Below are 59,541 nucleotides of genomic sequence, written 5' to 3'. Positions count from 1 at the left end.
TAGTAACTTGACCATGGTTTGTTATCATCAAAACCTGATTAGGAGAACCCTTGGGCTAACAGTTTCCTTTGACCTTAATTTTACTTTGGGCATATGATTTTTATTCATTTACTTGATATATTAACATGATTTGTAATACCTTGAGTTTGTGATTTGGAAAACTATACTATATTTACAAGATTTGATGTGGAGGAATTCATATATATTTGTTAATCACTATTGATGTATTTGATTCTTGATAATTAAATGTCTCTGTATATTGAAATTTCAACCTTAGTTATATCTAGAACTCGATCAAGAGGGAGACTACTTAAGTTGAACTCATAAAGTAGACTTTGATTACTTTGGAAGGATCCATTGTCATGCTCAAATCTTATTATCCACACACCTTGTTTGACTATAATCATTATATTTATTTCCCGAAGTGAATCAATGCAAAATATTGAATCTTTGGTTAAGCATAACTTTCATACTCTTTCCAAGATACATGCTCTCAATTATAAACTGTTAACTTGAAACATTTGGAAACACCACCAAAGTGGATACAAACGCAATCGTGAATGAAAGAAAATGATTGATCATGTTGTACAATGCCTCGACTTTCAAAAGATAAAAAAAAAAATAAAAAGAAAAATAAAGAAAAAGAAAAATGATATCAAATTAAGGGGGAGTCAAGTGGTGTTGTATGTAAATCAACGAGGTCATGTTAAATGTAAATTTGACTATCTTGTTCAAATTGACTAGATATGTTTTTTAATTTAACCAAAAACATGACTATATCTCTTCGAAGTGATCAATTTCGAATATAGGACTAGACAGTAATTCTTATTCCCTTAAACATCAATACTTATGTTTCTATGTTGGTTCTCTTGTATATTGATAGTTATGCATTGGACTTTTGAAATTGAGATTATGATTAACTCAAATCTTTGATCTTGAAACCTTATTTTTGATGGATTGATGTGTATTATTTGAAGTAACTTATTTAAGTTATTATTGATCGATCTAATGTTGAGAGTTTTTTTATATAATTATCTACTCATTTTCATTGATCCTTAATTTTTTTTAATTGGTGTCAATCCTTGTTTCTAAGTTAGTCTCTTGAGTCTTTTATCATCTCTCAGCATTGCAATTAGGTTCAGACCACTCGAGCGCTGCATCCAATGCTCAAGTTCCTCTTCTAGCGATACTATTACTCAAGCGCTCTTAGTTGCATCCAATGGCGCATCCATCAAGCGTCTCACTCGAGCTCTAATCTGCATCTAACAGTACATCTGATTATAAATTCCTATCCCTTGCACATTTTGGTTTTCAAACTTTTTCCTATTCCTCTTAGGTGCTCTAAAACTCCATCTCTTTGATATTTAAGGTCAATTTTCTTCATTTTTCTTCATTTTCAACCTCACAATATTGTTCTACACTTCATTTAAAGCATTTCTAGTGGTTTAACATTTCTCCAAAATTTCTCGGTGTTCGTGTCCTTTGGTATTCTCTTAGATATAGCTAAGGTGACTTCATCTAGGACACCCGAACCCCTTCAAGGCTTTTTGCTTCAAGTTCCTTTCAACTCTATGGCTTTACCAATGGAATGTTTACTCTATTAGGAGTCCCTAAATCAATTTTTTTCAACTATCCATTGTCATCACATTGAGTTTGTATGATCCATTTCTCCTCTGACTCTAAAACCTTATAGAATCATTTTCTATAGAAATAGTGTCAAGGAAAGTCAACTCAATCAAGTTCTGGTGCATAAAGGATTCTATAAAAAAAGGTTTGTCCATTATTCGAGGATGAGTGATGCTAGCTTTTCCTATGCATATACTTTAGCACAACCCTATCCAAAGTTTAGTATACGCATCTTCACATGCGAAGGATTGTTCTTGATCATATAATGGATTCACACTTCGAGCTTTGCCCCTCATCTATGTGATGCTTAGTAGTTTATCTTTATGTATTTTGTTGATCTAGATTTTCATTCCACGCATATCTTATATATCCAGAATGATTATATATATAATGCTTGCATTTCTCCTTATTTCATATGTATTTTCCCATCTTTTTAATTCCATTACTTTGTTATTTTTGTGACAAAAATGAGGAGATCATTGAACATTCAATTTACTTAAAATTGAGGAGTTATAAATAGGGAGAGATAGGGTGAGCTTAGATTTAAAAGAAACTCCTTAATTTAGGGGGAGTTAAAGTTAGTAATTTTAGAGTTTAATTTGTTTATTAAAGGAATTTAATTGAAATATTAGAGGAAATTAAACCTAAGACATTGGAGAAAACCAAATCAATTGATGAAAACATAATTTATATAGTTTAGAGAGATACCTAACATGGATGTTTCTTGCAAAATATTATTGTTTAAATTGTATATCTCTATAGAACTAATCTCAATCAAGGAAGCTTCTTCCCATGTTTTTCAATGCCTATTTTCTGGTTGGAGATAGACTTTTAGGGATCATTCTTGATCTATTATGTCTTATCTAGCTTTTATTCTATTGATTTGACTTGCATGCATCTATATTTGTCTCGACCTTTGCTTTTGTACCTTAGTGCTATTATAGGAATATGTTCATTTTTCATGCTTTCACAATACATTAAGCAAAATCTTCAACTATCATGTTATGTTGCCTTGATCATATCTTATCTCATACATTGCTTTACCTTTGGTATAGTTTTTTGTATTTGTGCAAGTTACAGGATTGGAAGACAAGTACTACAAAGTGATGCAAAACATTCCCTTAGTTTATTTTTAATTGAACATTAATGTGTGTTATGTAACACCCCTTTATGAGAGTTTGGGTGGGTTTATGTAACGATGTTTTGTCACAAATTTGCCAAAGGGGGAGATTGTTAGTACATTGAGTCTTGTCTATATGTTGGCAATTTTGTTCCTTTTTATTATTATTATTATTATTTTTACCATAGAAGTCTTTTTAGATAATGACTTGTTCTTCATTGAAGATCAAGGGTTGTTGTTCGTTCAACCGGGAAGTCACAAGTACATCTAAAGAGGTTTTACATGTGGCATGTTAGGCTCCTTCTGATATAAAAAGGTTCCGTATCATTTTTATACTCAAAGTGTTTTAAAAAGATTTTTCAAAAGAAATAAAGGTCACTCAAGCAGTTAAGCTCACTTAAGCGGTGTAAGTCCGCTCAAGTGGTCTTGACAGTCCTATCGAGTTAGGAATGGATTTTGAATGAATTTCATAAACTTAAAATACTAAAAGTCTTTGGGTTTTTGCTTATAAATACCTCCCTAATAACCCCTTAAGGGTTAGAGAGATCTTATTTTAGTTGAGAGGGTTTCATTGACGAGATCGTGTTAGATCTCCAAGAGAAAAAGCCTAAAGTGCCACATTTTTCTCAATCTCTTATTCAAAGATCTGATCTTTGAGTCTTAGGTTGAAGACCTTAATCATTTCGAAGTGGCTAAAGGATCTATTAGAGAGCAATAAGAAGTTGTGGTGTCTCAAATGTAAATCAAGTTGTAGGTGCTGGAGAGTGAGTCTTTAGGATAAAATGATCAGTTAAATTTGTGTAACTTGATTTTGGATAGTGGATTTAGATTGGTAGTTATTGGACCTTGTGGTTTTTTATTTCCACAATTTGTAGAGGTTTTCTATGTAAAAAATCTTGTGTCTTTTGATGATATTGATAACATTTTGATTGATTGGTTAGTTTGTTATTGAGGTTGTTGGTTTGGTTATCTTAAGAGTTATGGTAGTTATACCTATAACCAATTATTGTTTTCCCTAATATCTCTCGTGCAGGTTGTCTTTTGGATATTAATAATTATATTATTTTATCTTTAACTAATCACATGATATTTTTAAAAGGTAAAAATCAACTTTTTTTTTATATATATGAAGATTTTAGGTATAACTCATTTGGTTATTTGGGATACCCCTGAAATCTACTAGGTTAAAATAATTAGATATAATATATATAAATATTTATTGAAAATTTTTAATCACTCATTCACCCTACCCCTCCACCCCTCTCCCTCTTTCCCTCTCTTCCCTCTGGGTGTTCCTTATTAGACTTTCGATGGTTTTTCTTTAGGTTTAATAATAGTTGTCATGTTCTTTGGTACATAATGCATGATTTCACATGAGAACATCCTCATCTATGGGTGTTTTCTTTGTGAATTTCAATCATCTTTTCATATGTAAGGGTTAATTTGGCCCTACATGCCTCTTATGAGTTCAAATTCATACTCATTTGTGGGTTGAAAAGGAGTATTTGTCTTGTGGTTAATCCATGGCTCACTCTTTTGGCCTACATCACTCATTTTTCAAACTTATGATTTTCATATTTTATTGTTTGTTAGAAACATAGATTAATCATTTAAATCTCAAACTAATGGGATTATCCCCAACCCCTATGGAAATTCATGATCATTAGAGGGTGGGATGTGGATTAAGCCATGAAAATTAATTTGGGTTTAAAGTAAAGCTCACATGATTTGATTTTCAAATTTCATCCATTTGTTACCCTTTTTTTTTTACACCCAAAGTGCTATTCTAAATTTGGACTTTTTGGCTTATTCTATTTTTTTTTAGGCTTAAATGATGCTTTAGACTTCTTAAATGTATCAATTTTTATTTTATTTTTGTTAGAAAACGTCATTTCCATGTGTTCAGATTATGCTATATTTCTACCTCTAAAATATTCTAGCAATTCTATATTAGCCTATAGGTTTTTGATTCTTTATGATTTTTCCCAAATTCTAAACTTCTTAAATAAGGTTCTAGGCTTTGATTTTACTCAAAAATCATTTTTCAAACTACAAAATTATTTCTATCGTTCTGTGTTCATTGTGCTGACCTAAATATAGAATAATAAAATGTTCTTCAAAATCTGGGATAATTAGTGCATGTTTGAGTTTCATGGTTATTTTTCTTGTATCTAGACATCTTGAACATATTGTAATATTTTTTTTTTTTTTTATCTCACCTCTAGTCTTCTTAAATAAATCCATCTTTTCATGATATATTGTTCTATCCTATTTTTGAGCAATAATATGTTTGATTAGATATGGGATAATTAGTGTATTTTTAGACATTATGGACTTTTGGATTGTATTCTAGATACTTTGAAGATGTTGTATAATTTTTATTTTTATTTTATCTTATCAATAACTATTTTATTTTAATTTATATTTTAACTGCTTGTATTTTATCTAACTTCTATATCTCTTATACAAATTTCTTGATTCAACCCCCTTTTAACATGATTTTGACTTTCTTTGACCTTTGATTTGTATTGTAAACATCTTGTATATGTTAAACAAACCTTCCTTTGTATCATATCTCTCTATTATCTATTTTATTTGGAGTTATTTTGAGATTATATGCTTGCTACTAGTTCTAAACCCTGTGCATGTTTAATGTATCTTAGCTTATTTGAATACTAGTTTAGTCATCTCTTGCTTCTTGATTTGAGTTGTATATATATTGTGTATATTTGGTAGCCCATGTTATGATTTTATATCTCTTATGTTGTCTGTTGGCTAACCCTCTTTTCTATGTAAGCGCATTGCCCTACTTTGGCCATTATTTAAGGTACATTTCCTCCATTTATTGATTTATTCCTTATAGATGCATGTCATGCTTTGAGTATTTGTTATCTCTTGCTATCATTTGTTATCAGTATTGCCTTATTATATTTTGTCGTTATTGTCTCTTAGTATTTTATTAGTAAATTATTTTAATTCCATCCACTTGTTTAGTTGAGATCTCTTTTAAGGCTTAAAAAGGGTACTACCCTATGGCACCTTCCCAATAAGTAACTAAACCCCCAAACTTGGACTTAGTTTTTATAGATATGTTTTTCTTTTCATAAGGAGTCATTCTTAGGGTTTTATTTCTTATTTTGTTTTTCATTTAAAAAAAAGGCAACTCCAACTTTTTTTTTCAAAAATTGGTTTTTCATATAAAAAAAGTCATCTTCACCATTGGGTAGGGACACATGTGAAAAATGTGGGTCCACACCAAGACCAACCATCCTTCCAATTATGAGATACATAGTCTTTAATGAGTTGCCTAAGCTCACAAACTGGTTGTGAACAAGTCATCTACTTACAAGGAATCTGTGACTTGGATCTTCTATGCAACTACTAATGCATCCAAGTCACATACAATGTAAAAGATGTAGATTAGAATGCTTATAAGATATATTGCATGGAATGAGGATAGATCAAAGTGACTTAAAAATTTATTAATAAATAATAAAATCCAAAAGTTTATTATATCATGTTATGCTTTTAAGAGTTATATTCTAATAGTTGACTCTTTATAGTGAGATGTTAACTTAAATTCAAATTTGGGGTATTTTCATATAGGTCTCATTGATCCCCACTTAAGCTCATTTCCTTGATGGTATGATTTATTAATGTTGCATGAGTTTTTAGTTTACTTTTGCATATAAGGGTATTTTGGTAAATACATAAGATTGCATAAGTGCTTACGAATGATCTTTCTAGACTGAGCTAATTGATTGATTTGAATCTAATTAGGCTAGTTAATCAATTAAGATTTTTTTGGGCTAGATTAAGTTACTTAAGCCCAAGGTGTGCTCAAGTCATTTAAGCCCCAAAAAAGCTTATAAATATCTCTCTTGGGGGTTAAGGTTTTAGTCTAGCTTCATATCTATTTAAAGGGGGAGAACCTTAACCTCCACTCTTTGTGAGATCTCCACCATCTCAATGTTTGGATTCATTGGTGTCATCAAATGGAAGATCTCTAGGTTTTCAAGGTCATCTTCAACACTTAGAACTTAAGGTTTGGGAACATCCACATCTAAAGGTTAGTATTTAGTATTTTAACCTTAAAGAATCAATTTTGAAAATTGGTATTTCTTCCGTTGTGCATAGATATAAGATTCCAACAATAAGTTCCTTATTTTTGGATTGATAAGTCATTTTGTGGCCTCTTTAAGAGCATCAAGTTTTCCTCTTCCAAGGAATCACATCATTTGAACTGACAAGTCTACTACACTTCAAGTGTACGTTGGATTCATTTGTCATTATAATAACTACTTGTCTTACTAATGCATTATTTTTTTCTTCAATTATGTTACTACGCTTTAGGCATGTATTTGCTACTATGTTAGTTAATTATCTTTTAAGGACATTAATATATTATATTAGCTTGTATAAAAAAAAATTGCTAAGAAATTTCACATTGTTCTTTTGGAATCAACTTCCTCCCTTAACAAGGGGAAAATTTGTCTATTTAAAACAATAATTTGCACATCTCATACTACCCTTCAAGGGTATATATAAATTAATCACTAGGTAAAAACTTCTAGTTTTATAATATATGTTTACATGACCTATAATGAATTGGTGCATTATTATTTTACCTCAGAAACCATGTTGGTCATATTAGATTCTTTTGGATATAATAAAATATAAAATGTCATTCACATAAAATTTTATGTCATTGGTGACATAATTTTATCTCTTTTAGAGTTCACAATCAAGTTTATGTGATGTCTGTAAACATCAATTGTTACATATATTGTACAATATATAAGATAAATATTTTGAAATAAATCTATTTGATATTATAAGCACACAACTAATAAATATAATATATGCATGTATTAAAAAATAATTTCTTTTCTATAATATCAAAAGGACAATTTTAGAAGTATGAACCTCCATAGCTTAAAGAAAATAGTGAGGACACAAGCAAATTAAACTTGAAATGTTACAAAGTAAGAATTTCAATAATTTGATTCAAAAACAAAAATTTCACATAATCGGTTATGAAAATATATAAAATTTAGATAGCTTTGGGTTGTGAATCATAATAAAAATTTTGTACGGATATATAAGCTAATAGCTTCAAACTTTGAAAATTTATTATAATTATACTATTCTTCATAACCACAAACTAAGAGAATTTATACTAATAATAAAAGTAAAAAAGAACAATTTTGTCTTAACTTCTAGTTATGTAAAATTTATTATAATAAAATGGAATATTTGCATAGCTTCAGGCTATGAAATATTCTTTATATAGCTTTTAACTATATAATTATAAAAAAAAAATTGTTATATATAACTTATAGTTATACAATATAATTAAAAATTATCTATATACCCTATCATCTACAAAATATTAATTTCTTTTACTACAACAATATCTAAATGATATATACATATTTGTTTTCATAGGTTTAACTATGAATCATTTTCCATAACAAAATATAAAAATAACGGTTGCATAATTTTGAACCATAAAATATTTTTCATGTAACTTTTGGTTATATGAATTTTACAAAATTGTTCAAAAGGACATAGAAGTCTCCAAAGGATCATAAACACCTAAGACAAATTTAATTATCAATAAAAGAAATCAACTAGTTAGTGTTTTAGATTTTTTTTAATTAAAAATAAAATCATAAAATCTCACCCAACAATAAATCTTAAACTTCTATAGTTTTAAACCCATTATATTGATAATAAAAATAATAACAAATAAAATAAATCATGTTGTGGACCCTGAATTTCTGCTCGATGCGTTCCCACTCGATGGCGAAACTCATTTTTTTTTTTGTGAAAAATTATGATTTTTAGAAAAAAAAAAAAAAAAAAAAGACTTAGAGTCGCCACTTATTTTTGTTTTATTTTTAAAAAGAAAACAAAATAAGAAAAAAAAAAAAAAACCCTAAGTGTGACTCCTTATTTGGAAAAACAGGTCTATGAAAAATCGAGTCAGGTTCGGGGGTCAGGTTACTTATTGGGAAGGTACGGTAAAAAGACCGAAAGCACCCCTCTAAGTCCCCAAAAACGGTCTCTACTAAATAAGGCAAGGTAAGCATGACAATTAACTAGGAGATCAATGAATACCAAAGAGATCATATATCAAAAACAAGTCATGATAATGAATAAATGAACAAAGTGAGAGTGAGAGCGTACATTGGCAACAAGTAATGAAACATTATCATGAAATAGAGTTAGTGCACAATAACAAATACAAAATATATCACATGCATATCAAAGTGCAAGACAAAGATCAGACAATACTCATGAAGTATAACAATTGACAATCAGAAGAGAAAACTCATATGCAGGGCCCTCACCAAAGCCCAATTGACCTTGCATGAATTAGTCTCACAAATTCCATTGTTTTAGAATTATGAAAAAACATCATTCTTGCTTATGTAAAATCAAGAGAAACAGAAGATTATTTGAAAACCCGAATGGAATTAAAACTACTAGAGAGAAAACTGGATTTTGAAATTTATTTGAAAATTGGAGTCTTGGGAATTAAATTTACGAATTGGAATTTTGGAAATTAAATTTGAAAGAAATTGGAAATTTTAAAATTATTTGAGAATTAGAGTTTTGAAAATTAAATTAGGGAATTGGAACTTTGGAAGTTAAATTTGAAAGAAATTAACAAATTATTTGAGAATTGGAGTTTTGAAAATTAAATTACGAAAATTGAAAACTTATAAATTATTTAAAAATGGAAGTTTTGAGAATTGGAATTTTGAAGAATTATTTGATGATGGAATTTTTAAAAATAAATAAATAAATAAAATAATAATAATAACAAAATTAATAATGATTAAATAAATAAATGTGAAAATTGGAAATTAAATTTGGAAATCGGAATTTTAATGAATTACTTAAAGATGGAATTTTAAAAATAAATAAATAAATAAAATAATAATGATTAAATAAATAAATGTGAAAATTAAAATTTTGGAGTTTGGAAACCAGAATTTTGAAGAATTATTTAAAGATGGAGTTTTAAAAATAAATGAATAAATAAATAAATAAATAAAATTATAATAATGAAAATAATAATGATTAAATAAATATATGTGAAAATTGGAATTTTGGAAATTGAAAATTAAATTTGGAAATCAGAATTTTAAAGAATTATTTAAAGATGGAATTTTAAAAATAATAATGAAAACAATAATGATTAAATAAATAATTGTGAAAAATGGAATTTTGGAAATTGGAAATTAAATTTGAAAATCGGAATTTTGAAAAATTATTTACAGATGGAATTTTAAAAATATAACGAAAATAATAATGATTAAATAAATAATGTGAAAAATGGAATTTTGGAAATTAAGAATTAAATTTAGAAATCAAAATTTTGATGAATTATTCAAAGATGGAATTTTAAAAATAAATAAAATAATAACGAAAATAATAATGATTAAATAAGTGAATGTGAAAATTGGAATTTTGGAGTTTGGAAATCAGAATTATGAAGAATTATTTAAAGATGGAATTTTAAAAATAAATAAATAAATAAAATAATAGAGAAAATAATAATGATTAAATAAATAATGTGAAAAATGGAAATTTGGAAATTGGAAATTAAATTTGGAAATCAGAATTTTGATGAATTATTTGGGAAATGAATTTATTAAAAATTAGATTGGAAAGAAATTGGAGTTTCTAAAATTCATTTGAAGGTGGCATTTTAAAAAATTAAATTTGGAATGTTGGGATTTTCGGAAAATTAAATTTAAAAATTTGAATCTTGGAAAATCAAATTTAAAATTAGAACCTTAGAAAATTATTTTGATGATTAAACTTTAAAAAAAAAATGGAGTTTTAGAAAATTGAATTTCAAGAATTAAAGTTGTATGGACTAAATTTAGAATCAAATTTTAGAGATTATTTCGAAAATGGTATTTTTTTAAAATAAATAAATAAACAAACAAATAAATGAATAGATAAATAAATTTATAACTTTGGAATCTTAGGGGATTTTTAAGGGTTATTTGAGAACACAAGGAAGAAGAAAATAAATAACATAAATAGGGAAGTATAACCTTTTAACATCAAGAGTTTTTTTTTTTTTTTTTTTTAAATGACCATGTGGTTGCTGCAAGTGTATTGGAGGCTACCTTGAATTCCAAGCAATGATGAGATTTGGGTTTGATAGAGAAGGTGTTGGACATGTAACCAGCCATGCTGGAGTTTCTAAGTGTCTGGGCCTCCATGATCCTCTCCACGTTTGCAGCCCAACCTTACTCTCCTGTGACTAAGCAACATGGGGAATCCACTACACAATCAGAAACCACAACTTTCTCAACCTTGCATCAAGCACATCATTTATCGCCTTGCGGAGACACTCAAACTTCTTCTTCAAAGCTTCCTACTTCTTTTTCCCATCCTCACTCTCATCAAATTTCAGTCCCTCATTGGTTGCAGGGACAAGCTTCTTCCCCTCAAACTCTTTCAGTTGCCCCATTGCCTACTCATCAATGGTGTCAACCATGAACAAAAATTCATAACCTTTCTTCTTCAGTTTTTCAAGAAATTGAGAACTCTCAACAACTTTCTTGCTTTCTCCTGTGATATAATCCCTAAGATTGGTCAGCTCATCTCCGCTCTTGGCGGAGTGGTAGCGAAGCCATTAAGCAAGCTTACCTTTGTCCTAGGAATCCTTGACATGTTTACACTTTCTGGGTGTTTTCAAAGCATCTTTCTTAGATGTTCTGAACCTATTTCCATGAACAAGGTGCTTATCCTCATTCACCTCCGCAGCTCCATCAATTTCATTCACTTTGGGAACCATCCCTCCATTAATCCCTCCCCATAATGAAGCATGGTAAGCAGGCCATACAATCATAGAGACGAAAAAGATAATCGAGAGGTTCGGTAGAGGCTTAGGTATGGGTGGATGGCTGCAAGCGTGTAGGGAATAGGTAGAAAGGAATTTCATGAGGACCAACTTCTTCACTGGCTTATCCAAATGTCCCGTAGCCAATCTCTAACATTCTCAGCTGGTGATGCACATAATGTTATGCACCCGGGATACCCACAGAAAACAGAGGAGGATAACCAAGAAAGCAGAGCATGGAGAACATAAACAAAAATGAACCAGTGAAAGCCACATTTCACGTTTTATTCAAAGGGGTTCAGATTGGTGGGAGGAAGGCAATCAAATTGAAACAGGAAAAAGATAACTAAATCTCCAAACAAGGCCAAGTGAAACAGAGCTTCATTGGGTTCAAATAATACTAGAAAAGACTGTGATTGAAACAATAACTATAAGCATATTGAACAAATCAGAAATTAGCAAAGCTCATGTGCAACCCATATTACCCATGACCAAGCAAGCACACAAAGCCCTAAACAGCCAAAAAAAGAAGAGAAAAAAAAAAACGTTGGTAGTGAAATTAAAATGAAAGATGCACAGTGAACTTACCTGAGTGCTCCTCCAAAGCAAAGATAGTTGGACTTCTCAATGCCTTTCCTCCACAGCTCCTATTTATTCCATCTCTTCGCCTCTATTTTGCTCTCCTCTGGCTTCCTATATTTTCCCAGAACCCTCATTTCCAGATTTTCCTCTCCGAAAAAAAAAATCCCTTCACGCTCCAAGCTACTCCCTCTGTAGTCAATCCTCAGACTTACCCTCTGCAACCCTCTCGCGCAAGTCCCATCTAGCCGCCCAAAGACAGCTCACCCATCTTGCAACCACAGTCTTCTTTGGCTGCCTAAGAACAACCCATCTCCAACTGTTTTTCCTTCATCTCTTGGCCTTTGTGGCTGCCCAAGAATGGCTCTTTCTCGGGGTGGTAAGAAGAAAAAATGAGGAAGAAAGAAGAAAATCAGAAAACCAAAGAAAAATCCCCCTCTCAGGGGGTCTACAAATATGCCTCTCTTCGGTAGAGTTCACGAGTGCAAGGACTATGAACACTAGAGTGAAAAGAAAGTGTGAAAAGTGAGTAGAATGAAGTGAACTCTACCGAAGAATAAGGAAAGACCCTCGAAAGGTACATAAGTAAAACACAAACTCGCTCAAGGCTCTAAAATCCTAAGAGGAAGGTAGCTCTCAGAGTGCTCCCAAAGCCACACTAGGGATCCAGACTCTATTTGAGATTTCTCCAAAAGTGACTCGAAAATTGATGTCAAAGATGAGTAATGGTCGAACCACTTTGGAGTATAGGAAAGAATGCCCTCAAAGGGGACTGCTCTATGTGAACTACATGAGAACGCCAAGCGCTAGATGCCCAACAACATGACCGAAATATGTGCTGCGAACTCAAAAGACTGTGTCATGTGTAGTGGAAAGGGAAGTCTAGAAGAGCATGATGAATAAGCGATAAGCACAAGGTAACGAGGTGAGGAAAGACCAAGGATGAACGCAGAACCATGAAGGTAAGATGTGCAATGCCAGTGAATATGAATGTCAGGAGTCGTGACTCTGAATGACAAGGTTGAGGAGAAATGACTCTGAATGCCAAAATGATGAAAGATGATGACTCTAAATGCCTGAATAAGTATGCACGACAACTCTAAATGCCAAAACTAAAGGAAGATGGTGGCACTGAATGCTAAGTTGGACGATGGTTCTGAATGCCAAAACGAAGACACAACTCTGAATGCCAAACTGAAGAAGATGGTGGCTCTAAATGCCAAACTGAAGATATGGCTCTGAACGCCTAAAACTGATGGAAGTGGCTCTGAATGGTAAGAACGACCCTAAATGCTAAACTAAAAGAAAATTACAATCCTAAATGCTAGCAATATGGCTTTGAACACCGAACTAAAAGAAAAAGACAACCCTAAATGCTTGGAATGTGGCTCTGAACGCCGAACTAGAGGAAAATGGTGGCTCTGAATGACAGGCTGACTAATGGCTCTAAATGCCAAACTGAAGATATGATGGCTCTAAACTCTAGGAATGAACGATGGCTCTGAACGCCAAAAAAGTGGCAACGAATGCCCGATCATGATAGGATGATAGCTCTGAACGCCAAACTATGAAAGGAATAGTGACTCTGAATGCCAAACTATGCAGGGATAGCGACTCTAAACGACAAAGCTAAGGAGAAATGACTTTGAACGCCAAAAGGATGAAAGATGATGACTCTAAATGCCAAACTGTGGAGAGGTGATGGCTCTGAATGCCCTACTGCGAAGAGATGATGACGGCTTTGAATGTCGAACTAAGGACAAACGACGGCTCTGAACGTCAAACTATGAATGATTGCTCTGAATGCTAGAATTGAGAAGCAATAATGGCTCTAAATGCCGAAACTGAGAAGCGACGATGGCTTTGAATGCCGAAACTGAGAAGCGATGATGGCTTTGAATGCCGAAACTGAGAAGCGATGATGGCTTTGAATGCCAAAACTGAGAAGCGATGATGGCTCTGAACGCCGGAACTGAGAAGCGATGATAGCTCTAAACGCCGAAATTGAGAAGCGATGGTGGCTCTAAACGCCAAAACTAAGAAGTGATGATGGCTCTGAACGTCGAAACTGAGAAAGCAACTCTAAATGCCAAAATGAAAATACGACTCTGAACACCAAACGGAAAAGAGACATGATGGCTCTGAATGTCGAACTGAAAATGCAAAGAGATAATGAGGGGGAGATATGCCTCAGTGTAGCGTGCTGCTACAACTCTCAATCCATGGAAATGGTCTGAAAGAGACTCCATAAGTCTCAAATGATGCTCTGCTAGCGAGTTGGAATGGTCAAATCAACTATAAAAATAGTCTCATAACCCATCTAACTAAAACACGAGGCCTGATGAAGCATCACAATAATATGGATGCCTTTGACTCAAGATGCTTTGCTAGGGGGATCCATCATCGTATCAAAGGAATGATCCACCGGGGAGTCACAAGAAAGTAGTCCACTAAGGTAACTACTACAATCTCAATCTACTGAAGAGTCATGGATAGTAGGGCAATCAAAACCCAGAAGTCGTGCTCCTCTAGGGGCTCATCTCGACAAAAATCACTGAAACAATGACACAGTAACGCAAATAAACATCCCTCAACAAAGTAATAAAGGTTGTAATAGATCTGTGCAAAAACAATCATTTCCACAGCTGAACGAGGGAAATATGCCCTAGTATAGCAACTAGGGCATCCGGTCTGCCCAAATGACTCAAGAATAGCTATAGAGGATGTATAAGAGATTTGACATGTACTCTTCTAAAATGATGATATGGGAGGCTATGCATCTGAGGTAACTCCATCCAAGAATCACAACAATATCAAAAAGTACGAGCCCGACTGAATGACTCAAGAAAGGCTCTCCTAAATAATCAGGACAAAATGAAAGCAAATCAATAGCTCGATGTGTATCTCATAAATGGGGATGATCATGGAAATCAATGGCGACCTACAAATCTCAACCAAAATGGAAATATGCCCTAGTATGGCATCAGATGTGTGGTAGGTCAAAAAAACCAGATGGCACCAAATCATCCATTACCAAGTGTGCAATCCTAATCATCCATGTCCGTAGCTGAATCGGATCAACAGATCAAAGAAGCGTCTCCCAGAAGGAGAAACATAATGACATCCAAATGCTGAAAGGTATGGGTCTGATTGAATAGCTCAAGAGAGGCTCCCTTGGGAGATCATGATAAGATAGCAAGTTGGTCATTGTCTTAGCATGTATCTCGTAAGTGAGGATGAACATGCAAATCAATGGAGATATACAAATCTCAACCAAAACGAAAATATGCCCCAGTATGGCATCAGCTACATGGTAGATCGAAAAATCGAACAACATCAAATCATCCATCATCAAATGTGCAATCCCGATCACCCATATCCACAACTGAATCGGGTCCAAACATCAAAGAAGCATCTCCCAGAAGAAAAAGCATGATAATATCTAAATATAAACCAAATCTCAAATACCTGTCCAAGTAGGGGCTGTCAAAGACGACATATGATCCCATGGCCTTAAGGTGGTCTTAAGATGCGGGACGTAACGTAGGCTAGGGTGATAAGGTAATAGAAATGAAGGAAAACTAGGCCCAAATACCCAATGATAAAAAACCCATGCCCTCATGTATAAAATGCAACATGTATAGAAAATCTCGTGAGTCATGGACCTGAGGGTGCCCAATGTGAATATAATATCAATAATGAGGCGATGAAGCAAATCAAACTGATAATGAGATAGGCAAGAATGATGTAGGGAAAATATCAAACCTAGAATAGGTTAGTGTAAGAAAAGAACAAGGAATGTGGAGTGAATGGGATGAATCACAAGCAATGACAAGGATGATAGTAAAACAATGAATATATGAAGAAAATTGGTGATCAACACAAATCAAACATGGAGTGAAAGTCACATCAATAATGAATGTAATGATGGAAATGACAATGACATAGAGTCTCTAGGAAAAGATCACTCATCTCACTCTCAAATAAATATAACAAAGTGAATACAAAGAAAAAAAGGATCTCAGAAAGCTCACATACGAATTCTCAACAATAAACATACTCGATAAAGTGACCCTCGGATATCAACATACACGCCTAATAATGGAGAATACTATGCACATACACACATGTGCTTATTATTACTATTTTTTTTTTTGTTTCATCATTTTTTTTCCTTTTTCATTTTTCATTTTTTTTTTACTTATATACAAATGCACAGACCCTGAGCATAAACAAATGAGCCTCAAATATGATATCAATAATGGATAGACACACTCTCAAAAACTCTCTTTGACGAGATGACCTTCTCAAACTAAGGATCTCTGAATTAATGTCTGTGGGATAGACAGTGGAAATGATGTGACCATCTTCCATGTAATGAGCTGAGGAGGATCACCGCTCAAGGTTGAGAGAATATGAAGCAAAACAAACAGTAGATAAAATAAAGAAGAAGAGATGAAGAACACAACCGATGAGATACGATGGAATATAGTAAAATGATGGTAGGAAAAATAATGAGAGAAGCATGCACTTGTAGGTCCAAGACTCATGAGACTCCTAAACAATGCATGCGTACACTAAAGGGCCCCCGGTGAAAAAATGTGAGCAAGGTGTTGAGAAAGAAAGGCTATAATGCACATGCGAGACTCAATGGGCTATCAACAGTCTATATATCAAAAGGGTGAAAGGGTATATGGCTAACCGCAATGATGGCCACCCATCATGCAACCATGGTCTCAAACATAGTACCTCTTTAGTTGATCCATGTTGGTCGGCTCCGAGAATCGGTTTCCAACTAGATCCATCAACCATGCAACGCCCTCTGGGGTCAGCTCCCTAATGAAGTAAGGTTTGCTCCAATTGGGTCTGAACTTCCCTTTGGGATCTCTAATCAATCCCCTTATGACCTTCAGAACCAAGTCGCCTCTCTATAGCAGTCTAGGCTTAACCCACTTTTTGAATGCACAAGCCATCTTCCTCTAATAAGAACAAACATGGTATGTTGCCCTCAATCTCCTCTTATCTAGGACATTAAGTTGGTCCAATCGAGCCTAAACCCAATTTGCCTTTGGAATTTGCTACTCCAATGCTACTCTTAATGAACCCATCTCGATCTCAACTGGTAGCACTACCTCCATACCATACACTAAGGAGTAGGGTGTGGCTTCTGTAAAAGTACGAAAAGAAGTCTGATAAGCCCACAACACAAAAGGGAGCTTCTCTGACCAATCCCGAGAAGTCTCAACCATCCTCTGTAAGATCCTCTTAATATTCTTATTCGTAGCCTCTACTACCATGTTCGTCTGCAGCCTGTACGTAGACGACTTATGATGCTGAATACCATATTTCTGTAATAAAGTATCAACATCTGCTCTAAAATGTACTCCTCTATCTGAAATCAACTCATGAGGGACTCTATAGCAGTAGATAATATGTGATATGATGAAACCAGCAACCCTAGATGATGTCAATCTCGTATATGAGGCAGCCTCCACCCACTTGGTGAAGTAATCGATGGCAACTAGGATGAATTTGTGACCACTAGAAAACTTCGGCGAAATCTTCCCAATAATGTCCCCCATACTGAAAATGGCCATGGTGAAGCCAGTGCATGTAACTCTAAGGGGGGCACGTGAATGAGGTCCCCATGAATCTAGCACTCTAGACATCTATGAACAAACTGGCAACAGTCTATCTCCATGGTCAACCAAAAATAGTCAGGCCTCATGATCTTACAGGTTAACATATGCCCTCCCATGTGTAGTCCACAGACTCCCGCATGAACCTCTCTCATCACTCCATCGGCAAAGGCGCGGTCTAAGCATAATAGTAACATCCCATCAGTTGACCATCTATACAAAGTCTCGCCACAAATCACGAATCGAGCGGCCAACTGTCTCAATGCTCTCTTATCCTTGGTCGTGGTGCCTCGGGATATGCACCAAGTCTCAAAAACTAGTATATGTCGTGATACCAAGGCAAACCATCATCAAACTCTACCTCATCAATCAAGCAACAATAAGTAAGAGTAGATCTCGACTCAATCAGTAAGGGATGAACAGTGGCATCGGCAGGAATATCAATCATGGAAGCTAAAGTAATTTAGGCATCAGCAAACTGGTTTTGCGCTCTAGGCAAATGTGTGTATCTCAAATCATTAAATCTCCCAACCAATAGCTCTAAGTATACATGGTAAGGCCTAAGCTTAACATATCTAGTCTTTTACTCACCCTAAATCTGCCTTAATACCAGATTGGAGTCACCAAACACCTCCATCTGTTTGATTCCTAGCTCAAGAGTTGTCTCTAATCCCAAGATGCAAGTCTCATACTCAACAATATTGTTCATGGCAGGATGTCGATCCGAGAATGCCAAACAAACAGATCTAGGAATGTGGTCACCATGAGGGGATATCAACAAGACACCTATCCCATATCCAGAATGGTTGGCTGCACCATCAAAGTACATACGCCAACCCGACAGACTAGTCACAGTAGTAGCATCCTCATCTGGGAAAGCATCATCAATAACTCTACCATCAGAAATCGGTAATGAGGCTAAGTGATCTGCAATAATGTTTCCTCTGATAGACTTCTGAGTGACATAATGAATGTCAAACTCAGTCAGAAGTACCAACCATCTCATGAGTCGTCCGACCAAAGAGGACCTATCAAACAAATATCTCAGAGGATCATGACAGGATATCAAGTGCACTGAATTCTCGGTCATGTAATGTCTCAATCTCCGAGTAGCCCAAAACAATGCCAAGCAGTAGCGCTCAATCATGACATATCTCGTCTCATAATCCAACATCCTCTTACTTAAATAATAAATGGCTTTCTCCTTGCCCGAATCATCGAGATGAGCCAACATGCAACCCAAAGCTACGTTTGAAACCAACGGGTATAAGAGTAAAGGACGACCTGGTGTAGGAGACACCAAGCCTGGATGTGACAATAAGTACTCTCTGATCCTCTCAAATGCGCGCTGACACTGATCATCCCAAACGGTGGGTTGACTCTTCCTCAAGAGTAGGAAAATAGGCTCACAGATGTCTATCAATCTGGCAATGAATCTACTGATGTATTGAAGTCTACCCAAGAAGCCTCTGATTTCTCTCTCGGTCCTCGGCGCAGGCATGTCAAGGATGACTCTAATCTTATCTGGATTTGCCTCTATTCCTCTCTCACTGACCATGTATCCTAGTAGCTTCCCAAAAGTGCACTTCTTGGGATTCAATCTCAATCTGAACTGCCTGATCCTCTCAAAGAATCTTTCCAAGACTATTAAGTGATCTACTCTATATTAGGATTTCACTATCATGTCGTCTACATAAACCTCGACATCCCGATGCATCATGTCATGTAATAGAGTAGTCGCTACTCTCTGATAAGTAGCTCTTGCATTCTTCAACCCAAACGGTATCACTCTGTAGTAGTAAGTACCCCACTCGATAATGAAGGACGTCTTCTCCATGTCCTCTGAAGCCATCAAGATCTGATTGTACCCAAAAAAATCCGTCCATAAAGGACAACATCGAATGACCTGTAGTACTGTCAACTAGCATATCGATGTGTGGGAAGGAAAAATCATCCTTAAGATTGGCCTTGTTGTAATTTCGGAAATCAACACAAACTCTCACCTTGTCATCCTTTTTGGGAACACGGACGACATTGGCCAGCCAATCGGGATACTCAACTATTGATAAAAATCTCCTACTAAGCTGCTTCTGAATCTTCTCTTTCACCTGCAAACTCCAACGAGGGTGCAATCGCCTCAACTTCTACTTAACCGGTCTGACATGAGGCAGAAGTGGCAAGTGATGTTGAATTATGGATGGATCAAGGCCCGACATGTTCTCGTAGGACCATGCAAAAACATCCAAATACAATCTGAGCAACCGGGCAAGGCCATCATTCTCATTTATAAACAAATCCAATCCAATCCTCAGCTCTCTTAGCTGTTCTGCTGTACCAAAATCAACAATCTCAGCGTCTCTTGTGGCAAATGAAACTCTCTGATCAATGGGGTCCGAATCAGAAGCAGAAGATGAATCATCATCTGAATCGTGTTGTACAAGCTCATCATCTATGTCAAATATCTATGATGTGAGTGAAGATGGTGCAGATAAAGTGATATAAAAAAAGACAGGCAAATACTCGAAAATGCTCAAATCCATAAATGAAGAGTCATGAACATCGTCAGAACGGGAGACAAATCCTAATAACATATCAAATGAAAGAGGTGGGTCCACAAATTCGGACGCTCCCTCAACTAGGCCAACAGGGTCATCAAACAAATCATCAACATCTAAAACATTCTCTATAGACTTCGGAGCAGGGGTAGCCAGGATCTCCTCAGCAATCTCGATGACGAACACCCCGAAAAGATCAAATGATGAAGCGAGCTCAGGCTGAACTATCTCTTCGATCTGTCTCATACTTATAGCGAGCATCTCATCAACGTACTCGTCACGTGGCACAACTCTGTCCATTATGTCTCCGATCTCGGCAAATGTCCCGTGCTCATCGATCTCATCTGGGAAATAGAGCGTCATAAGGCTCATACAATCTGGAGATGATGGGGTGGTCAACGCAGATGTCGAAGTGCTAGGAGCTCCATCACTCAACTGTAGCTGATGAACGAGGCGTTGTAGCTCGGCCTCCTAAGTAGTGTTGAGTTCCCCAATGATCCCATCTGAATAGGTTTGTGGCTTCAACGCCCTCACGAAGTAATCCACTAAGCTCAAGGTGTATGGGCAAACAAGATAATCAAATGGTGCATGAATCAGTCGGGCCCTCACCCGCTCCTTACGTACTCGCACCATATATCTATAATCGGCCTCAGTGGGGATGAATTTGAGTCTGAACGGTACATCGTGATCTGGGATAGTCATGAACTCATTGGGCTCGTGCTAACGCCGACCCAATCCCATGTTGGGAAGATAAGACATACTCCTCATCATATCAAGCACCACCGTGCTACCATGTTGGTCAAACTACATAGCCACGAAGTCTCGGCAAAAATCCTCCATCTTTAGGGTCTACACCTCGTCGAATGTGAATCCAGTCAGAAATAAGTCGTTCTCACTATGACTAATCTAAAGCATTGGCTCAGCATAAATGAACACATCTCCCACAAACTGCACTGTGACGATTTGACCATCGTGAATGAACTTCACCTTCTGATGAAGGAAATAAGGAATGGCCCCAGTTGTGTGGATCCAAGGCCAACCCAAAAGCAGGTTAAAGGATGTAGGAATCCTGAAAACCTGGAACACAGTAATGAAAGTGGTCGAACCTATCAGCAACTCAATCTCCAAAGTGCCTATAACCTCCCTCTTAGTGCTATCTTATGCTCGGACTGTCTGAGTGGAAGGACCAATGTTAGAGGGCATATAGCTGAGAGCAATGGCAGTAGCTAGAGGGCAGACGTTTAGGGCCGAGCCATTGTCCAAAAGGACAGATGGGACTCGACGACCTAAAGAACTAACTGAGATATACAATGGACGTGTATGGCCCGAGCCATCGGGTGGCAAGTCATTATTAGAGAATACTATGCAAGTGGCTCTACCAACCGTCACCATGTGAATCAATCCCTTTGAGGTGGTGGTAGTCTCGACTCTAATCTGGCTCAAAGCTCGAATCAATGTGTCTCTGTGAGTGTTGGAAGATGCTAGAAAGCTCCAAATAGAAATACGAGCTTGGGTGCTCTGTAATTGTCTTAGGCTCTCATCATCCTCTCTCCTGACCTCCTCATGGGAGGATGTGAACAAGGCCGAACTTAACAATTAATAAACTTTTTTTTTTTTTGTTACTAAAATTTCTAGCTAATATGGACATCTTTAATAGTCTCATTTTCATAACTTTTGGATTATGAATAATGATAATAATTACACAACTTATAAACTATATATAAACTAAATATTTATTTATAAGGCTTCTAGTTATATGCCTTTTAACATTTATTTTACATAAATTTAGACTATGAATAATTAAAATTTAGGTAATCAAATAACGTAATATAAAAAAAATTATAATACGACATACATTCTGATAATATTTGATGTAAAAGTCTTGAAAAAAATTGAATGATATTTCAAACTATTTGTGAGAGCCTCATGCTAACAATATGTTGTAAAATAAAATAATGAGAAGAACAAATGAGAAGAGAATAAATTAAAATGATTAGTATAAAATAGAATTTTTAGAAAGAAAACTAAATGAATATTTTATTATAGGTCTCCCATTTTATATAAGTTATAAAAAGATTTACATTAATATGGATGATCATATACAAATTCTCACAATTTGATAAATTTTCATATTTTATAACAAGTTTTTAAGAATTCCTATATTTTATATTAAAGTTTTTATGTTTTTGTTTTTGGTTTTGGTTTTCAAAAACATGAAATGTATCCAAATAGTGAAATAACACCTTAAGGTCTGTTTGGTAACTGTTTTAAAAATAATTTTAAAAAATAGTTTTTGAAAATTGTGTTTTGATTTTTGTAGAGCAAAAGTCTATTTAGAAACTTAAAATACTTTTAACTTATTTTAAATATTTTTAAATATGTTTTAAAAATAATTTTTATATCTAGTATTTTATTTTTAATTATTCTACATGTTTATTTCATTATTTTTTAAAATAACTTTTATAAAATAAGTAAAAACAATAATAAAAAAATATTATCTAAAAACATCATGTTTTCTCTTCTTAAGAATAAAAAATAGAAAATAGTTGTGTAGACCCCCATTTGGGGCTCACTTTCTACAACTCAATTTTGACAGGTGTCACAATATCAAGGAACCACGTGTCACCTCGTAATTGGCCTTCAATGAATCAGGTAGTGTTTGAATAAGCCAATGAAAGGTTGACACATGGAGGAATATTCAAAAAGTGAGAGTCTGGAGGAGCGTTTCTGTTGGGTTGCAGGCCAACTGTAGGTGGGCAGAGGTGGTGCTTTAGGGGCTGTCATTATTTAGAGAGAGATTGGGAGGTTTTTGTTTTAGGGGGCTTGGGAAGGAAGCAAGCTGAGGTTACAAAGGTAGGGAGGGGGGAAGCGTATTGGTTTTTCAAAGGGAACCAGAAGAAGCAAGCTAAAGAGGCTGGGGGGAGCAAGTTTGAGAGGGTTACAGAGAGATTTTGAGGTTTCGAGCTTGAAAAAAAAAAAAACCAGAGAGTGGAGTTTGCGGAGGGGGAGAGAGTAATTAGAGAGTATTCTTTGGCTTGGAGGGTAAGCTAGAGGTTAGAGAGAGAAGAGCAAGCTGAGAAGGATCAGAAAATTTATTTTACCCTCATTTTCTTAGTTCAGGTATGATTTCAACCTATTATTTTTTTTTATATATATATATACTTCATGTTTTGAACTTTTCACCCCTGTTTTCTTGCTGTTTGTGGGTTCCTCTTGATGCTTGAAGGTTACCGGCGCATTGTTCCGTTCTGGAATGTTTTAAACATAGATCCATTATTGCTTTTGTTTCTTTCTGGGAGATCATGTTCTAGCTTCTTTTAGATTCCTCCCATACCCATCCCATTGATATATATGGAATGGAATGAGACGTAACAGTTTTCTCTTCTTTGTTTCATTTTTCTTGTTCATGTTTCTTGCTATACATACTTTGTTTTCTTCACCCTCTTTTCTATTTAGTTTTTTTTTTTTGGAACGTTGGGTATCGCTTTTGGATTGTCAACCTGGGTCGAGGTATTTCTGGGAAAGTTCAGGTTGGTCTCATGGATGCAGCTGTGGGAGAAATTAAGGATAGGAATTCTATGAAGGCAATGTGCTTAATATTGTCTGGGATCTGGGTTTCATATCCCAGTGGAAAGAGTCGTGTGAAGGTGATAATGAGGCTCTCATGCGGAATCAAATGTGGGAGATGACTGTTTATAGAAATCGTTTCTGAGTTGGGTATCATAGGATGACATGAACTAAGGATATTCAGACTATTATATGATGGAACCAGAAGGGTCAATGACACATTTGCTGGAATTGATGCTCTTCAGATTGGGCTCTCTCAAAATGGCACGAAGAAATATGATACCAGCAATGACATATGCAAGACTTGAAGATCTGAAACGAGCTTATTGAACGGGAAATGTTTTAAATCAGAGCCAAGTCAGGGGGGACGAAGAGGATGCTGTGAAGTGTTTTCCTCATGTCAAATCTTTGAAGATCATAAGCTGGAGAGGCAATACGAGATGGAGATCGGATTCAGCACCCTTGAGATTGATCTTAGAAGTAGGTGAAATGCTGATGGAGGTTCAACATGAAATATACTAATGCAGTCCCGTTTGCAGTCACGGGCCTATATATGCTAAAATAAAATGGTCTTTGGTGGGGGCCCAACATCAAATAAATTTTCATCAAAATAAAAGTGAATTTGAATGAAATGTCATATGTGTTATTGATAGTTCTTTATCTGTTTAATGACACGCAAGCTATATTTTGTATGTATTAGTTGGGCACTAACCCTTCTTCTTGATAGCGCATGGTGGTTCGTTGCCCAGGTACGTATGTACTCGCATTTTAGTCATTCTCTCTACATGTTCTGATTCTCATATGTGCATCATAGTTCCGGGTATTAATTGATTTTCTCATCAATTGCCACGTCAGCTTCATTTTATTAGTAGAGACCCAACTTTAGGGACTTAGAAGGGTGCTACGGTTTTTACCGTACCTTCCCAATAAGTAATCTGACCTCCGAGTCCGATTCGGTTTTTCACAGACCTCCTTTTCCAAAATAAGAAGTCACACTTAGGGTTTTCTTTCTTATTTTGTTTACCCTTTAAAAATAAAACAAAAATAAGTGGCGACTCCAATTCATTTTCTAATAAATAAAATCATTTTTCAAATAAAATCGAGCTCGCCATAACGCATGAGCCGAAATGCGGGGTCCATAAGTTGTTAATTGACAAACATGTTTTTTGTGACGGAGAATAGAAAACTGCTCTAAAAAACAAACTTTAAGTTTTGTTTGGATACATTTTTTAATTTTTGTTTTTCCAAAATGGGAACTTTTATGTAAAAAGTAGAAACTCTTTTATAAATAGTATAAAATTAATTTATGTTGTTAAAAATTGTTTTAAATTATTTTAAAATTAGAATACTAATTTTTTTATCAATTAAATTTTAAAAATGATTATAATTTTAATGTAAAATTTTAAGAGTTTTTATAATTTATTTGGAAATTAGTATTATTTTTTATTTTTAAAATAAAAAATATGAAGTATATTTAAACCGACAGTTAGGATTTTATTTTATATTTAATAATTATTTATAATATTAAAATTCATAAAAACAAAAGTCAACTCATGCAAGTTGCAATCAAAACAACCTATGAAACTTTTTTATTATTTTTATTTTTATTTCCAGGAAGGAAGAAGAGGCGTTTTGGGAAGTGAAAAGGTTTGCCCTGGTTCTGTAATACGCACCCTTTAACTCTCCACAGTCCATCAAATCCCCTCTCTCCCCTCTCCCCTCTCCCCCGACTCCAAGCTTTCCCCCGCCATATTCTATTTTACATTCTTTGACTTTTTCTTCGTTCATCTTTCTATTGGGTTTGGATTAGGGTTAGGGTTAGGGTTACGTTTAGGGTTAGGGTTGGGGATTTTGCTCTTCTTCACCCCTCCCCAAGAATGTATGCTGATCGGGTGGAGGCAGGAGCCAAGAGGTCTGTATACGAACGCCTCAACGGAAACTCCTTAGACGATTCTGGCCGCAGGCGTCAGTTCACTGGCAAGAGGTTCGTTTTCTCTCTTTTTTTTTCTTTTCTGTTTGTTTCCTCCCAAAATAGTAAGCTCTTTCCCGAGAAAAGCAATTGGATTGTAGTTTTTTCCGTGTAAATATTCCATTGTAAAATTGAAGCATAAAGGAAGTTATTTTTATTTTTATTTGTTTATTTTTGTTTCGTTAACAAATTTTCTGGAAACTCTTTTTCTGGGGAAACAAATGGGATTTTCCGCGAATAGGTTTTCCTCTTTTCCAGTTTTGCCTTCTGATTTGTGATTTAATTGTATTTGGCTTCGTTTGGATTGTAACTATCTACATGAGTGTGTGATTGGCCTGACAGTAGTTGCTTTTGTTAATTGGTTATGGCGGTTTTTCACTTAGATTTTGCACTGGATTGTGTGATTGAGCTTGAGTCCGGAAATAAGGTTTTCAAAGGTTTATCTTTTATATCAGTACCTATGGCCCAGTGCTTCCATTCGTCTATACCAATTCAAGCTCATTATGGAGTTATGTCACATCAGGTAGGGAGTGTAGTTGATGGAACTTTTTGTCTTGTGAGCAAAGTCGTAGTGCGTCCTAATCTCGTGTTGATTTCCTATTAACAATTTTTTTTAACATGATTTCTATAATATTACCATGTTCCACGGCTGTAAAGCCAGATTAATTTTCCATTTAAATGAAAATCTTGCATAATTACTTCAAAGTGAAAGAAAAATCAAAAGCTAGTATGTTGTAGGGTTGGGGCAGTGACTTATCAAAAGGCTATTAAGGATTATGCCTTGAGGCCTGCCTCAAGATGAGGAGGCTATGCAAATCGTAGCCTATGTTGCATGGGTTTGAGTATGAGTGTCAGATGCAAGTATGTTTCTTAATGAAATTTTTTAAGTTAGAATTCCAAAACATAATTCACAGCCGTAATCCTAAATTTGAAAGATAAAAATTTAGGATTCAATGCTCTTTTTCAAGCTGAAAATATGAAAAATTAACGAATTAATCTCAATAATGGAACACATATTTTATCACAAATTTATAAATTTGAAGATGAACCACATAAAAACCAGTGAGCTATTAATGAAACCTAATTAAAAATTTTTGTTACATTTTCTCAGTAACCAAGTATAATTAGAAACATTAAGTACTATCCAATTACCAATTGCCTAACTAATTCATAATTTATTTTTATATAATTTTTTATTCTTGTAATAAATTTGGTATTTTAGGATATTTGGAAATATGTTAAATTACAATTTGTTTTTAAATTTTTAGTTCTCAAATATTGTTATGATAATCATATAAATTAACAAGAAACATGGTAATTAATTTTATAGATGTTTTTCACAAGTAAAAAATAAATAGTTTTGATACTATACAACATTCAGAAATTAATAAAAATAAACATAGCACTTAACAATATTCATGCATCAATAAAAAACAAACGACCTAAATGCCTAATAACAATTAGCAGTATTCAGATTTTTGTCAAATTCAGGTTTATTCTGATTTCAGATAAAAAACAAACCCTAACTTTAAGCCATTTATAAGTTAAGAGTATAGGTAGCTACTAATTAACTCTTTAATTGGAGAGGGAATAAAAGACATTGAGAGAACAAATAAAGGAGTTGCTGGCCAGTGTAATGGTTGAGCTCTTATATAATCATTATCTTACCATTGATGGATAAAGGAAAAGACCATTGCAATTGATGGATGAAAAAGAAGAATGGGTGGATATTAACACTAATGGGGAGGACAATAGAGCAATTAGGTATGACTATAATTCATTGGAGGATCTGACTAATTATAGTGATGGTAGTGCAAAAGATTATTTGATAAAGCCATGAGAGAGTATGATTTTAGAAGAAAATAATGAACTAGATAATAAACTATTGACAATGATAAACAGTTAATATGATTATTATGAATTGAATGATTTTCTTATTATTCAATTTTCACATAATTTTAGTAGTAATTTTTTGACTTCTTGAGGTTTTTTCTTTTTCTTTTGGGGCGCCGTGGGGGTGGGGGTGGGTGTTGAGGCATCTTGAAGCAGTTTGGGACTTTACTTATCTTCTTTGTGGGCCTTTTTTAGTGAAGCTTTTGCTGGCATCCCTTTGAGCCTCATTCTGCTAGATTGGAATCTAATTTGGAGAACCATGAGGTTGACTAAGGAAACACTTTCTAAATGGCTACCACCACCAATAGGTTTTGTTAGACTAAATTTTGATGGGTGGTCTTTGGGCAGCCCAGGGCAACTAGGGTTAGAGGATTGATTAGAGACCACTTTGGCACAGTCATAAGAGCTTTCTCTAAACCATCAGGTCAAGGAAGTTTTATTCCTTTTGAAAGATTGTTGCATACACAATGGTGTATTTTGTGTAGGAGAAATTAGGAATCTGCATACCATCTATTTGATGCTTCCAGTGGTGATATGGGATTGTGGTTTGTACTTTTGCTTGTCTGATGTTATTTGGGTCCTACCTTGCTCAATGAGTTATCTGCTATCTTGTTCGCATGAAAAGTTAATTGGGAAGAGGAGGAAGATACATGGACCTGCCCCTTTTTGCAAGTCTTAGCCCATCTTGAAGGGATGCCATAAAAGAATGTTTTACAAATTAGATGTTTTGGTCTTGAAATTAAATAATATTATATTGATGCTACATCTCTGTCTGCTTTTGTCAACAAGGACTTTGTGGATATAAGAGCTTCTCTATTTAGATTTCATTGATAGCATGTACCCTGCTAGAAGTTGATGTTTTGGTCGTTGTGGGTTAACTCTCTCCTTTCGGTTTCCTTTGGTTGTAAATTTTATGTTTCATATTCACATGGGTCACACCAACATTTGGCATGTTTTAGTTAACCATCTCTCCTATGGGTTTCTTTTGATTGTAAATTGTGTGCTTCATGTGCACTTGGGTCACAACAACCTTTGGCATGTTTTAGTTGATTATCCTTCCTTTATTATGAAGGGGAAAAAAAAGGAAGGAAGACAACACATTCATTTATCAGTGAACATCCTAATTTCTTGGAGAGTTCTCCACATGTTTTAAACACCATATCAATTATTATTCTGAATTTGAAGTTAAATGAAGCCATTATGGGATTCTTTGAAATTTATAAACTTCAAAGTGTATCGCGCATTAGAAAGAAAGTGCTATAAGATCCAAGTGCTTGCACCTTACCGTCAGTTTGTTTACTTGGTTAGTTTGAATGGTTGAGGGGTCCTAATTCATTAAGAGGCGAAATCTGTTTAAATAACTCATCATTTCTCTGCAGGCAGAGGCAAGATGATGACAAGTGGGAGCATGATCTTTATGAGGATGGTGAAACTCAGATTTCAAGTACAGATTGATTGTTTTGTAATTATATGCAACCAGATATTGCTGTTTTTATTTTACATGAAACTAGATCACCTTTATATGTTTTTAATGTGTTAATGGCATGTGAAGATCGGAAAGTTGGTGCTAGAGATCTTCGTTTGAAGCTTCAAAAGAAGGTTGGCCAACAAGTGCCTCTAAGTGGAAAGGGATCTCTTTCAGGAGGTGTGCGAGATCTACGTGAAAAGCTGTCTGGCACAATGCATTCACAACCAGTGAACAATGATCCACCAAAAGCAAAACCTGCTATGGAGGCTGGTAAACCTACTCGGAAAAATGTCGCAGCTGAAGCTCCTGTGTCAGGAACCAAAAAAGTTGCCAGCCAAGTTCCTAGAAATAAAACTCAGCAGAAGGCATGGATTTTTTTTTTTTTTTTTTTGTACCATTTTGTGCCCTTACCTTTTATTACTGCTATATGGATCTAAGATTTAGGTTATGTATCAATGCATGCTTAGCTGATGGATCTGGAAACATTCTGGTGTTCTTTTTTCTCTTTGCTCAATAAAACTGTAAATGCAATTTTATTATTATTTTAAATTATAAAAAAGAATGACAGGATGCTTTGACTATGGTATAGGCAATATTTGGAACACAGTTCCTTATATTGCTCTATTCAAACACCTTTTTTTTTTAATGTAAATATATTGAGAACAAAGAACCTTTTTCTTGTTTTGCTTGCCTTTTCCTTTGTGCAATGGGGAGTTTCATAAATGGGTTGGAATACTGAAAACTAACCCTGTCATTCCACTTAAAACTTGAAAAAAAAAAAAAGCTGGATCTCCCATATAAACAGAGTCTCTCTCTGTCTCCCCCCCTCCCTCCCTACATCTCTTTTCAGTAACTGTGGGCCTCCTGTTGCTAATGACATTATATAAATATATATATGTATATATATTTATGTTATTCTTTTGCTCTATTGTCTGGAAATGCATATTTGTTACCATAAAATTTTAGCTATTGTGAAGTGATCAGAATTTGAAAATTAGAGATTGGAAGTTGATGAAGGTATAATGTTTGTAAATGCCTTCCATTGTTCTCTTTGCTACTTTGAGATTGTTGGTTACTTAGCATATCTCATCCCAATACCCTACATATATCAGTTACTGTTCATCATGATGGGGTTGAGCCCTCTCATAGTCAGCTAATCATAGTCATTTGGAGGGGTGGATATGAAGGGTACTCTTACTATATTAACTGCTTATCCTTAGCTAGGAAAAAAAATGAGAATGGAGTGATTACTTAATTTGTGATTGATTTTCTTATTTCCATTTCTTGCATATCTTGTGCAGGCTGATACATCAGTAGATGGTTTTTTGCAGTCTCTGGGTCTTGAAAAATATCTGATTACATTTCAAGCAGAGGAAGTATGTTGTTTTTATACTTGCATTGATTGTGGTTAATGCTATTCTTGTGTTCTTAGTTTCAATCAGTGCCTGCAGTCATTACCTTACTATTTTGATGCACTTATTTTGGCAGGTCGATATGACTGCTCTAATACACATGACTGATGAGGACCTCAAGGCTATGGGAATACCAATGGTAAATTCTTAGCCATCATACATGGTTTTTATGTTTCAGTCCTTTTCTGTAGCAATATTTAGTACCTCATTTGATGTTTAAGGATTTAAAGGATTGTCCTGCCTAGATATATGTTACAATACTAATTTGTTGATTACTTTATGTGCTATTGCTTATGCCTGCCACTTTTTATGCCTAGCAACAGGCATGTTCTCACACATGCACATCTTGTGTTTTTCTCAGTCCCCCTTGAACACACATTTCTCCACTTGATTGACCCTCTACTTTCTCTTCCCATTCTCAACTTGCTTCCTTATTTGGCAAAAGGGACATTGAATTTTCTAGTATTATTTTCATAATTTTGTCCTAATAGTTCCATAGCTTTCCTTAATTTATCAATTACAGCTATGGTAGTGGTCTAGATTCCTCTGTTTTCACAAATTTCTGGTGTGTAAGTTTCATATGGCATGGCTAGATAATCTTAGTTGATTTCCTTTCTTGGAACCTGGTGATGGTGGGGGTGTAAGTCCCTGAATGCATTTCTACTCCAATATTATATATTCTTGTTGTCCATCAGAAAAAAAAAAAGAATAGAAAGAAACCAATTTTTCTACCTTTTGGAGTTTCTTTCTCTTGGTTATTTCAACTCAAGTTATCAACCCTACAAAAATGGGAGGTAGTGTAGTGCACCATGATAACCAAATCTGTTTAGATGATGATTCACATTTCTATGTAACTTTAGTAAGTTCTGATAAAAAAAAAATGTAACTCTAGTAAGGGACAGCTTGGCAGCTTCTTCATGTATGTGTCTTTGGGTGTTATGTCGAGGGTGCAAGCCCATTCTATGTTGATAGGTTTTTTAATGTTCATTTAGGATTAGAAACAGTTTGTACATTTGTGGGCCTTGCTCTCTTTCCTTTTGTGGAACTCAAGTTTCAACATAAGCTTCTTGTCATCATGACCTCTCATCCATTTTCCTTTTTCCATCCTAATCTTTGACGGGAGGCTATCCTTGTTTCAGGGTCCGAGGAAGAAGATACTTCTGGCATTGGAATCTAAAGCCTGACTTATGGGAGTGGAGCTGGTTCTTTTTTCCTGTTTACTTGGACATCAGCCATTTTCTTGGTGCTGCTGCACTCCGGAAATCATTAGGCCTGTGTGAGACCTGATATGGAGCTGGTGTGACCTTTTTACATGTATCATCCTCCTCTCTTCTTTGATTTTTCAGTTGTATTGCTGGAAGCGGCTTCAATGAGCTTGTTACTGATAATATTAAAACAATAGAAGATTTTTAGCTTGAGGCAGACAGAGGTAGAAGAATCTTTAATTTAAAGAAATTGGTGCTTTCTTATATCAAAGTTACTTTTGTTTTGATGTCGACTTCTGAGAGCAAAAAGGCTTATTTTATATTTTCATTTTATAACTCAAACCCACCGAGGGCGTGGAGGGAGGGTGTGTTTTCATGTTGTAGCATTGGGTATATACTGTGCTGGCTGCCATTGGTATTCATTTGAGAGATTGTACTTGAAGAGTATTATTTATGTATCTAATGGCTAAGAACTCAAAGGTGAGGGAGCAAATATCAAACTTTGCTTTCTCAGTCTGTTGAAGATCCAAATGAAGCCTTGATAAAATGCTTAGGATCTCACTGTCCATGAATCTTGTCCCCAAATATTTATACAAAATGGCATGGTGAGGCTTTCTTCATTATGTCAAGCAACTTTGAAGCTCCACCATGGGCATTATTAAGCACAAATTTTACATTGTGCTTCAATTACTTCACTTCCTACCAGTGTGGCTTGCTAAGTTAAAAGGGGTTGGTTAACTGAATTCTGTGAGAAATTAATATTTCATAGAACCGAATATTGGAAGTGATTATGGCTTACCTCAAATCTTCCATTTTCTAATGAAACAGCAGTGTCACATGTCCAGAGAAAAAAAGATAAAAATGTTGTCGACAATACGATTCGTCCATAACCTTATTTAGGGATGTCAACAATAGAAGTCACCTACATGAATTTCCCACACCCACCTCACCCATTTAATTTAAGTTTTTTTCACACTTGTTTAATTATATTAGAAATAAATATAATCTATAAATAAATAAATTTTATAAATTTTTATAATACCATTTTGTAGGGAGCATTTTTTCTTAAAAAAAAAAAAAATTAAGTTTAAGGGAAAAATAAAAAGATTAAATTAAATCAAATTAAACTACTTTTATATAGGATGATAATTATCTTCACTAAATAAGTACTATGCATGACCCATAATTATATGTGTTTATTTGTAGTACAAAATGGTTTAAAAAATGAAATGGATTTACAACCCTTGCCATTTCCCCTCTGGAACAATAGCATATCCCTTGCCAAAAAAAAATTGTAACAATCCAACAACAGAATTGAAAACTAACAAACGGCAAGAATATTATCAAAAGGCGCGTACATGACGAGTCGGATGCGAGAGATTAGGATCGTGTGCTTTGTTGCAAACAAAATAAAAAAGGAAGAAAAATGGAGCATTAGATGGTGCAACAAGCCCTTTAGACATCCCCGTATTTCATCAGCACACCTTGCACCACTATTTTTTTGGACAGAGCACTCCAATAAGCTCCACCAAATATAATATTGATCAGGCTACAGATTTTAATTTTCAAATTTACCCAAACAAATACCCAGCAGAAATCTAAAACGTGGAATCCTTTTTAGTACTACAAAAAATTCACTATCAGCAACTGTTATGGAATCCTTTGTCGTGTTGGATGACAGGTCCTTCATGTGAGCAAGGACGCCTAATGATCCTCAAAATGATTGAAGAAATACATTTCCATTGCAATGGGTAGGTTGCCTCTTTAATATCACTTGATGTTACTCTCTGGTTTTAGGAGCATTGAATTGAAATCAACTGAAGCTCGGGGAGATGGTTAGGATGCTGCTACCTTTGCTTTCTTCTTCCATGCTAAGTACTTTGCCGTTTCTTGCTTGTATCTTCTCCATTCTCTAAAGGCAGCAAGAAGGACATGCATTGACACTGGTAGAAAGAAGGGCTGTTCAATTGGAAAGAGAAGATAGACAATGAGAACAATAAGGCCAAATCAAGCACTAGCTCAACTTTGTATGCAAATAGGATGCTTTGCAAACAAAAATTAAGTTTAAGGGCAAATTTTACACAATTTTATGCCCATGCATGCTACTGAGACTAACAATAACAGGGGCAGTAACCCTTAGAGCTAAAAACCAAACTCTTATAGCCTTTTGGAATGTACACAAATCATTGGACAAAGTTGATTCCTAGCATGTGGGTGTGTGCGCATGTATATATAAACCATACAGATTTACTTGTCTATATGTAGCTTAAACTAGAACTAGGTGTTATGCACAAATATTTTTCTCAAAACTGTCTATACAGATATTCGACTTAAATATGAAAACCCTTGCATGCGTTCCTCCAATGCGTAAAAGTAGATTCCTCTATCTCTACCATTAGAAAATGAATTCTTAATTACTCAGTTCAGGATAAAAGATCTGACTGTTATGTAACTAACCGAGTAGACAGCAAAGCAATGCTCAAACGAGTAGTAGCTCACGGACATGATAGAAGGGTGGAAAAAGGCATCTTCTGCTAAAGATCTTGCTTGCCTTGAGGAGACTGACAAGTGAGAATAATTTTTTACCATTTTCTCTTTACAATTAACACAGATAGAAAATCCTCAATGAAATCCACAGGCAAATCACAATCTAAAAGGAGTAGGGAGTACAAAGCAACATACCGGCTGAAGCATCATAAATTCCAAGAGATGCATTACTTTGAGTTAATTTTGCTGCTTCCAGGGAAAACTTCACCTGCTCAAGCAGGTAGATGATATTAGAATATTTCTAATTCTAACAGCACAGCCAAAACCACAAAATCTTAGGAACACAAGCCAAATAAATCAAAACCATTAAAATGACACGAAAGAACAGGAATCATGACCCAAGCATTAACAAGACTAGAATATAAATTGCCAGATCAACCAATTAAATAAAATCCTGAAGTAGATAATATCTTACTCAAGGTCTTGAAAGAAACATGTGAACTTAACTTAGGTAATGTTTGCAATAATATGCAATCAAAATCCTCAAATAGTAAAAGAGACGAGTCTACAGTAACCTAAGGAAAGATACATTATGTGTATTCTAATGAAGGACAAAAGAAAATGGACAGGAACAAGATAGTGTACGATGCTGAGTTTTTTTTTTGGTTGGAGTTTGAACAATAATAATATTAAGTATGACACAGTGGGTAAGCCACATGATTAGCATTGTACACAGTGGCTAGCATATGGAGCAATTATATATGATACAGTGCCTCTATATTTAGATTTATGAACACTCGTACACACACAGAATAACTTCAGCACTTAGAACAGACCTAGATGATCATATCCGCAGCAAAAAATACAAAATGCTCATAACATGAAATAAAAAATAAATAAAGTGAATGATGACTGTGCTGCACTACTAAGAAGTAGTGGGTTTCATTAATCAAGTAAGGCTCAATGTTTAATCTTGGCTCAGCTTATCTGGACATGTTCTAGCTCAGCTCAAGTTCAAAACAAGCATGGAGATTTTCAATTGAGATAAGTGAGTTATTCGATCAGATTAATTTAAACATTGGAGATTGAAAGGTTGACTTTTATTAAATATCTTTTCTGATTTCATGGTGGAAGATTTAAACTTGAGAATTCAATGGACTACAGACCTAATATGACCTACGAGGTCAGCATGCAAGAAAAAACTAATAAATGTATGTCACATTTTCGACATGGTTTTCTATTTGATGTTTTTCATGATTAAAATATGGGTAGCTAGGTATCAGGCACTTGAGAAAGTCTTAAAATTGATATATTGCTATCAGAATTGCACACTTCATCTTTGACTTTGTTTGGGCTAGGCTTTTCTTAGTAGACAAGTTTCCAGTTGGAGTTTGAGCTTGGTTCATTATTTCATTTGAGTAACCACAGAAACTCAGACGAGCTTTAGCTTAGTCAAACACATATGCATGGTTAGATTCTATGGAACATAAACAATCCAAAGTATGTAATGAAGACACAACATGATTGGACCATAAATGTGTCTGCCCTGCATATTCTTCATTTAGGTACCAAGAATAGCTGTCCAATAATGAAAGAGACCAAGCTACTAGTTTATTCCAAGTAGCCTTACTCTTACAATCTGTTTCTTTGTTGGATTGATGCAGGAAACACCCACATTTGATATTCTACATTAGATGTACGGTTCAATTTGGTTTAGGGTGTAGAATGAGAAAATGCACATAAGGTTATTTAGCCTTCCTAGAAACTTGTACAAACAATCTGCCAAACTTTTCTGCTTTAGTCTTTAGTATTCTTTAAGCTTCCCCTTCTTGGAGCCAACACAACAAAAGTTGGACAAAAGTTATTTCAGATCTCTGAATTATGTGAAATACCCTAAGATCCTCTCTAATTGTCACCCAATTTGGTTTTCCAGAAAGCCAGTCATCTGATCTGGACCAGGGAGCTTTGTCCTTAGTTCATACATGACTGTTAAAACCCTGTTTCAAATGATTGCTCCAAACCAACTTTGTATGCCTGACCCAGACATATAACATTAATCCCATCAATGCTAAGCCCACTGAATCCTTCACTTGATCAAGATGCTGGAAGAAATCTGACATCCTGAGCTAGGATCAATGGATCATTCATCTCAAACAACCAGGTTTACTTTACCCTTAATTTAATTCTATGGAAAACTTAGTACTTCTGTCCTCTTCATCAAGACTCTGGAGTTATGCCTCCGATCGATTTCTTCCAAATGGATGCCCGTATCATCTTAGGGACTCCCATGGTTACAAAATGCTGACAAAAATCGCTAATCTCTACCACAATTCAATGAGACCTAACCAACTGATTTGGACAAAAAAGGAATACAAAAGCCTCTCCACTAGCCCATACAAAACTCCTTTTTGATCAGCTCTTTTACATCCCAAAACCTAATCTGCACAAAATTTCTAACTTTACAAAAAGACATCCTTAAACACTTGGTTGCACCAATGTCCTCCTATAAAGCCTTCATCTTCTTACCTAATACTCGGATTCTCAGAAAAGTTACTATCTTGTGCCAATCCTAACCTTTTTGGAATAAAGAGAGTAGAACAATTTTTTACAACTACATATGAAATAAACAGTCAGTAAACACCTTTCACCTGGAGGATCAGATGCCAAAGGCCACAATGGAAATTAGACAATCACAGGTTTAAAGAGATTTACAGATGACGAATTAGAAAATTTTTATTTCATGACTGACCTGTTTTCCTATTTCATCCATGATAATCATCCTTGGAAGGGATTGAACCTGCACAGAGGATTGTTATGCTCAACAAAAGAACTGACCAAAATAGAGAAATGAGTAATAGATGCTTGAAACCTACAAGTACGTGAATAGAGCGAGAGCTTACCAATCTAGAGAGAGATCCAAGGGTAGTAGCACATGAGACAAGATTAAAACATGTATGTTGCCGTGACAGCACGTCCAATTCCCTACAAAATAAGTAAGGAATTTGTTGCATTCAACTTGCTGCATTCTGGCACAATAAGTACCAACTGAATGATCTCATAAAAAAATAAAAATAAAAATAAAACAATAAATAAGACAGTAGAAAAACACTGGTTACAATTTTGAGGCCTTTAGAAACAGAAGTTATAATTAGGGTGAACAGAGGAAACAGATTACATTAATCCTTCCAAGCATCTAATATTAACTCCTCCACAATCTACATATGCACAGGTAATGGAAATCAAAGAGTTATGGAAAAACTGATTACACTACAACATCTATTTGTCACTTCAAATAACATCAGAGCCTTTAGCTTCCAAATCGTTAGTGCCACACTTGCTTAATATATTTAATATCAAGAATCAAACAGTGGTGACTTTCTTTTAAAGACTGAAAAATGAATGGACCAATTCTTCTCACCATTCTGTAAAGCCTCTTTCACTGGCTAAAAGATTGGTAGTCCCTGATGCACCAACATAAAGGCTATCAGATTTAAGGCCAAAAAGTTGCCGCAGCTGGCCCATGAATATTTCAAACACCTTCTGAAGATCCTGTTTCAGAATGTGCATCCATCAAACTTGAGAAAATGAACTAGAATTTATCTGCAATAATAGACCATTGACTTCTAGTCATAACAATTCATATTCTTCCAAGATTGCAATCAAAATGACAAAAAGAATCTGTGACTAGTTAAATTCCTAGATTACAATTAAACTGAATTATAAAAGTTACCTGGAAAGCCTATCAAAACAAGAAAGAAAAGCCTGATGGGGAATCCTAAAATTTGGTATGCTTTCTGGGTCTAGAAAAGTGTGCAGCTTCAAAAACATGAATCTTATGATATGTTGGGAATTTTTTATGATAATCATCCAAGTCAAAAACACATCTTATTGCCTGAATATTGGATAAATTGCAATGAAGGTATCTATTGCATCTAAATTTTTATGAAATAAAAGATGCTCATTGAAGGATAAGAGACTACCTTGACGTCTATATTGCACTTTCTTAAAGAACTTATCATGGAGGCTTTGCTACACAACTTTATACATCAATAATAAGGCCACAGTTAGCATAACTCACAATCCTTTTCATCATGTTAAAACCAAACATATTAAGTTGAATCCACACTAATAAAATAAAACTCAAGAATGGGCAAATTTGTGCTTCATTTATCAAAAGTCAAGGATCAACTTGCAAATTAGAATGACAACAAATCTATTCTAGCAATGTCAGCAAACCTGCCAATTGTCTATGTGAAAAGAGAGAAAAGGGAGAATCCCTAATTTTTGTTATTAAAAACTGTTAATAATACACATTGGACTTGGGTATATATATACATGTTAGTGGGACCCACAATACAATAAGGAAAGAAAAGGAAAAGTAAATAACTGAAATAACTGTACACTATCTAACACTTCCCCTCAAGCTAGAGCATATATGTTATATGCAACAAGCTTGTTACAAATGTATTTAATTCTAGGACCTCTGAGAGATTTAGTAAAAATATCTGCTAGTTGATCATTTGAATTGACAAAATTAGTCGCCACACATCTTGTTTCTTACTCTTCCAGGATATTAGGTTACCTCCAATAAAAACACAATACCCGGAAGTGGAACGTCTATCTGTGGGTGAGTCAGCCCAATCTACATATGTGTAACCAACAACCTGGGTATGACCTCTGTTCTCATACAACACACTTTGGCCTAGTGTGCTTTTGATATATCGAAGAATGTGGATTACAGCATCCCAATGGCTATCACATGGTGACTGTAGGAATTGACTAACAACACTTACAGGAAAAGAAATGTCTGAACGAGTGATGGTGAGGTAGTTGAGTTTACCTACAAGTCGCCGATATCTCCCAGGATCTCCTAAAGGCTCCCCCTGTCCTGGTACAAGTTTGACATTTGGATCCATAGGAGTATCTACCGATTTACAGTCTAACATACCGGTTTCTTCCAAGATGTCTAAAGCATACTTCCTTTGGGAAAGAGCCATACTGGAACTGGATTGAGTTATCTCAATCCTTAAGAAATACTTGAGTTTCCCCTAGTCTGTAGTCTGAAAGTGGGTGAAAAGGTGTTGCTTTAGTTTCTAAATACCATTCTGATCACTGCCTGTAATGACAATGTCGTCCACATAAACTACCAAATAAATACACTGCCCTGAAGAGTTATGATGATAGAAAACGGAATGGTCTGTTGTACTACAGAACATGTCAAACTCTTGAACAACAGAACTAAAACGACTAAACCATGCTCGAGGAGATTGTTTCAAGCCATATAGAGAACGACGTAACCTGCACACTAAACCAGACTCCCCCTGAGCAACAAAACCAGGTGGTTGCTCCATATAAACTTCCTCAGCAAGATCCCCATGAAGGAAAGCATTTTTAATATCTAACTGATAAAGAGACCAAGAACGCATAGCAGCCATGGAGAGCAATAGATGAACAGAAGTTATCTTGGCAACAGGAGAGAAAGTGTCACCATAATCAGAACCATAAACCTGAGTATAGCCTTTAGCAACTAAGCGGGCCTTAAGGCGATCAACCTGACCATCATGGCCAACCTTAACTGTGTAGGCCCAACAACAACCAACTGTAGATTTACAAGAGGGTAAAACAACAAGATCCCAAGTGCCATTGGAGTGTAAAGCAGTCATTTCATCTACCATTGTCTGTCGCCAGCCTGGATGGGAAAGAGCCTCAAGGGTGCTCTTGGGAAGAGAAACAGAAGATATAGCAGAAACAAATGCAGAATAGGGTGAAGATAATCGATAGTAACTCAAAAAATTGTAAATGAGATGAGGATTACAAGTAGATCGATTACCTTTCCAAAGAGCAATGGGTAAGTCAGTAGCAGGAGGCAAAGCCAAGGCAGGAGAAGCCGAAGGGATAGGAAGTGAGTCAGCAGGTACCTCGGCCAAAGAAGGAGGATCAACGACACGATGACAACGATGATAAACCTGAAGTGGGCGAGAAGGCACTGCATCAGGTGGGGAGATAATGGGAAGGGGTAAGACTTCAGAAACAGGAAGAGACTCAGAGGTGGAGAAGAATGGTGAGTCCTCAAAGAAGGTGACATCAGCGGAGAGAAAGTAGCGATGAGTCTCAAAGGAATAACAACAATAACCCTTTTGAAGTCTGGAGTATCCCAAAAAGATGTATTTTGTGGCTTTGGTAGAAAGTTTGTCCTGTCCAGGAGTGAGAATATGAACAAAGCAAGTACAACCAAAAACATGAGGAGGAAGGAAATAAAGTAGTTGGTCGGGGAAAAGAAGGGAATGAGGAATCTGATCGTGTAATACAGATGAGGGCATACGATTAATCAAATAACATGCTGTAAGAACAGCGTCCCCCCAAAAACGAAAAGGAACATTACTATGGAGAAGGAGAGTACGAGCTGTCTCAACAAAATGTCGATTCTTACGTTCAGCTACCCCATTTTGTTGAGGAGTATGAGCACAAGAAGAGTGATGAAGGATCCCATGTTGGGACATAAATGAAGTAAATGGTGCAGAAAAATATTCCCTAGCATTGTCACTGCGTAACACACGAATAGAAATATTGAACTGGGTTTGGATTTCAACATAAAATTTCTGGAAAATAGAGAATAACTCAACTCGATTTTTCATTAAAAATAACCAAGTACATCGAGAATAGTCATCAATGAAAGTGACAAAATACTGAAATCCTAAAGTAGACGCGATCCGACAAGGACCCCAAACATCAGTGTGGACAAGTTCAAAAAGAGACTTTGCTCGATTATTCAAATGCTTTGGGAACGAGACACGAGTATGTTTCCCAAGCTGATAGAACTCACACGCAAGCGACGACAAAGATGAAAAACGAGGGACCATTTTCTGGAACTTGGATAGACTAGGGTGGCCCAGACGATTATGGATGAGGGAAGCATCAGTGGAAATGCAAACTGTAGGAGTTGAAGGTGAGGTGAGGTGATAGATTATGGATGAGGGAAGCATCAGTGGAAATGCAAACTGTAGGAGTTGAAGGTGAGGTGAGGTGATAGAGGCCTTGAGACTCACGTTCTATGCCTATCGTCTTCCCCGTACTCCGGTCCTACAAGGTCACAAATTTATCAGAAAAAGTAATAGAGTAGTTAAGAGTACGAGTGATTTTGCTGATAAAGATAAGATTAAAGGAACACTCAGGAATATAAAGGACAGAAGAGAAAAGTATAGAAGGGAGAGGATGTGCCAAACCAATGCCTTTAGCCACAGTTTGAGAACCATTAGCTAAGGTAACAATAGGTAAGACAGAGGTAATAGTAATAGAAGAGAAAAGATCCTTATTACCAGATATGTGATCAGAAGCGCCAGAATCTAGAATCCAAGGTCCAAGAGAAGATGTGTGTAAAATAAGCAAAAGCATTACCAATCTGGGCAACAGAAGCAATAGAAGCTGACTTGGTGGCCTGATAGCAGAGATAGTCATCATACTCACTGTCAGTGAGGGAAATACCCTGAGATGTGGAGGAACTGGGAGGCTGAGGTGGCTGAGGATCAGATGACTGGGCCACGTGGGTAGTGCGGGGAGGCCGCCCATGTAACTGATAACACCGATCACGAGTGTGGCTAAGCTTATTGCAATAGGTGCAATGAGGACGTTGGCCTCTACCTCGGTTACCACTGTGTCCTCCTCGAGAGTTAGTTTGAGAAACTAACACAGAAAAATCTGTAGTGTTATCAGATGGCAAAGTCTAAGTGGAGGAGATACGGAGGAGGCGAGCAAACACATCATCCAAGGATGGAACGGAGGAACTGCCAAGAATCTGATCGCGGACGGTTTCAAGATCTGGACGAAGGCTAATAAGCGTAAGAACCATGAAGAACTTGTTAATCTGTGTTCGTTGATCCCCAACATCAGTAGTAAGAGGCATCACGATCAAGAATTCCTCCTTAAGAGAGGCAATCTGGCCAATATAAGTAGATAAATTCATGTCTTGTTGTCTGACATTGACAATAGAAGAAGTCACCTTATAAAGACGTTGGATATCATTCGTGTATAGCCCTTTCCCCCGATTCCAAAATTTAAAGCATGTTTTGTAGGCCCGAAGATGAAGCAGAATCTTAGGATCAACTGATTGCCATAACACACTACATAACCGTGCATCTATCTTCCTCCATTGTACTCTATCAACCTCAGGGATATCCGCCTCCTACGTAACAAGGTGATCCTCATAACCTTGACCTATAAACCACAGCTCCACAGAGGCAGACCAGGACAAATAATTTTCACTGCCAACCAATTTCTCCGAAGTAATCATAGGAGATCCTGATATGACAGAGGAAAAAATAGAACTTTTAGTAGTCATATCTACTTATTTGGAGAACGAAATATGTTTGGATCGAAGAGAACCCTAATACGGCTTCAGATTGCGGCTATAAGAAGAAAAACCAAGGATCCACGGTTGTGAGAGACCAAATAGTAAAGAAAAACAAACGTGGCACTACTGGAAGGGTAGAAGAACACTTCCTAAGACACGTGTAGGGTTCGGGGTGGAGAGGAAGTCACCGAAGGTCGTCGGAAAGGTTGTTTAGAGGGTCGGCAGAGACAAAAAAACCCCAAAAATTGCACTTGCAGGGCTCGGATGGCACAAACACAGATGGAGGGTGGCTAGACAGCATCAGGTGAGGTTGGAGGTGGAAGCGCGTGGCCGGAAAGTGCTCCACGAACCCACACGCACCGGCGCGTGAGGTTCAGGCCGCTGGAGAAGAACTGCGCGTGGTCGGCGCATGGCTGAGAATCTCCCTCCGGTGTTTTGACAAAACTTGAAGATCTCTTCCTTGCGCACCTGATGACATGGTCGGTGTCGGAAAAGGACTTTGCCAGAAAAAGTCACCGGAAAAGTCGCCGGCAGTGAGGGTTTTCTGAAGGCGATACGGTTGATCGGAAAGCTTTATGAGATGGGAAAGGTGACCGGAATGAAACGCGGTCACTGAAAGGTTTCCCAGAATTGATTCACGGATAAACCGGAAATAATTAGGTTTTTTTTTTTTCTCCCTAGGCTCTGATACCATGTGAAAAGAGAGAAAAGGGAGAATCCCTAATTTTTGTTATTAAAAACTGTTAATAATACACATTGGACTTGGGTATATATATACATGTTAGTGGGACCCACAATACAATAAGGAAAGAAAAGGAAAAGTAAATAATTAAAATAACTGTACACTATCTAACAGTCTAGGCCACTTTCACCCGCACAAGCTGGTCTTCCTCTAAAATAACACTGCTTGACACCAAAACATTTGGCAGACTTCAAAGCTAGCAATCTTAGAAATTATAATAATGTCAAAAACTTATTTGGGGAAAATATTTTTTTTTCCCAAACTTTACATCAAAAATATCAGAATATTGTCCCTTATAGAATATTATTTGGGCATCTTAAATTAGTATGCCAGAATCATATGGAAAGTATATAAAAAGGGATCCCACCAAAAACTATATATGAAAGTGTAGTATAGTGATATAGAGAATATAAAAGGCTGGTATACATATATATATATACACACACACACACATGAAAGTCTAGTACAGTGATGGAAAGTACATTGAAAATGAGAAAACGGGTTTTTTTTTTGGATTTCCTTTGTATTTTTATTGTTATAATCCATAAGGTAGTAAATTAGCAATTCCAGGCTAGGATTATTTGGTATCTAGGTTTAGTATGGGGAAATTTTGGCATATGGTTTTGTTTCTCGCTGGGATATAATTAAGTACTTCCTCCAATATAGTGATTGATCATTTAATGCAACAACTGCATGATAAAAAAACATTTAGTAGGATGGATTCTAAACATGGACTTCTAACCTGAGGAGAAATTGTGTGCCGGGAAGGATGCTTACTTTCTGAATCCCTCAAACAGCCTGGGGGGTTCCAAACAGCAACACCTCCCCACATCTACAAGACATAATTGAAATCTAGTAAATCATGCAATTTCACAACAATAGTGAGTAAACAACAGGCATGAAGATGATGAAGGAATAGAGACTCACTGGAGAGATAAAGGCATTTGTTACTGAAATTTCTCCATTTGGAAACTGTAACAGAAGAGGGCATTCCTTAGCAGATGGTATATATCTGAAGACATATCAACAAAAATTATGTTGTGAGCACATCGTAATCGAGATAAAATCTTCACCTGCTTTCCAATCACAAAACAATCATCAAATTAAAGAAGGCATTTAAAGAAAACAATACAGAACCATGGAGATTGTCATATGATTAATGCATCTAATAGACATGTATCCTTGACCCAACAATAACCATCATATGGCAAAACGAGAAATACTTCCAGAAAAATTGAAATAAAAGTAAGAGGAAATGAATTATATACACCACAAATTGCAAAATCTTCGATCGGCCCCCCGCTGCAATAGAAGTATCCAAATGCCACTCATTTGAATTCACCTATTCAGATAACCACCAGTCATGCATTAAACAAAGTATCAGCCATGATCTCAATAAAGGAAAAGTAAGCAATGACAGAGAAAAATAATTATAACAGTATGGTGGATGAAGAATGTTAAAAATTGTGTCCAAAAGGGGAAAAAATGAAAAAAGTAGCTCTAATAAACAAAGTAAACCATAAAATCATCAATAATGGGTAAATATATATAACTGCTCTTGCCAAATCAAGATGTCATGCTTTTTTACTTTGGTATCATGAATCAAGTTGTCTTTCTGTGCGAAATGAATATATGATACATGACACCTTTTGTATAGGAATGTGCTCTATCTATCTATCTATCTATCTATCTATCTATCTATATGTGTGTGTGTGTGTGTGTGTGTGTGTGTGTATGTATTATGCATTCTCATTTCTATTGTTCTTTGCAAACAAATGGTCACATGCTAGATTAGTAGATCCATAGCCATGACGAGATATACATATGATACAATTATCACATTCAGAGGCAGATAGATATGATCTATGGCAAATATGTATTGAGTTTGAGCATTATCGCATAACAAACAGTATGATGCATACAATTTGCACATTCAAAGACACCAATTTATACAAAAGCAGCTCTGAGAATACTGGATTTAAGGATTTTAGAATTCATCTTCAAAGGAAAGAGACAGATAACTATCAGAAGCAGAGAAACTTTAGAAACATACAAAGAAAGGAAGATCTTTGGTACTAAATATGTAGCTATCCCATTTTTCATCCCAGTAAGAAAATGATGACTTTGGAGTATGGTATAAAACCTGCATCAAGTCAAAAACAAGAAAACTTACAGCCTAAGTTGCTGAAAAAGGCACCAAAAATTGAATGCCATAAGAATTAAGTATCATTTAAAGAAAGAGCATCTACTACCTGACTTTCCACGCTTATGTTTGCTACAGGTCCCAAAGCCTTAATTACAGGGGCCAACAGAATCTCATCTATTCTTTGGAAATCCCTACAGTTACAAAGAAGTGTAAGCTGGACAAAATAAACACTTTGGAGACATACTACTTAAATGTTTGAATAGGCCGCCTACTATCTTAAGGATGTACCAATTAGAAATATCCTGGGTGAGGCACATAATGCAAGTTTTGTTCGCATTGCATAGAGAATGAAGATAAATTACTTCAAGTTTTTTAGAAGCACACCAAGAATTCATGCTTGAAAAGGGAAAGTTGACTCAACAATTACATGAATTGACAAAGATAATATCCATTTTTTTGTTAGCATGCTAGTCTTCAAACAATTTCATGCCCTAATTGTTCAGGTGGAAAAGTCATGGAATAGCTCCCCATTTTTTGCCAAGCCCTTATCTTGACAAATATTTTTTTGATTGGAAACGCCACAAAGATATATTAATATAAAAAAGAAGTACAAGAAGAAGGATGAGAAATCCTCCCACCAAAGACAACTAAATTACAGGAAAATACACATAAAACAAACAAACTCCCACTAAGGACCAATCCCTATGGAATACACACCGCTATCTAATCCAACTGAATCACATTAAGGGGAGTCCCCTTAAATGCCTTGGAACAGAAAGCCCAAAGGGAAGCAAGGAAAACAATAGAGTCCCAAAGGAACTCTGAATTTTTTGCTTTATCCTCGAAAATCCTTGCGTTTCTTTCCCACCACACAACCCGAATTAAAGCTATGCTCGCAGCTTGCCACAAAACTATCCCTCTCTTAGAATTATCGAAGCCTTTAAATTTGATGGGCATCATGTCATATATGCTCCTTGGGGGAACCCAATCCATCTTAGCTAACTGAAATAACCTGTGCCACAACCTAATCGTCAAGGAACAATGAAGAAAAAGGTGATCTGCTGATTCCCCATGCTTCATGCACAGGATACAAATATCAGGACTAAGGGCTTTGTAGGGTCTTCTCACTTGTAACATGTCATTAGTATTCACCTTCTTGTGTGCCACTAACCAGACAAAGGACTTCACTTTGAAAGGAACTTGAGACTTCCACACGAACTTATCTTGACAAATATTCTTGAAAGGTTTTGTAAGAATCATGTGATCTTGGAGGCATTATAGAGTTTTGGGATTCAAAAAAAATGTTTATATCTTGATGAGTAATCCCAATTTAATACCCAATCCTTTCTCAAAGTCCTCAGTAAAGTGGCTTAAGAATTGAAAAGATTAAAAGGGATTACCCTCAAAATGGAACTGAAATAGTAAGGTAGATCATCTAATTAGAAGGGAAGTCATTGACAGCCCAAGTTTAAAAGGGGCCTAGGATTAAGCAAGGTGATTCCTAGAAATATTTTTTGACAAGGTGATTTCTAGAAATATTGCCTTTGTAGAAAAGTAGGAATGGGGGTAACCAAGTTGACTTCTTTCCTTAATCTCCTCAAGGGGGACCATCATTTAAGCTCCAACCTTCGATGAAAGATTGCCATTTCACAATAATTGTTAGAGTGTACAATATACATTATGGGTCCAAATCTTATAAGCTTAAACTTTTAGGAAAATTGGTTATCTAACATGGTATCAGAACCTCATTTGGCAAGAGGTCATGTATTCAAACTTTATCGCATGTTTATTTTCTCAATTTCTTAAGCCAAAAAGTGGCCACTTTATTTCCCCAATTTATTAAGCTCATGTATGTTTCAAAAGAGATTACAAGTGAGGAAAGGTGTTAGAGTGCGTGATATATATTATGGGTCAAAATCCTACAAGTTTAAAACTTTTAGGAAAATTGATTGTCTAATGATAATAAAGGTCTATTCCCCTATTAATATATTTTCATCTTTTCACTAAAGAGGATAATATTTTGAGGCTTACTCTTGCCATTTGGAAGGCAATGATGCACCCTCAAGTAAAAGCTTTTGCTTATATAGCATTCCAAGATAAAGTGAGCAGTGAATACCAAGAATATGCTTTAGAATAATAGGCTAGTACCCTTGTAATGGTACGGTGTAGTAGAATGTGATCAATAGATTCTTCATCTATTTTACATGGGAAGCATATAGCCAACATTTGGCCTCTTTTTAAAAGCTAATCAAGAGTAGAGACCTTTCTGCAACAAGCTTCCCATGCAAAACACTTGCTTTTGATAGAGCCCACAAAACTTACTTTTGTAGCAATTGCTTTTTTCCTTATTTGTGTTTCTTGGGTTCTACCATCCATAATCAAAGAGACCATTTTAGGTTGGCATGACTCATTTGTGGGAATAAGATGAAAAAAGGTTTGGAGAGCTATCCTATTATGCATCTTTTAGCTACTTTGGAAAGAGAAGAATCATAGGTCTATGAAAACAAAGAACAATTAGTCAATGCTCTAAAAGGCCAATTCCTTAGTAATCTTTTGTTGTGGATAAAGATATACATAGATGTAGGTCTTATATCTTCCAATAGATTTTGTTGATGGGTTAGGTTCTAGCTAAGAGAGGGTGTTTTTGTTCATCGTTTAGTGCTCATTGTATATGATTTTGTTGATGCGTTAGGTTCTAGCTAAGAGAGGGTGTTTTTGTTCATAGTTTAGTGCTCATTGTATATGTCTTGTGTACCTTAGTGCGATGTTTTTTGACACCTATTATATTTCTTTGATTGTCAAAAAAATAATAGGCTAGAGAAAGCCATGATGCCAAACTATGTTTTTGGTCGAACAGGGGTTGTGAAACCATGGATAACTTATTTTTGCATTGCTTATTTACTCTATCCTAATAGTATATACTTTCTATTATTTGATTGGGTTGCGTGTGCCCCTATGGAATTTCTAGTCATTGGAGGTTTTTTTTTCCCCGGAGACGGAAAATGTGTAGTGTTGCTCCCATGTACATGTTGTTCTTTGATTTGCTCTATTTAGTTGGTTAGGGGGCAACAAGGTTTTCAAGAAAAAAGTCCAAAACAGAGTAGGTGCTTTAGGATAAATGGTCTTGGCTTCATTGTGGGCCTCAATTACTAAGGACTTTATTGCTATGCCATTCAATTTTATTTTCAAAATTGGAGAGCCGTTTTGTGGGTGTGTAGCTCATTCCTTAATCATGTCTCAAAGTGGTGCCTTTGCTGACTGGTTGGATGAAATTTAATTTTGATATTTGCCCCAAGGGATTTCAAGCCAGATTGGAATTAAAGGTATTTCCCAAAACCATGAGGGAGAGAGTTGCGTCCCACCAAGAAATTGTCAAGACCCAAGATAATAGCCAAAGTCAGGCCCTCTAGTAATACTACCACTAACAACTTGGCATCCATATTCACCCTGCCCCAGCAGGCTTGTAAGGCCATATTATCAACCTACCTCCATGATCTTTAAAACACTCTGATAATAACTTGGCATCTATGGCCGGCCCTGCCCCAGCAGGCTTGTAAGGCCATTAATCACCCTACCTCCATGACCTTTAAAACACTCTGACAATACTCATCTGTCGCAGGATTCCCAATGAGCATTTCTCAATATTCAGCTTAAGTCACCATAGTATAGGAGGTTTCCACTCAACATGCACCTTTTCAGCCCTTCTATTTGCACAATATACATCTTTAATCCAGTATGATCACACTCACAGGGACACCTGAGAACTCTGAAGTAACTAAAACCCACAAGGAGGGACCCAGACATATCCACCTAAAATCATTAAATATGCTTTGTCATATGCTAGAGATCTTTATCCCTTCTTCCTCAATAGAGGTGGACTTCAAGTCAATCCAAACAATCAATGAAGAGGCCGATCACTTAGTCAAAAGAAGGGCTTAACCACTTCTAGACCTTGTAGGAGATTATTCTTCTCCTTTATATGGGATTTGGGTTTGAAGTTTCCTCTTTAGTCTTGTGCATTCTAATTTCGATTTCTCTTTTTGGTGTTTCTGGTTCATGACTGATTCTCTCTTTTTCTTTGTTGTTTACCTTCACCCCTTTTAGCATTTCATTTTCAATAAAAAGAAATATTTTCTAGGACTGCATATTAAACCAAGTACCCAAACCAGGCTTGGTAAGATGGTCCCTTAAGTTTTTAGATAGGCAAGCCAAGCTCACCTATTTTAAGGCATCACCAATTGGAGGCTTGATAAGAGGCTCATGAACAGACCAATACATTGAAAAGAAAAACTGAGCTACTAGAGGTTGGCCTCAATTAGAGGTTCATTTAAGATTGTTTGTGAGATAAGCAGCCCTAGCCAAAACCTATTGGAAGCTCACTAATTTTGTGAACAAACCTAGGGCTTCAGTTCAGCTGACCTCAGCTCATTTACAACCCTAACATTATATATTGGACAACCCCAAAGAATCGGACATTATATACTGAACACAAGACAAAGATCAAACAAAATGCTAACATTATGCATATAAATGTGCTTTAGATAACCTAAAAACGCAAAAAAATGTGCTTTAGATAAATATAGGGAGGAAAATAAAGCTCCATACCAACCATAAATCCAGTCAGTTGGATCGGCATTCAATAAATTAAAGGAAAGAACAATTCTCCCATCTGCACCAACTGGCATAAACTCTCCATGAATCGATCCCTCCTCTTTCCCACCATTAACAAACACCTTAACAAAAGTCTCCGCCACCCTTGCCACCATCGCATTCATCCCATCCTCCAAAACTCCCCCAACAATCCAAGCATGCCTGTACTTCCCAACCACGGCCCTAACTTCCCACCTCTATTCACCACCACAACACTATAAACCTTCCTAAAACCCTCACAACTCCCCAAAACAGACCCCAAAAACTCATCAACACCATCATCATCATCACCACCACCACCAAGATCAAATTCCCCAATTGCGCCACACCGCCACATGCAAGTGGACTCGGCATTGTAGTTCCTCGCACAGCCAGAGCCAGAGTCAACTGTCACAGACACAGTATAGTTGCTATCGCTACAAGTGCCGCACACGGGATGTTTGGTCAATTTCTTCATTTCGTGTTTAATCGAAATCCCTAGCTCATAGGCATCGAAATTATCAAACCCTACAAAAATTGCCTGAAAGTGGCATGGGAATAACAGCGGACTGGACCCGACGGAGTCCGACAGCGAATCGATTTCACGAAAGGGGAGCGGGGATCGGTAGATTTCGATGGATTTGAGCAAGAATGGGGAACCTAGGAAGAAGGAGAAGAGGACGGTTAGAGTTAGGAAGAGGCGCTTCAATCCCGGCTTTGTTTTTCGCATAGAGCAGGGGTCGAAATCCGAAACAGAATTTTGGGACTCATCGGGAAGTTCCGATATTTCGGAGGGTCTGTCCTTTGGAGATTCTGAGAATTCCGCCATTGTTGATGCAGCGGAGCTCTTGCTTCAGGCTTCAGGCACCAGTTTTTATTCTGGTGTGAATGTTTTAAAACTTAATACAAAGTTAAAAGATATTAAATATAACAATACTAAAGCTGCCTGAACAAAGCCGTCTTAGCTCAGCCGGTAGAGCGCATGGCTTTTAACCATGTGGTCGTGGGTTCGATTCCCACAGACGGCGCTAGACGTTTTCTTACCTTTTGAAATTTAAAAAAAAAAAAAAAAAAATGATTACCCTGTATATAGGGAGAATTAAAAAAATAAAAATAAATGATGACTATATATATAGGGAGACTATATGGGTTTGAAAATTGTCCCAAATCCCTTTATATATAGGGAGAATATCTTGGTTTGAAAATCGTTCCAAAATGTCGATGAGAGAAATTTTGGTTAAAATCGGCTCCTAGCAAAATTTTAATGATTTTTTTCAACTTTTTCAATTGGTTAACACGGGGTCAACATGCTATAGTGCTTCCGCAACAGTGATGCTACAATGTGTCGTTACAGTGAAATGCTATAGTGTGTTGCTACAGTGAAAGCTTGATAAAAAAATTTAAAATCCCTTTTAACTTGTTGTTGAGGGGACAAAAGCTTCAATTGAGGCTTGGTGAACCACTAGGGCAAGTATGCCCTTTGTTAAAGATGTTGCACCAAATATATTTATATTAAAAGTCATCAAATAAACAAAATATTAAAAGAATATTTTAAAGAACAAATTAATTATAATTATTTTATAATTAAATAAAAGTTTTTCATTTAATTGATTACCAAAAATATAAAATTATCATGATAATTTTCTTCATAGTTTTTAATATCATTAATAGATTAATTAAATATTAAATAATTATACATATATCACAATTTATTTTATATCATTTAATACAATTGAATTAAATGAATCATAATTTTAATATTAAATATATTTTAAAATTAAATATGACAATATTATTATGAAATAATATTTGATATAATTTAATAATAAATGTAGACTTATAAAATTCATATTTTTTTTATCGATGTATAAGATATTATTATCAAATATGATAAATCATATTATATATATCAAATTCTTCAACAAAACAACTTTAAAATGTTTATTATATTTCTAATTACGTTTTTATAAGGTTTTTCTTACATTCCCATGAATTTTGATCAATTTTATGTCTATCGATATTTTTTTCCAGAATATCCATTGATATATCTGTAAAATCGAAGTATCGATATATCTATAATTACCAACATGTTTATCTTTGAGCCCAAGACCTAATAGAAGAGTGAAAATTGAAGGACATTACCTTTGAAAATTTCCTAAAATGTCTTTGGTTGTTAAAAAGAAATCTTTCTCTTTCTCTCTCTATTCATTCACCTTACATTTCTCTTACATATTAATTGGTGAGACCTAGTTGGGAGATGTCACTATTTCCACCAATTATTTTTCTCTGCCTAATAAATTGAATTTTGGAAATTAATAGTTAAAAATGATTATTACTACATTTTTTAAGTAAATATTTTTTAAACACATCATAAAATATTTTTTTTTTCAAACTTACAAAATATATAATAAATATTTTTTAAACACCTTAAAAAATATTATTGTTCTTTTCTATCTAATATATATATATATATATATTATTTTTTATATAAACATCTTTAAGGTTATAGACAATTATTTAAATATTTTCTCTATTTTATGGACAATACATAAACATTGTCTTAATATATTATTTTATAACATGACTATCTTTTAACTAATGGTGATAATTAATTTTTAATTGAATAATGTATTATAATTTAATAATTTGAAAAATATTAAAATGCCCTTTTAAATATGGAATAGATATGGACTTGACATGGTTTAAATTATTAAAACACGATGTCATCAAGTCAAGCAAATGCATCATAATTTTCTCTTCTTTTTTGTCCTCATACATGAATTCACAAAAAGGTAGTACCTAAATATTGTGGTTAATTTTCCTTTATATGGGATGTAAATGTACTAAAAAAATATTGTTAAAACTACTCAAACGAAATATGCAATTACAAATTTTGGATGATGAAATTTAAAAATTCAAATTGTAATAATTTTTAGGTGAAGGAATGTGTAGGGGAAAAGTGTCTAATCCTTAGGTGACAAGAAAAAAAATTGGTTCAAAATTGATTGAAATCTTGCAGAGGGTAGTCTTGTACATCCCTTGTATAGTTAGTATATTTGTCTTATACAATTAGTACATTTGTCTTGTATAATAAGAGTAACACCCTTGTATAGTAGTGCAAATTTCATATACAATCCGTGAGTGACAAGAAAAATAAAAAAATGATTCAAAATCGATTAAAATCTTTCACAAATGGTAACCTTGTACACCCTTGTATACTAAGTACATTTCCCTTGTACAGTTAGTGTAACACCATTGTATAATGACGCAATATATCTCTCTTAAGTTATGTGTCAACATAGGTATATTAACCATATTTCTAATAGTTTGATTAAGAAAATGGTGGATGAATTAGGACTAATTTTTCCCCCCAAACATTATTGCTAGGAAAAGTATCGGAATTTCCATGTGAGAATTAAATAAAGTGCATGACATGGGTATGCAATCTATGGGTGACAAAGAAAATGAAGAAGTGATTTCAAATCGATTAAAATCTTTTACAAATGGTAGCCTTGTACACCCTTGTACACTTAGTACATTTCCCTTGTACAGTTAGTGTAATACCATTATACAATGACACAATATATCATTCGTAAGTAATGTGTCCAAGTATGTGTGTTAACCATATTTCTAATGGTTTAGCTGAGAAATTGGTGGATGAATTAGGGTTAATTTTTTTTTCCCTAAACATCATTACTGGGGAAAGTATCGAAATTTCTATGTGAGAGTTAAATAAAGTGCATAATATGGGTATGCAATCCGTGGGTGACAAGAAAAATAAATAAGTGGTTCAGAATCGATTGAAATCTTTTACAAATGGTAATCTTTTACACCCTTTGTACACTTAGTGCATTTCCCTTGTACCATTAGTGAATACCCTTGTACAGTGATACAAATTAAACATGATTTCAATAGTTTGATTAAGAAAAAGAGTGGAAAACTTAAATCCAATTTTTTTTGTGAACATATTATATTTTTGTGAAAAAAATATACAATTGACCGATTCCTTTATTTAATTGTGAACTTATTTTGTTTTTTATTTTATTATTAAAATAACTAATAGAAAAAATAAAAAAGAATAATTAATAAATGAAATTTAATTCTATTTATTATTTTCATACAAAAAAATAGTATTAAACAAGGTATTCAATTTTTATTTTTAAAAATAATTTTTATTTTTCAATTAAACATATTTTCAAAAAGAGACAATATAGAAAATAAAAATTATTTTTAAAAATAAAAAAATAAAAACTAAAAAAAATATTTTAAAACCAAACTCAAACATAATTTATATAATTTTTAACTACTTGTTTACATTTAAAATGAGTAAATATACCATTCAACCCTTTTATATGAGAAAAATTCAATCTCTATTATATTATGTATTGATATAATCTATTTCTAAATACGAAAAACATTTTAATTGGATATTTAAAATAAAACTCTCCATCCATCCTCTTTACTTTTTTTTTTTTTTTTTTTCTTATTTCAATAAATTTTCAATTAATTCAAATCATTAAAAAAATTATTTAATAAACAAATTTGCAACATTTCATATAACTTATTACCCAAAAGTCTATGTTAAAAAAATTATTAAAATAAAGAAGGAAGAAGATAATTTTTTTTTTCTAAATAGCATTTTAATCATTAAATTATTTTTAGTAAAAAAATAAACTTTAAAATACTTTTTAGTATAAAATAAAAAAAATAGTAAATGTATTTATTTTAAATTGTGTTTTAATCATTAAATTATTTACTTCTAAATGTAAAAGAAAATTTTTATTCATTTAAATTAATATTTCTTTTCGAAAGTATTTTCCGAAATAGTTTTTGAATCATTAATATATTTTTTGTTTATTTATGATTTAAAAATAGAAAATAATGTTGATTTTTCAATTATTTTTAAAAGAGTTTAAAAAAATAAAAAAAATGATTAAATAAAGGAGAATTTTATGGAAGTGACAAATAAAGAGTGGTGGTATAAAGACAAAATTGATGGGTGTAAGTCAAAGGGTATTTTTGTCTATTCCTATTTCATATACTTGTAATCAATTATGGGTGTTTAGAGGACTTTTTATTAATTATCAAACCTAATTGGGTGTAAGGCACAATTCTTCCCTATATATATCACCACATATGTTGGTGTTGGTTTAGATTAGATTGAACTGAAACAAATTAAATTGTTGGCTATAACTATAGACATAAAAAAAATAAAAAAAAATAAAAAAATAAAAAAATAAAAAAAAATTAGTGGATTAAATTAGTACTAATTTGGTATTCAAAATGAATAAATAAATAAAAAGAAATAATAGATATCCTCTTATGGATAAGTTTCTCTAATCTCCAAATATAAAAAGGATAATAATAATAATAAGAAAATTATTATTATTATTATTATTATCTTGTTGGTAAAACCTCATTGGGAGAAGAAAAATTGTTAAAATCAAGGAACTAAATCCCTTGAATTAAGCAACTAAAATTCGGGAATTTGAAATTCAAATTCCCTATTTTCAAGGAAAATCTTAGGGAAAAAATCCAAAGGCGACTTCGTATGGGAAAAGAAGCTTCATAACAAAAGAAAAAACTTCATCAAATCTCCCTACAAGCTCAGTAAATGGTAAAAGAACTACTGCATGCATTCTTCGACATTCAACGAATTCATTCAAGAATAAGTCACTTGTGGCCCTCGATTGATCTTCGAAATCAAGAAAACATCATCGTCGTTCTTCAAGTTGTGGTCAAAGCGAAAGAGTCGAAGGGAAAATATTATTTTATAAAGAATATTATATTTGAGATTGCACCCACAATTTTTTTTTTAAAATTTCAATAGATATTTTGTTCGCATTATTTTTGTTATTGCTTTGCTTACATCGTAGGACCAATTACGAAATTTGTGCGCACAAATTTCTGGCACGCCCGGTGGGACCTTTTTGCCTCTCATCTCTTTTGATTAGAAGATTGATCTCTACTATGTCAATGGCACCCAAAAGAACTCAAGTTATGCATGTCAACAAGGGCAATGACAAAATCATCATTACGCAATCGACACACGACACCGCTACAGACCCCATCACTCGTGGCAAAGCAAAATCAACATCTTCACTTTCAACAAAACAAACAAGTGAGTCTGCTTGTTTGCTAAAACCGGTAAGAACGCGTGATGAACACCAACCACTCATCACCTTGGTCTCTCTAGGGGCAAAGAGCCATAGTCCTCATAGAAGGGGAAAACTCCCTTCAACGCTAAAGGACTTTGAGGATAAATCTCCTTACTCTGTTACCGATGCCAATTCCAGCACCGGCTCACACTCCAAATCGCCAACTGGAATGTCAAAGGAGGAAAACTACTCCAATCATTCCGACTCTTTTACTTCTCCCTTCTCGATGACTATGTCAGTAATGGCAACCGACACTACATCCGTAGAGGAACAATTAGCAGAGATGGCTCGTGCCATCGCCAAACTCACCAAGATAGTCAAAGAAAAGGATATGCAGATAGCCTCCTTCATAAACAAGGTTGAGCCACAAGTACAAAATATGGGTGAGTCAAGTTAAGGACTCAACCACCTTCCAAATGTTGCATCTCCTCTTGATGACATGGAGCTCAACATAGCCAACAATGGTTCTAAGAAGGACCTTACTGTTGACTGGCAAAAAGAGAGACATGATGGGAAAATGAGTGACAAGACCTCGAAGAAACCCATCTAGGAGTCAATGATGATAAATATAGCTCCCGTCAAAATCTCAGCAAGAAATAAAAAGAAGGAAGTAAAAGAGGTTGGACCAACCTAGGAAAATGAGAGGCATCGGTTCACCTTGAAGGAATTAGAGGAGAAGAAGTATCATTTTCCTGAGTTTGATGTACCTAACATGTTGGAAGACTTCCTCCATAAAAAGGTTATTGAGTTACCTGAGTGTAAGCATCCAAAAGAAATGGGTCATGTTAATGATCCAAACTACTATCATTACCATTGAATCGTCAATCATCCTATGGAGAAATGTTTCATTAAAAGATCTCATAATGAAACTTGCAAAGCAATGAAGAATTCCTTTGGATCTAGATGAAGTTGTAGAGTCAAATCATGCTATAATCATATTTGGGTCATTTGATCTTGTTCCATTACATATTCCACTTAAGAAACTAGGGGCATGTACCAGTACTATTCAATGCAAGTCACCAAAACCAAAGCAAACACAAGTGTCATGTCAGGATAGCCTTCTTCGTCTTTGCTCTGATAATAAATCAATGTCATATGATAAAGAAGGTTGGACATTAGTGACACAAAGAAAACCTCATAAGAAGCAAGTGTCTCATTCATACCCTAACCTTCCTTGGAATAGACGACATGAGTGGAATACTCGTTAACATCTGAAGAAGAAAGAAAAAAAGAATCTTGAAAGAAAACAAGCGATTGTACAAATAGAAGACCTTTTGGTCCAAAAACTCATCACCCATATCACCCTAGGAGAATACTTCCCCTTAGGGTTCTTTGATAAAAGGGTGACAATATCAACTCACATGGTCTTTTGCAATGAGACTTCAAAAGAAGAGGGGTTAAGTGAAGATGAAGAAATCATTCTTGGTGTTGAGTCAAGAAAAACTAAGGAAGAAGAGGGGGTAGTAGCAAGCCTACAACACCTACCCTCATTGTTTAGTAGCCATAAAATGCTACAACTTTGTAATGAGATGTGAAATACGTTGATTCAAGTACTTAAGAATCCAAAACTCTATGCCACCAAAATAAAGGGGGCAAAAAGACTTGAGGATGAAATCCACAATTATGCCAAATGTTGTGCAACCATCACCTTTACCGATGAAGACCTTCAGTTAGGGTCAAAACCACATAATTGACCCTTGTTTTTTATTGGGTACATATAGGAACAAAATATCACTCGCATCTTAATTGATGGAGGGTTTGTAGTAAATATCATGCCTAAAGCAACAATGAAACAACTCGGGATTACTACGAAAGAACTAACTCAAATTCACCTAATGATCCAAGGCTTTAATCAAGGGGGACAACGAGCTATTGGTATGATATGTCTAAAGCTTGTTACGAGTGAGTTGAGTTTGAACACATTGTTTTTGTAATCGATGCAAAAACATCTTACAATGTATTACTCAGGTGACCATGGCTTCATGAGAATGGGGTAATTCCTCGGACACTACACTAATGTTTCAAATTCTATAGAGGAGGGGTAAAGAAAGTAGAGGCTGATACTAAGCCATTTGCAGAAGTCGAGTCTTATTTTGTTGATGCTAAATTTTACATAGAAAAAGATGTTATGCAAGAAGTCCTTTCTGCAATCATTCCCTCCACTGGGAAGGCAAAACTTAAGGGAAAAGTTGAGCAGTGTAAGTCAACATTAGCAGGGGAAATCTCACAAACCAGTGATGACTCTAATAAAAGAAAAAGAGAAATCCTTAAAAAAAATTGACACTGGACTTGACGAGTGTCACTACTTCCCTAGTTTTTAGGTACATCCCAAAATCTCAACGAAGTGAGGGTTAACCACCTTTCATAGAAGACAAAAGTAAATTACAACCTCGAAGATTGGAAAATAGGGACCTTCAGGTTTTGAAAGAAGATGCAACCATTCCTCTTCCAAACTTATAACTTATCTCTAGGGATAAGACACAAAAATCCTTCAAATTCTCAATAGATCAAACAAAGCAAGAATTCTTTCCTGGTAAAAGAATAGATGAGGGATTCAACCCTAAGGCTTACAAGTTATTAGCTAAGGCAGGGTGTGACTTCACTTCGTCATCACGATTAAGAGAACTTAGCCCTAAGACTATAGGTGAAAAGATGTATGGCCTTAACAGAACTCAAAAGAAGTTGAAACAACAAGGGTATGGAGTCAAACCTTCTAGGGCAAGTTTAGAGTTTTTACTTTTTGAGCCTATCAAAATTTCAGCTAAGACTAACAAGACTAAGGCAAGTATACAACATACCGCTATGGAAGACACGAAGGAGAGTAGTGGGTCAAATTCTCCTCCTTGAATTTCAGTATTTGATCGGATTGAAACTCCAATTACACAAGCTTTAGTGTTCACTAGGTTGGGCGATTTTAACCAAGTATAACGTAATTTAGCACACATTCCACAAAAGGTCAATACAATAAAGAATTGATACTCTATCTCGAAAGTCATGGCAACGAAATCCCAGTAAGAAGTAGTGTATTGAACTAAAAGAGGATGCAAAGACAAGAAGTTTAATCTCATCAAGGATGAAGCGCCGTTCAACTTGGGAAATCCGCACTAATGGTTTGTTAAAAGTAAAA

At 35.1% G+C, this 59,541-nt stretch overlaps 2 protein-coding genes and 1 non-coding gene across 3 annotated transcripts; 2 read left to right on the top strand and 1 right to left on the bottom strand.

Moving 5' to 3' along the window:
- Positions 1–25,577: 25,577 nt before the first annotated feature.
- LOC117919173 (ankyrin repeat and SAM domain-containing protein 6) lies at positions 25,578–32,198 on the top strand. The gene is made up of 6 exons (XM_034836288.1): positions 25,578–25,942; positions 29,200–29,264; positions 29,373–29,653; positions 30,590–30,664; positions 30,777–30,839; positions 31,840–32,198. The coding sequence occupies exons 1-6, from the start codon at positions 25,836–25,838 to the stop codon at positions 31,882–31,884; spliced, it is 636 nt and encodes a 211-aa protein (XP_034692179.1). The 5' UTR covers positions 25,578–25,835; the 3' UTR covers positions 31,885–32,198.
- A 1,021-nt stretch (positions 32,199–33,219) lies between these two features.
- LOC117918576 (GPI transamidase component PIG-S) lies at positions 33,220–51,113 on the bottom strand. The gene is given in 13 exon segments (XM_034835324.1): positions 33,220–33,864; positions 34,363–34,466; positions 34,588–34,660; positions 37,142–37,189; positions 37,293–37,374; positions 37,811–37,941; positions 44,224–44,313; positions 44,409–44,493; positions 44,750–44,823; positions 45,535–45,624; positions 45,734–45,818; positions 50,233–50,470; positions 50,473–51,113. Coding segments are annotated over 13 exon segments (1,836 nt in total). The 5' UTR covers positions 51,086–51,113; the 3' UTR covers positions 33,220–33,741.
- Positions 51,114–51,211: 98 nt separating this feature from the next.
- Positions 51,212–51,284, top strand: TRNAK-UUU. The gene has a single exon. It is a non-coding gene; the product is annotated as a tRNA-Lys (tRNA).
- The last annotated feature ends 8,257 nt before the right edge of the window (positions 51,285–59,541 follow it).

The sequence above is a fragment of the Vitis riparia genome, chromosome 7 (assembly GCF_004353265.1).
Source record: "Vitis riparia cultivar Riparia Gloire de Montpellier isolate 1030 chromosome 7, EGFV_Vit.rip_1.0, whole genome shotgun sequence".
In the NCBI taxonomy this organism is placed as follows: Eukaryota; Viridiplantae; Streptophyta; class Magnoliopsida; order Vitales; family Vitaceae; genus Vitis; species Vitis riparia.
Note: the sequence above shows the minus strand (reverse complement) of the source record. Positions and strands in the feature narration are given on the sequence as shown.

Coding starts and splice junctions, on each gene's coding strand:
- LOC117919173 (XM_034836288.1), top strand. CDS start 25,836: ATGTATGCTGATCGGGTGGAGGCAGGAGCCAAGAGGTCTGTATACGAA. Junction 29,265..29,372: donor TGGTGAAACTCAGATTTCAA/GTACAGATTGAT, acceptor TGGCATGTGAAG/ATCGGAAAGTTGGTGCTAGA. Junction 30,665..30,776: donor TTACATTTCAAGCAGAGGAA/GTATGTTGTTTT, acceptor TTATTTTGGCAG/GTCGATATGACTGCTCTAAT.